The 68,342-nt window shown below is 52.9% G+C and overlaps 9 protein-coding genes across 9 annotated transcripts; 4 read left to right on the forward strand and 5 right to left on the reverse strand.

The window, feature by feature from the left end:
* Positions 1–1,443: 1,443 nt before the first annotated feature.
* NCLIV_065510 (conserved hypothetical protein) lies at positions 1,444–4,619 on the forward strand (the record flags this gene model as incomplete). Its single annotated transcript, XM_003886102.1, has 6 exons — positions 1,444–1,803; positions 2,373–2,687; positions 3,383–3,472; positions 3,726–3,832; positions 4,072–4,162; positions 4,539–4,619. 6 exons carry the CDS (start codon positions 1,444–1,446, stop codon positions 4,617–4,619), a joined length of 1,044 nt encoding a protein of 347 aa, XP_003886151.1.
* An 876-nt stretch (positions 4,620–5,495) lies between these two features.
* On the reverse strand, positions 5,496–11,550 carry NCLIV_065520 (hypothetical protein; the record flags this gene model as incomplete). The annotated part of the gene is made up of 8 exons (XM_003886103.1): positions 5,496–5,687; positions 6,108–6,608; positions 6,815–7,372; positions 7,829–8,320; positions 8,652–9,111; positions 9,512–9,616; positions 10,289–10,376; positions 10,842–11,550. The coding sequence occupies 8 exons, from the start codon at positions 11,548–11,550 to the stop codon at positions 5,496–5,498; spliced, it is 3,105 nt and encodes a 1,034-aa protein (XP_003886152.1).
* Positions 11,551–14,266: 2,716 nt separating this feature from the next.
* NCLIV_065530 (putative DNA repair protein rad10 domain-containing protein) lies at positions 14,267–16,936 on the reverse strand (the record flags this gene model as incomplete). The annotated part of the gene is made up of 4 exons (XM_003886104.1): positions 14,267–14,664; positions 15,286–15,447; positions 15,751–15,959; positions 16,365–16,936. 4 exons carry the CDS (start codon positions 16,934–16,936, stop codon positions 14,267–14,269), a joined length of 1,341 nt encoding a protein of 446 aa, XP_003886153.1.
* A 2,893-nt stretch (positions 16,937–19,829) lies between these two features.
* NCLIV_065540 (conserved hypothetical protein) lies at positions 19,830–22,706 on the reverse strand (the record flags this gene model as incomplete). Its single annotated transcript, XM_003886105.1, has 1 exon — positions 19,830–22,706. One exon carries the CDS (start codon positions 22,704–22,706, stop codon positions 19,830–19,832), a length of 2,877 nt encoding a protein of 958 aa, XP_003886154.1.
* A 2,319-nt stretch (positions 22,707–25,025) lies between these two features.
* On the reverse strand, positions 25,026–28,994 carry NCLIV_065550 (hypothetical protein; the record flags this gene model as incomplete). Its single annotated transcript, XM_003886106.1, has 8 exons — positions 25,026–25,130; positions 25,552–25,609; positions 26,017–26,121; positions 26,590–26,674; positions 27,004–27,125; positions 27,531–27,623; positions 27,827–28,135; positions 28,726–28,994. 8 exons carry the CDS (start codon positions 28,992–28,994, stop codon positions 25,026–25,028), a joined length of 1,146 nt encoding a protein of 381 aa, XP_003886155.1.
* Positions 28,995–33,265: 4,271 nt separating this feature from the next.
* On the forward strand, positions 33,266–39,829 carry NCLIV_065560 (hypothetical protein; the record flags this gene model as incomplete). The annotated part of the gene is made up of 12 exons (XM_003886107.1): positions 33,266–33,348; positions 33,618–33,924; positions 34,217–34,320; positions 34,593–34,752; positions 35,128–35,343; positions 35,663–35,723; positions 36,031–36,130; positions 36,395–36,511; positions 37,100–37,167; positions 38,187–38,342; positions 39,028–39,177; positions 39,672–39,829. The coding sequence occupies 12 exons, from the start codon at positions 33,266–33,268 to the stop codon at positions 39,827–39,829; spliced, it is 1,680 nt and encodes a 559-aa protein (XP_003886156.1).
* A 5,950-nt stretch (positions 39,830–45,779) lies between these two features.
* On the reverse strand, positions 45,780–46,432 carry NCLIV_065570 (putative translation initiation factor SUI1; the record flags this gene model as incomplete). The annotated part of the gene is made up of 2 exons (XM_003886108.1): positions 45,780–46,027; positions 46,339–46,432. The coding sequence occupies 2 exons, from the start codon at positions 46,430–46,432 to the stop codon at positions 45,780–45,782; spliced, it is 342 nt and encodes a 113-aa protein (XP_003886157.1).
* A 3,428-nt stretch (positions 46,433–49,860) lies between these two features.
* NCLIV_065580 (Zinc finger DHHC domain containing 12, related) lies at positions 49,861–51,531 on the forward strand (the record flags this gene model as incomplete). The annotated part of the gene is made up of 2 exons (XM_003886109.1): positions 49,861–50,994; positions 51,397–51,531. The coding sequence occupies 2 exons, from the start codon at positions 49,861–49,863 to the stop codon at positions 51,529–51,531; spliced, it is 1,269 nt and encodes a 422-aa protein (XP_003886158.1).
* A 4,670-nt stretch (positions 51,532–56,201) lies between these two features.
* On the forward strand, positions 56,202–65,693 carry NCLIV_065590 (putative NAD-specific glutamate dehydrogenase; the record flags this gene model as incomplete). Its single annotated transcript, XM_003886110.1, has 17 exons — positions 56,202–56,801; positions 57,391–57,576; positions 58,053–58,157; positions 58,477–58,518; positions 58,819–58,846; positions 59,282–59,334; positions 59,784–59,926; positions 60,042–60,114; positions 60,334–60,457; positions 60,742–60,878; positions 61,191–61,493; positions 62,057–62,283; positions 62,780–63,310; positions 63,599–63,852; positions 64,246–64,553; positions 65,167–65,249; positions 65,522–65,693. The coding sequence occupies 17 exons, from the start codon at positions 56,202–56,204 to the stop codon at positions 65,691–65,693; spliced, it is 3,369 nt and encodes a 1,122-aa protein (XP_003886159.1).
* Between the last annotated feature and the right edge of the window lie 2,649 nt (positions 65,694–68,342).

Genomic DNA, 68,342 nt, shown 5'->3' on the forward strand with positions numbered 1-68,342 from the left:
TGAGTTGGACGCTAGAGGTTAAGCTGTGCATACGGTAGATTCTCCCGAATTCGCTCTTTGGTACTCTTATCCGCGTTTCCAGTCCTGCAACTACACGAGAAAACTGCAACAGAACATGGCCTGTCTGGTTCTACTGCCTTTGGCCTCTCATTAAAGGTGCCGTTCTCTGCGTTGTGGACGCTCTCGCCTTTGGCGAGAATCGAGCAGACGCCGACAGAGCTGATGGACTGAAAAGAGGACATCCGCCGTTCGCCGACTGTTCCTCTTCGGCCCAGGTGCCTTCTTCCCGTGTTCACGAGAGGAAAGACACGTTTGAAACAACGGTATTCAGGTGGTCGTTATCAAATTATCAATTCAGCATTCGTTGCGCGTTGCACGGTCCGTCGGTCACGAGGGGCAGAACCCTGCCAAAGGATTTCCGTACGCTCGCAACAAGTGCTTTTTGAGGCGGATAGATATTCACTTGTGCACGTGTCTACGGGGAACAAGAAAGTCCCACACTAAGTCCCCCCTTTCTAGCACTTGCCGACGTCAGAGACGAGGGAGCTGCCATGCCTCACGATCTAGTAAGAGAGGGAGGAGGGGCAAATCAAGGAACGCCTTCGCTAGACTTTCGCACACGAACTTCCACAGCTTTCCAGAAGTGCTCCCAACCAGTGGCGCTGCACGGCCAGAAGAGCCATTGACAGGTCGCACTAGCTGGTGCTTCCCCTAGGTACAATTGCTTGCATGCCTCCAAACAGCAGAAGACTTCAACTCGGATGTTAACTGTATTTTTCTGGTAGGAGTCTTCAACAGAAAATCTTCGCTCGGTAATGTTCGTTTCTGCGCATGCACAAACCACAAAGTTCACTCGCATGCAAGCACCTGGCGAACGTCTCTCACGTCTCCTGGACTTTTGTCTTGCAAAAACTGTAATCTTAGGGTTGCCTCCCTATGGACATTGACGCCTTTCGACAGTCTTACTTGTCTTCTGTCGAAAAAGAGACGTACACCTGTTGAGGCGCGAGCCTACCCCTCCAGATTTCCACTCTGCACAATGACCGCACGCCGTGCGAATTAGTACTGTTTTCGGCCTTGATTTCGTCTCTAACTTTGTGTCTCCTCCGCGTTCGCTTTTTCAGCTCTGCTCCCCCCAAACTGGACTATTCTGCGCCGCCTGGCACCGGGCAGTACTAAAAGCTGCTGATCGCCGCATCATCTCTTGGTGAGCTGTACATACAGCCGGAACCACAAACACAGCCACCAACAGTGACGTCTTCCATCTGTTTAAAGCGTTTTTTTTATTTCTGAGGTATAAAGAGCACCGCGTTCGCAGAATCCGCCGTACCTTCCCGCCTACTTCGGTATTCCACGTCGGCCGCCTCTTTGTCTTCACCCTCCTCTGCACGCTGTATCGCCGTTCCCGTTTTGCACTCTCCGGTATCTTGCGCTTTTCTCGCAATGGCACCCCGCGAGTCTTCCTCTCCTTCCTCACCCCGCTCTGGCGTGCCTTGTGCCGAAGATGCGAGTGCATTGCCCCCCACTGCCTCCCTTTCCTCTGCGTCTCGCCCGTCTGTCCCCGCCGTCGCGTTCACGGCCACAGCGTATTCGAAGATGGTCATGCACGCAGCCAAGCACACCCAGGACGCGGTCAATGGCGTTCTCCTTGGTCGGTTTCTTCCCTCTCCCCCAAAAAAGGGTGAAACAGAGGAGCCTGGGGCTGACGAGACTCAGCAGCCGCAGACTGTTCTCTGTGTCGATGCGGTTCCTCTCTTCCATTCCTTTATTCTTCCGCCCATGATGGCGTGCGCGTTCGAACTGGTAAGTGCTTTCTCTCTTCTTCGCCTTTGAGGAAAAGCGGGAGACAAAGATATATTCTCTCGTACGTACTGTCGCATCGTTTTCCTGCCGTCGCATCGTTTTCCTGCCGTCGCATCGTTTTCCTGCCGTCGCATCGTTTTCCTGCCGTCGCATCGTTTTCCTGCCGTCGCGTTGTCACTCTTCCCTTCCTCTGTTCCGGATCTTGAGGGGGAAGTTGCCTCTCTTTGTGTCCCACCTCCCTCTCCGATGAGGAAGGCTCGCTCCACCCTTTCTGCTTTCTCCAGCTTTTCGTTTCTCCTGCGTGCTCGCTGTCTCTGGGCCCCTCCACCTCACGTGGAAGGGACGGGCTCACTCCTTCGCTTGGAGCCGCGCGCCAAGGACAGCCTCGTTTTTCCCGTCTCCGCTCGCGTGGACTTGCTCCCCTCTCGGGGTGCTCGCGCGCCTTCGCCCTCGTGGCCCGAAGAACCCTTGCTACCTCTCTCTGGATCTGCTCCTGTTGCATGCGGCCTCTCCAGCTGTCTGTTGCACCCTGTGCCTTTTCTCGGCCTCTCTGTGCTTCTTTTTCGCAGGTCGAGGAGCTGTGCCAGGAAAGTCGACGCCACTCGCCGAGCCTTCGCAGGGTTCGCGAAGGCGGCGAACGGTCGACGGCCGCCGCCGCGGAAAAGAGCGGAGTCAACGGGAAAAAAGAGACGAAACAGCGAGAAGGGACGGGAACAGACGAACTCGGCGAAAAACAGGCAAACCAGGGAGAGCTCCAGATTGTCGGGTACTACCACTGTAACCTCGTGACACCTGCCGCCGACGTCGCTCCGCAACCTTCGACGGTTGCCGCGATGGCTGCCACAACCGTCAACGCCAAGCATCCACAAGCCATTCTGTGCATGGTGAGGCGAAAGAGAAAAGAGGGAAGAAACCACCCGCCAACAGGGACGCAAAACGAGACCAAACAACGCGGTCCTGAAACGAAGGCCCGTGCCACGAAACTGCGACCGCCGCCGCTCCCACGCAAATGTACCATGCATGGAAGAGCCGTGAAGTTGTACGCACGTGAATCCATATATGTATATATATGTATATATCCCCATCTTCAAAAGTGTGTGTGCGTACTCTGCCTGTATCTCTTCATTTCGATAAATATCTATATCTATCTATCTATATATATATATATATATTATCAAATGGCCTTTCGCTGCCCTGTGAATGACTCGAACAGAAAACTGCCGTTCAGAGGTGGCGTGTATCCATATACGTGTCCCTGCATCAGTCATGCATACACATGTACATTGCTATATAGAGACATTTATATCTTTGAACCTCTCTCTCTATGCATATATATATATATATATATATATATATGCCTAGTTGGGAGTTTGTAGGAGTAGGATGGCAGGGCTAGATTCGTGTATGGTTTTGCCTTTTGACTCGCCGCACGTTGAGTCTGTGCGCATCGCTCTCGGCGTCTCTCTTCCCTCCTCGATACTGCAATCTGTCGTTCCCCTCAACTTTGCCTTCTCTTCCTTTTTCCCTCAAAGAGCATTTATCTGAGGCGACGTGTCTTCTCTGCGATTTCTTCTCTCAGCTTCAAATGCGGCGCCTTACGGAAGAAGGGTCGGAGACTCCTGCTGGATCGGGGAAGCAAGCAAGAGCGCCGGACTCGCACGTGGCGTGTGTAAGTTTCCCAAGTCGCGAACGGTGCATGCATATCTGCATGCAGGCGAAGCCCCGGCGTCGCCGGTTCTTCTCTGCGTCCCACGCGTGAACGTTCCATGGTCTTAACTGGCAGTGCGTCTCGGAAATATGAAAAAGGGAACTCAGAGGAGCCTGGCCAGCAAGGCGTTCCCTCTTCTTTTTGCAGGATTCCCGAAGCTGAAGCAGCTGAAGGAATCGTCACAAGTCGTTGCCTTTCTTGTCGGGGCGTTCAGGTGTATAGGATGCAAAGCGACAAGTGGCAGCCGGTCAAAGAAACCGAGCGAGTTGTCATAACAGACGCTGCGAGATACGTCTCAAAGAGCGTCATCCGAGATGCGACGTGAGTCACGAATCGGAGTGGATTTGCCTGATGAGGCGGCTGGAGCGCTGAGTGTCTCTCACGTTCTTCGACGCTCGAAAGTGGCTCGTCTGTGTCATCGTCTTCGCTCTCTAGGTTCCTCTCTCGCGTCTTTGTGTGCTCACGACCGCCGCGTTCGCCTCTCTGCCCCTCCGTTCACTCCGCATTTGTGTCTCGAGAATCTCCGCCTTTCGATGTTCTCTCCCTCGGGGTGTTGCCAGGTACATGAGCTTGAAGGACATGGATGACCATCTCTATGACCCCAGCCTTAGTCCCTCCAACCTGTCACTGCTGACCGGATATGAAGAACTGGTAACGAACGAAGTCTTCTCACTCGAATAGAGACACGTGCAAAACCCCAATTACAGACGTGGGGTGCCCTGTTACACAGGGATGCCTCTCTGTCTCCGTTGCGCATATAAATATCAATGTAGTATAGGAACAGAGATGTGTAATTTGAGATACGCCTCTCTTCAGATGCGTGTCCGAATACAAATATATATATATATACTTTTGTCGATCTATGTGGATATATGCGTATGTAAATCTAAAAGTCTATGTAAGCACATGCGTTTTCGGCTCTTTCCTAGTTTGTGTAGGGGGACTGTGTCTCTTGAGTCTCTTATCTATTTTGAAGGCGTTTCCGTTCATGGCGTCTCTTCTTGGTCGTGATTGTCATTTGTTTCAGTTGGAGAAGGACAGGGAAGAGCTGCAGAGCGCTGGCATCAACATCGGCGAAGATTTGGGCCTTGCAGGAATTCCTGTTTAAACCGGAGAGTTCTTTCTGTATTCTGTCGAAAGTCGACGCGTGACGCCGACGACTTGTCCCTGCATTCTGTCTTCCTCTAGAGGCGCCCGCGCAAGCAAAAGTGCGTTTCTTCGTTTTTTCCTCAAGCAACAAAACGGTTTCTCCGTTCTCGCCAATTCTCCCGAACGCACAGACCAGAGCGAATCCCTCTGTTTGGCGCTCGGTATTTGCCTCGGGGCCGCGTCGAAAAACGTCTCGCTGCATGCGGGGCTCTTCAAAAGCATTGCCCTGTAATCGTTTTCCACATGCGTCTGAAAAAACAACCTCTTTTTGCGTTCTCCCAGTTCTTGAAAGAAATTTGAATCAGGAAAGTGAGCGAGTCATGCTCGGGGTTCCACAGAAATTGACACACAAATATATACACATATACGTAGGTCAATGCATGTCACATGGGCAGTTGCTTAATATGTGTATACAAGACTACAATAATAGGTGTGAAGACTGATGGAAAAAGACGTACTGAAAAGTACTCGCAGCGAGAGACACGCGCATGCAGACGGAAGATCTATATACAGGAAAACATGTCAAGACACACGCACGCAGACACCGCTTGTCATGAATTCTCGTCGTTAGCGCAGACCGCTCCTGTGCAAGAAAAATGAGGGAACAAAAGCTTTCGGTCGCACAAATGCATCAACTTTTCACTTTGGCAACAAAGCGTCGCATCCGCGAAGAGGCCGCCGAGGTGTGCAATCCTCTCGACAACACAGCCTCAGACACAGACTCCAAATCCATATATATATATATATATACATATATCTACCTATGCATATATATACATATATGTATGTGTACATACAGACTGTGCGTATGCATGTAGAAGAGGTTAAAGCGCGGTTAACCCCAGGTATCGCAGAAGTATCTTTTTCTTCGTTTTTTGTCGGCGAGAAACCGCCTGGCGGCATCTGTGGAGAGTCCTCCTTGCTTTTCGAGAATCTCGACGAGAATGTCTTCCACCTGACTGGGCATGGGATGTGCTCGGCCACTGATCAGCACGGCGGCGTCGGACTCAATCAAGAGCGAAGCGACCTGCAGAGAGAACCAGAAACTTTACAGACAGTCAGGGTGAAGGCGGCAGGAGCGGCGAAAGTGGAAACGAGAATGCAAAGCGAGCGTAAGAGCCGTTATATAGCACGAGAGAAGAGTACAAAACGCAAAGCTGGAGAGACAGCGAGGCGGCGCGCACCCGCCGGAAAAAAGCCATGAAGCGAGGTAATGAGCGAGGCGAGGATCACGAAGCGTTCAAACCTGAAGAGTCCAGAAAAACGGAAAGACTCCCGAGACACACAGACACATCGACGAGACAACCCGCACCGAGAATAGAACCCAAACACGAGAGGAGTTACACAAGGCCCGCAAAACCGAGGATCTGAGCCGGTATGTGTGGACATGAAACGCGAACATTACAGCACACGCCTCGGCAGACCTCCAAAGCGAGCGTTTTCTCACTTCTTCACTGGTTTCCTCAAGCAGGTCTTGGACGTAGATTTTCTTTTTGTCTCCAAGGCGGCGAGTTGTCGCCTTCGGCTCATTTGTTGTCGGGTCTCGACTGAGGTGTCTGTACACCCCATCCCGCGAGAAGGCCACGTGGACGTCGATCCAGGGCGTGAACATGTCCCACTCATCTGCAAAGAGGAAGTCTGCTTGCTCGTGTCGAAAGCCGAGAAACACGAGATCCCGTTCGCGTCTCCCGGCCTTTTCGGCAAGTCGTTCGTCGCCGAACGCGGAAGCGCGCTCTAGATTTGCGCGGGTTCCCGCGTCTCGCGCCGGGACCGCTTCGGCCTTTGCTCGCTCCGCGGCGGCCAGCCAGGCGGCGTGGCGCTGCTGAACGAGCGCGCGAGTTGGCGCGACGCCCGTCCCCGGAGAAATGAGGATCAGGCGCGTTTTCAAGTCGAAGAAACACGGTGGCAGCTTCGAAGGCTCTATCGAAAAGGGAATCACGCAGCCGACCTGCGCATGCAAACCGAAAACAACGCCTCCAATGAACGAGCGAAACGGCACACCCTCCGAACCGCGCAAAGAAAGTCTGATTCGTCTCACGTATTTCCTGTCTCTAGTGTTGTCGCCTTCGCTGTGTGCCGTCCGAGTGTTCTTTCTCGTGCGCGCACTGTCCGCCTCCGTGTAGGCTGCCTCGCTTCCCTGTTCCTTTCACGCACCGGCAGCTCAGAGAGGAAAGAGGAGCAGACTCCCACGCAGCGCCGCATGGAGACCGTTTCCGCCTCTGCGACTGCGTAGCACATCTCCACCAGCAATTCCTCGTCCTGGCCTGCAGCCGTCGCCTCGCCGCCCGCTCGTTCCTCAGCTGCCACCAGGGTGTCGATACACCGCGCGCGACTCTCGGCGCCGAGCCAGAGAAAGAGTGCCGGCGCACGCATGCGAAGAAGGAACGGCGAGGCAAGAAGCCACCGGACGCCTTCCACCTTTCCGCTTTCTCCGCTTCCAGAGGCGTCTGAATTCTTTTCTGCCGTCGATCCATTCTCTCCCTGCGGCCTCTTCCCTGCATTCTTCGCGGGCGAGACAGACACGAAATTCGCAATGGAGTATTTCCGACGCTGAATCAGCGGCAGGGCGCTGACAATGTCTGACAACGGCGCCGAGGCCAGGGAAACAGGGGAAGAAGACGCTCTGGTGGCATTGCAGGAGAAGTCCCAACACACTTCGGCGATCGTTCGGCGTTCGTCTCGGCAGTACGCACAGAATTCGTCTTTCGCTTCCTGTAAAGCACCTCGCAAGAACAGACGGACGCAAGCCTGGAGCGAGAACTCTCCGCGAGTGCCGCAGACACCTATCTCTCGCCTGCGGCTGAGCCTTCCGTCTTTCGACAGCGATCGGTATGGATCCAAAGAGTCAAACCCACTGCCCGTGAAGAAAACACGAGGAAGAGAGGTCCAGGCGCGAAACGCCGCGTCAAACAGAAGAAAATGTGGCAGACGCGGAGACGCTCAAACAGCGCGTGTTCTGCGCAGCTCCAAAACCTTCAGCTTGCATGCACAGACTCTGGAACCGGAGAGGACGCGAGAGACACTCGCAGTCCAAGCCAACCACGCAGATAAAGACGGAGACGTTGTTCACTGTGGTAGTCTGCTTCCTGAGCCTTGTCAGTCCGGAATCCCTGGTCGCTTTACCGATCAAAGCGAGAACAGGTTTGCGGTTTCTTCCGTGTTCCTTACGAGCGACCGAGAAGAAAGGAACAAGAGCTTCTCCTTCAACAGGGGCTGTGAGATCCACGACGCCAGAAGTTTGAGAAGAAACCTCGAGGGCCTTCCCGAGACGTCGACAACTTGAGTAAACAGATCCCACGCACGGACCACCACGCCGCCGTCGCCTGCGCGTCGTCCTTCGCCTGCCGCTGAGCTGTCGTGCGTTTCGCCCCTGGCCTTGACATCTCTTTCCGTCTCCGGAGACTCTCCGTCCCCCCCGAGGGCGGCGAGAGCGCGGTTGGGCCGAATCTCCAGGCGTGCATGCGCCGGAAGATTCATCGCGTCGAGGAAGGCGTGCGTGAGGCGCGGCGGCAGCAGCGGAGAGATCGAACAGACGCTGCCGGGGACGAGACGCCAGCTCGCGTGTGCACTTTCCTCGGATGCGTCGCGCTCGCCGGCTTCGACAGCCCCGCCGCACGGATCAGCGAACGCTTCACGCACGAGGCGGCGAGGCACGGCCAACTGCGAAGCACCAGAGGCAGAACCAGAGGAGGAGAAAAAGACGGAGGGAGAGTGGAACGAGAAGGAGAAAGAGTGAAAAACACGAAGGGGAGAGAGTGGAAAAGGATGCAGAGAAAGAGAAAAGGGAGAGAGTGAACAACACGGAGGCGACGACAGAGAGAAGGATGAACGTGCAGGAAAAAACAACACCCGGACGAAAGGGCCAAGAACGAAAGAGAAGGACGAGACGAAGGCGGAGAAGGCTGTCCCAGAAGAGAGAATCTACCGCGCGGAAGGGCAACGCCAATGCGCAAGGGATGTTCCTTTACAACAACGGAGGGGCGCCGCTTACCTGAAGAAGGTGGATTTTCTGGAAGTGTGACGCCGGCGTCAGGCGTCTGTTCGAAACGACGCGGCCAACGATATCTGTGCCCCGCTTCATTTGGTCTTGCGCCGTCTCAGAGATGCGCTTCTCATCAATTTCCTTCATCAACGGAGACGCGAAAAGTGCTGCTTCCCTCTGTCCATCCTGAGCGGTCGTGTGTCTCGGTGGACTTGCCGCTGCTTTCGCTTCCAGGAGCGGAGCCTGTTCGTCTGTGCCCAGTCTCGCGTCCGCTGTCTGCTCTGGCAAGACGCGCACGCTGTAAAGACAAGGCGGAAGGCGCTGGTCTTCTGTGGGCGACGCGGGAGAAGATGGAGACGAAGCAGTCGACGGGCAATAGAGAGACAGAAGGGACGGGAGAAGGCCGGCAATCCACGGGTCAAATTCGCCTTCGTAGCCAAAGTCGTGTTGATCATCTCCTAAACCAATTCTGAGACGCATGCATGCCAGAGAAAAAAACCAAAAGCGGTGCCCGTGCCGCCGAAAAACGTCTTCGCACACGCAAATAGAAGCAGCTGCATACATACATGGACCAACCGGCGTACGTGCATCAAAGCAGAGAAGATTCAGTATGCGTCGAATCAATATTTCGATGAAACAGACATGCTTCTGATTGTGTGCATACGTGCATAATTGTAGCTGCGTGTTGATATGCGTATGTACATCTCGAAACAAGCGCGCATGCAGTTGCACGGGCATGCGCATGCAATGAAAAAATATGGAGGTCTACGCTGGTGAAAACAGGTCGGCGGCAGGTGTGGGGGGGATGCATACACGCTGTCGCGAAGAGACCTCGCGAGAGGAGGCGAAGGCCGACGAAACGCACGAACCTGTAGAATTCCTGTGCACCGAGTTGTTTCAGTCGCATTTGCAGCTTGCGCGCTGCAAAGTTGAATTGTCTGTACAGCCGATCGCCCAGGCCGAAGATCGCGAACCTGAAAGGAACAAACGATCGCTTACACAGAACACCAATGAAGGCACACGACAATCGCGGTCTCGCGCACACATCTGTCGCACTCTTTTAAACAGAGTTTATCATCTTTTGCCGGCAAACAAATCAGTTCTCTTCGACATCTTCTGCGAGAAACAAGGAGAACCACAGCAACACCTGAAAAAGAAGACGAGGGCAAGAACGAGAGTGAGGCAAATTCTGCATATGGCACTCATATATGTACCTACCTGTGTCCATATGAATATATATATATATATATATATATTTAAACGTGCACGCATATATAAGCATATCCATATCTATATAGTTATATAGATATACATACGCTTAAAAGTATATGCATATAGGTATGAAAGTAGACACTAGTACGCTTGTATGTACCGGAATGTGCAGGCATATTTTTGTTTCCATCTGCAAGCATTCAGCCGCCCTCTCTCGGCAGCCCCGTATCCTGAACAGCCTGACTCTCTGCGCTATAACCACGTTGGAACGCCTTACATCTCCGTGCTTCGCTGCATCTGGATATCATTTATGCATGCATCGACACTAAACATGTATACAGAGAGACAAAATATGAGAGATGTGTAGATACATATTGCTACACATGCCTATAAATGTTTATCTTGCGTTGCGAGAAGTATCTTTGTTTTCCCACTTGAGATTCGTGAGGAGGTTTGGTGGAAGAGAGGCGCGAAGCAGCAGCCGCCAGAATTTCTGCGCATTTTCGGGCATTTCGCCGTAGCCTGCAGAAACGAGGAAAAGAAAGCGAGAGGAGGCACAGAACGGCTTCCAGCTGTCTCCTCGCACATACACGCTGCTTACCAAAAGCAGGAAACTTTCATGGAAACCATTCTTCAATCTCCCATATATGTATAGATGAATGCATGCATATATACAAACATATCAATATATATATACATATATATGAATGTATATAAATGCATCTACATGCAAACACTCATATACACACACGTCAATACTGTACACACAGACGTAAACATATATACGCATATATATATATATATATGCACATTTACAAAGATAAACAAGACGAGTCACACCAGGAAAGAATCGCAGACTTCTTTCTGACTTCTTGTGCACACGCAATTCGATCTCTGCACATACATATGTGTGTATATACATGTATATATACATGTGCATGCATATATACGTCTGGATGTTTATGTGTTGAGGTCTTGTCTTTTCACCTGTAGTTGCGACGACAAATACCACGACGGCATCTTCTCGTTCGCCGTGCGCGAGGTTCTCTGTGGGCGCTGTCCGCGTTTTTGGCGAGAGGGGCGAGGCGGCGGCCAGGCGACGAAAGGCGGGAAGAAGAAGAAGATCCTCGGCACTGACAACTGCCGGCGGAGGGAGAGAAGGCGAGGAAGAAGACACTTTTTTTTCGTTTTCCTTTTGCCAAAGAAGAAGCATCTCTCGCCCGAGATCGCGCGCCGCCTCTGCTGCAGTGCCAGTTTGACTCGCAAATGCCACATACAGCGGTACGGAGGAAGAAGGAAAAGAGGAAGAAGAGGAAGGAGGCCATGGAGAAGAAGAAAAAGAAGAGGAAGAAGAGGAAGAAAAGGAAGGAGGCGATGGAGAAGAGGAAGAAGAGGAAGAAGAGGAAAGAGACGATGGAGAAGAAGAGGGGGAGGAGGAAGGAGGCGGAGGCGATGGAGAAGAAGAGGACGAAGAGGAGGAAGAGGAAGGAGGCGATGGAGAAGAAGAGGACGAAGAGGACGAAAAGGAAGGAGGCGATGGAGAAGAAGAGGACGAAGAGGAAGAAAAGGAAGGAGGCGATGGAGAAGAAGAGGACGAAGAGGAGGAAGAGGAAGGAGGCGATGGAGAAGAAGAGGAAGCATAACCAGGAGAGGAAGGAGATGTGGACGAGGTACCTGAATCGCCTGCGGTTTCCATCTTGTTCTCTTCTGTGTGTCCTGGGAACCGTTTTTGGTGGCTTTGGCCGTCTGCTTCAGGCGCGGGGGTCGGCTTCTGTGGTTCTCGCCTCGCCCCTCGGCGAGCTTTTCGTCGAGGCGCCATCCGCAAAGGTGTGTTGCCTCGGCAGCCTGGTGCATGCAGAGAACAAAAAACCAGCGAAAGCGGAAACTCGAGGGCGGCGAGGAGGAGCAGAGAACCAGCGGAGGAAAGGGACAAGCCGAGGAGAAGGCGCAGGGAGGCGCCAGAGAGGAAGACTAGACAACGCAGCCGCCGGACACGGCACGGGCGCACAGTCGAAAGAATTGAGAGAGAGTGGAGACCGCGAAGAGAGGGACGAGAGGAAGGTTGTGAGGCATCCGAAGAAGGAAAGAAAGCACGCGAGAAGGGAGCGGGGCAAGGAGACGGAAGAGTCCAGTCAGAGAGGAGACGACGGCAGCTGAGAAGTCCTTTCTCGCGCGCATGCAGTCAAGCACCTTTGCTGCCAGAATTCCATCTGCTCCGCCACGAGTTCTTCCACAGCTGCGCGGTGGTCTGCCTTGTGGGTTTCCGCGGCCGACTCTGGCTGTGCAGAAGAGGAAGAGGCGGAAGAGAGGGGAGAGTGGAGAGACGAGAGGAAGCGCCGATACGCGTCGAGGCGTCGATTGCAGCGCGCTGTGCAGGCGGCGCACGAAGTGGCGAAAGCTGCAAGCGAAGACAGGACTGCGTTTTTTTTCTCGGAAGACGGAGAAACAGAAGAGAGGAAAGCAAAGAGATCTTCGCGGGTTGCCGGACGTAACGCGTCCAGAGGATGCGCCGGAGACGGGGGTGACTGCGAAGAAGACGCGTGGCAGTTGCGAGGGGATATGCCTGGGGTGTCGGAAGAACGGGGAGGCAGGAGCGAGGGAAAGAGAAGCGAAGAGGAAGAGAGCGGCGAAGTTTCTCTCGAACCCTTTCTACCCTCTCCCATCATGTCTAGAGCAGCGAGACACGGAACAGACAGCACGGAAGGCGAGAGACGCGGGAGCTCTGCATGCAAAACTCACGCTGCATCGCAACGAGCAGAGAGAAGAGATAGATCTGTTAAGAACAACCATGCGACACAGAAAATACAAAAAACAGAAATGCGGTGTATCGGCACTCGTTTCGTTCAGCGCCGCGGCGAGGAAACTGCATGCAACCGACACACGCCCGTGGAAGCTGGCGGCGAAGCCGGAACAGAGGGAGAGAGACGCTCTTTGAAAAAGAAGAAGCAGCGAGGCCGCGCCTGTGTGACACTGTGGAAACGAGAAGAAACCGGAGACGCGACGCCGAGGAAGTCGACTGCGGCAGCGAGACACACTCGACAGCGTGTTTTTTGTCGGCGGGGTGGTTGCATGCGCGGGAAGGAGGGGAAAAGGTGCGAGGAACAGGAAACGGGAAACGAGGGAGAAAGGGTGTGCGTCCGAGAGGATCCTGAAGAGACAGGCGGAAATGAAACACGACACAAAGACTTCATGCGTTCCAGCTTCTAGTTCAGGCCCGCGACCGCGCAGGAGCAAGCGCACCGGTGGGTGCGGTCGGGGGCTTTCTCGCAGATGCAGAAAAGAACCAAGACTGGCAAGGAGAAAAAGCAAGGGAGGCGAAACCGTTATCTGCTCTGCCTCGCTTATTCGCAAAACGCGGGAGTGGCAGCGAAGGCGCCTCTCTGCTCTGTCTCTCCGCTGTATGTACACCCCGAGCACAGGCACAGAAATGGCCACGAAAAAGACGTGCGCTTTTGTGTCTGTGTGTACATCTCGAGAGAAAGCGCTTTTCGGGAACTTCTAAGGAGATGCCTCCATGAGTCTGCGAGGATCTGTGTTCGCTTCCGTCTCGTCTGTGAAATCCTGGCAAGAAAAGGCAAGGGACCAGAGCTGAGACTCGTCGGATGTTTGTAAGTCTGCCCGTACTCTAAATGTAAATCTATACACTTACATACGTGCATATAAATATATATACACACATATACACAGTTGTGTTTAGGGTAGATGTGTATCCATGTGTGTATCTCTTTGTGCATGCGTAGCTGTATCTAAAGTGTGCCTATCACCATGACTATGTCGTGTTCCCTTTTCTCTCAGCAAGCAGATACATGTTTTCGCATGTGGAAGTCTCCGAAAGAAAATCTACATCGAAAAATCTGCCCCTCGTGCAGGGAAGCAGACGCGCGGAGTTGCGCGTCGTTTTTCCCGCCAAAGTTTTTTTTAAATCGAAACGTGAAAACCTAAGTTGAACTCCGTGTACACCACGATTATGAGGACAGGGCGGTTGGTCAGCACTCAGAAGCCGCCGCTGAAGAGGACCAGCCGCAAAACGCGAAACGCCGTTTGTTTTTTTTGCTGTCTAAAAGGCAACGCGCTTTTCAATTTTGAAAAGTTCACATCGTTTCTCGACTCTCAAAAAACCTCGAGGACCGTCAGTTGCGAGTGTCTGAAAATCAGTAACTCCAAAACGCAGACGCGCATCCCTAGCCCAGTCTTCAGGATACACCCAACCAAGCCTGTACCAGAACCAAGCAATTTAGCTTAATCGTCAACACAAGATAACGTTTCTAGATAAGATTTTCTATATATGCCGCCAGACACGGGTGTATAGTGTATATATTCGTGTGTTTTTGCGAGAGGCGACGAAGACGCCTCTTTTGAGACGAAGAGCCTTCGCGAATGACCGCATGCAACGAACAAAACAAGGCGACACACTAAGCAGCGTCCCCCTGCGTGGAAAAGGAAGAAGACAGAGAAGCATCGTGGCTGAGAGACGAAGACGAAGGAAGAGCTACGAGAGAATTGTGACTGGAAGACGAAGGAAGATCTACGAGAGAATTGTGACTGGGAGACGAAGACGACGGAAGAGCTACGAGCGAATTGTGACTGGGAGACGAAGATGAAGGAAGAGCTACAGCAGAAGACGGGAGAAGAGAAGAGAAGAAGGGTTGGCGAACGACTCTGAGGATTTTTCTCGCTTTCTTCTCGCCGACTCCAGAGCACCGTTCCAGTGCCTGGCGTGAGGCCAGAAGAATGTTCTTCACATTCCCAAAGGCGCTCGCGAGAGTGAGGACGTCCGTCTTATTCAAAGGCGAAAGTGCCGTTAAAGCCTCTGTGAGACAGACATCAGAGAACCACAGCGACAGGAGACTTGTGAGACACAGAAATACCAGAGAGTGCGCACAGCCGTCAAGAAAAGGAAAAAGGAAACCGAGAGAGCAATAAATGGCAAAGCCGGCGACAAAACAGCGTGTCTTTGAGTCACGGCTGAACCGCGTGCGGGGACATGCAAAACAAAAATGTTTTCTCTGCAGGCAGAAAGACCACATCGTGCCGACACATGTATATATATACGTATTTGCATATGTACATCAATATATCTACATATGGCTCTACGCCATGAAAGCATAGATGAGCAGACCTGAAGATGAAATCTAGGCGTTTGATCTCAGGGTACCTCTGTCGAAGCAGAGGACATGTGGAAGGAGAAAATCGATGAGGTTCTCGCATTTTTCTCGAGATTTGGTTTCTGTACATCGTTTTCCCTCACAAATCCGGAAGATTAGTGTTTGCCGCATATCCAGAGCCACGTAAAAAACGTACAGAGGCGCCACAAACGTATGGAGATATACAGTCACCGCGTATTTGTCCAGTTGCGTGGGGTGCATGCCGGCGTTTCGATTCCGACTCCAAAGAGGAAAAGAGATTTTTTGTTCCCCGATTCGGCCCCTACCCATGACGCGGTTGCAGTGTTTTGCGTCCAGCTTGGCGAGGAGCGCATCCGCAGGCTTCTTCTCGTAAACCTTCAGAAGCTGCAGAATGCCCGCGCACTCTTGCAGGGAAGACCCGAGCAACAAGGAGAAACAATGGTGGAAAGCCAGCAAGGTCACCTGCGCTGCGAAAACGGAAACGAAAAAGGAGCAACACACGGCTGGAGTTTGCCCCACAGCCACCCTTTACTCGCCTCGCTCTTCGGGAAGAAACAGAGAAGAGAAGAAAAAGAGAGGAGAGAGAGAAGAGAGAGCAGAGGGAGAAAAAGAGAGGGGCGAATGGAGGTGGAGAGCGTCACAGTTCGAGAGGCCTGCACATTTCCAGTTTCTGCGATCTCAAGTGCGAGAGGTTCTCCGTGTGTTGTTGGGTGGATTGAAAGGAACAGCGCGGTGACATCTCGCGTCGTTCGCGTCTTTCTTCGTCTCACCCAGCGCAGCGTCTGGCGCCTCGAGGTCTACGTGGAGAAGAAGAAATTTGTGCGTGTACCGTCCCTCCACGAGACTCTCCATTCGCTTCAGCAGATACGACGGAAAGAGTTGGTGGTAACGCAGAGAGATGAACAGGACGGCGGCCGAAGGTCCCACCAGAAAGTCTGGGGCGATGTAGGCGAAGGTGTGAGGGACGGCGGTGATGAATCTGAGAGCGAACCGCCACAGAAGGAATGCAAATGCGAAGAACTTAGCAGAGTCCGCCGCAAAAAGGCGACCAGAGACACTCGAGAGGACAGATCGTGGAGTTACAAAAAGGGGGAGGAAACGACAACACATGCGAACCGTCGTACAGAGAACGCGGCACACATTACGCATGCACCATACATGTGTCTACCTACACATCTACACGCACAGAGACACATGGATGCACAGACGTACTGCTCGCAGTGGAAAGAGAGTCTTCCAAACGATTGTCACAACCCATTGTCCACAATTATATATATATATATTATATTTCTATATATATTATATATTTCTATATATATATATACGGGGAGAGATGGACACATTTGTGTTGCTCTTTGATTGCCAGGGGTTTCGACAGATTTACCTCAGCAGCGCATTTCCTTTTTGACGAAGAGCAATGATAAGCATCAAGTTGGCGCGTTCGTGCGTGAAAGGCGGTGGGGCATTTTCGACGCGCTTTGCTTCCGACCTCCCCAAAGCTGAGGAGAAAGAAGAGGAAGAAGAAGAAGACGAAGTAGAAGAGAAAGAGGAGGAAGATGAAGAAGAGGAAGATGAAGAAGATAAAGGGGAGGAAGATGTAGAAGATAAAGGGGAGGAAGAGGAAGAAGAGGAAGATGAAGAAGATAAAGGGGAGGAAGAGGAAGAAGAGGAAGGTGAAGATGAAGAAGAGGAAGAGGAGGAAGATGAAGGAGAAAGTGAAGAAGAGGAAGAGGAAGAAGATGTAGAGGAGGACGAGCGAAGAAAGGAGGAAGCAGGAGAGAAAGAAGAAAAGGAGCGCTTGCTTGAATGAGGCTGGCGAATAGGCAGGGCGTGTATGTTCGGTTCCTCGACTCTGCTTGAGACGCCTTTCTCGTGCATGTGTGCGGCGAGTGTCTCGTCGTGTCTCTCGCTCGCCCTCGTTGCAGTTTCCCGACGAGTTTGTTCTCTACTCGACATTTTCGCTTTCCCTGAGTCTCCGCCCTGCGAGTTTCCAGAGGCGGGGGGGTCGGCCGTCATGTTTGCAGCGTTTCTTCTGTCTGGCTGTCCACGACCCGTCACCGCATGCATCCTACAAAAAAAATAGAGTTGAGAGCCTCGAGAGGCCGAGAAGGCGAGAAGCGAACGCGCCGATCTTCTGAAAACGCACAGAATCGGGGCAGACGAAGTCAACTTTCAACGGTATGGCAGGAGCGTCAGCGGGTGAGAAGACTTCTTTTCCGACACACGTTTTTTCCCTCGAAAGCCGACGCTAAAAGATGAGAAAAGAACGCGTTTCAGTGCACACCTCTTTCTTAGACTGCGGGGAAGAAGTGGAAACGGCTCCTCTTTCCAGTGTCTTTACAGCCTGTCTAGACCAGTCGAAAGCTCCTGCGCGTCTCGTGCGTGAAGAACTCAGCAAGATGCGAAGAAAGAAAGAGAAGGCAGTGCGACAGAAATGAATAGATGCATGTCCCGTCGACACACGCGTTTCTGGAGTCAACAAAAATTTTGGGAAGGAAGGCGAAATGAAAAAGAGAGAAGGTGAGAGGCTTGCGTGCGTTTAAAGTGGAGAAAGGGAAAAAGGCGAGAAGAATCAGAGTGTCTTCACGAACCACTGCGAGCATGCACTGCGCCAGAAACCTCAGCGAGCGCGTCGACGATGCTGTCGCCTTTTTCTCAGCGTTTTTGCGGGAAAGCCTCAAAGGAAACAGAAAGTGCAGCCAAGAGAAAGGAAAAGCAAAACGAGAAAGCGTGGCGTTGTCCAAAGAAGTGACCTTCGCATTTCAGACAGAGTGCGACAAGCGTCGAAAAATGTGTTCAGCATGCAAGACTGCATGCACACCGGGAGAGCGAGCGAGAAAAACGCGAGGAGAAACGCCTGCGAGTCGGGATAGACTGCTGTTCCCTCTCGGAGTCGCGTGGTCTTGCTCGGGTTTGCGGATCCTGAGAACAGCGGAAGAAGTTCACTCCCTTTTAAAGAGCTGCCACGCGAAGAAGGACTCCTCGTCGAATTGGCCGCAAAAAAGGCGAGAAAGCGAGATCCGTTTGCGAGTTTTTTGCGTGGTCCTGGTTGTCAGCTAGCGAGAAAAGTCCACATGTGCCGGTGTCATTACACAGGGAAAACCACACTCTACATAGAGCAGCGACACAAGAAGTCTAGCTGAATGAAACCAGGTTTTCATGACCCACGAATGCATCTTCCTTTAGATAGATACATAGACACAGGTATAAACGTAGATATACACAAAAAATCATATATATATATATATATAATATCTCTATACGTGTGCAGTAGGTGTATCGACAGCCAGCAGTCTAATGCCTCTCTATCTCTACCACCTTTCTCCCTCCGAATACCCGTAGCTGAGTCAGTACAGATTCGTTTTTTTTTCTAGGAATTTCACGTTTGCAGGTGCAAACAAAAACGTGCATGTCGAGTTTTCGTGCCGTCGCTGAGAGACCCCGGTGGTCGAAAACTGCGGCTGTCCCGTTCTTTAAGGCAGATACAGCTAGGAAAGGAAACACAGTCGCCGGCGCAGCAACAGACAAGAGGGTGAGGCGTTTACCAAGAGGCAAGAAAATGAGATGTGTTCTCGCTAGGTTGTCGGCGTGCGGAAAGTTTCACGGGACAGAGAATGTGCAGCATACGCAGCGATGCAGAGCCCCGCTTGAAGTGAACGATCCAAGTGGTAATTGCATAACTACAACTCCAGTTCTATCTTTGGTCTTCATGTTCTTAATGCCGGTTTCGTACGGACGACATGCTAGCTCTGTACTAATCTATTTTGGTTCGAAAGTCGTTTCCCCAGAACCAATGGGTTGACGTAGCTGCAGAGACAGTGACGTTCGAAAATCGTTTGCGTGGGAACGCGCTGACTGAACAGTCTGGCAGCCTCTCATTAAAAGCGGTCGGAAGGCAGCTCTGAAGGCAGCCGCCGCCGATTGACGGGTGCTTTGACAAAAAAAGAAAGGCAGAGAAAAGGATCGCTGGAAAGCGCGACCGCGGAAACAAGAAGAGAAGAAAAGGAAAGAGAAAACCTGAGAAGAAATGCCCCTGCCACGTCACCCCCGTCCGACCCTTCACGTTCTTCTCGAAACCGACTCGTCCCGTTCACCTCGTTCTGCTACACGTGTCCTTTTTTTGAGGCTTCTTGCTCAATCCCTGCTCTGTACTCGATGGCAAGAAACATCGCCGCACTGCCGACGCAAAACGTGAACTATTCACCCTTCGAAAACCGAGTCGTCATCTCTGGGAAACACGTCGCTGCAGTTTTATGCGTCGTCTCCCCGCCGGAAAATGTAGTTCCCCGGGATTCCTCCTCCCTCTCGCTGCAGGCCTTCCAGCCTGCACGCCGGCCGTGTGTCTCCTTATTTTTCCTTCGCCTCCCTCTATCTCCACACACGTGTATATATCTACAGCTGTGCGTCTGTACACCTGTGTATAACGCACATGTACCTGCATGCAGACGGGCGAACGCGAAGATCGCTTCCTAGACCGAGGCGACTCCCGCGTGGACACGTAGGCTGGTCAGGGACGAGTGGTGTACGCAGGGAGACGAGAACGCAATGGATGCAGAGGGGGCGGACGGCAAACGAAGACGTGCAGTTGGAGAGCATCGGCTCTCACTTGAACGAAACAAAGACACACTCGATAAACGAGTGAACGCTTACACAGACTCAGACGCCCTCCGACACACACGCACGGTCTCTCTCAATTTTCCGTTGTGTCTCTGCAGAAAACGCGCGGCAGTCGATACCGCGTTGCCCGCCGCTTTACTTCGACGTACTGCGTCTTTCTGGCCTTCTTTGCCTCCATTCCCGCGCATCTTCCCGCCTCGCCTTTTCTGCGCGACTCGGCTATCGCCTGGTTTCACACATCTTCCTCAGGCGGGTCCGCCCGCTCGTGCCTTCGTGGGGGAGCTCCCAACTCGAGAGCCTCCAGGTCGGAGAGTCCCTGACCAACTGGACGGTGTTCGTGCCAAGGATTGCTGTCGGCAAGTTCGCTTTCCCCTTCGTCCACGAAGAAGGAAGACGGCCCTGACACGGCGCCGCTGACAAGGCGCGTGTCCAGAAAGCCCTCGGACGAGAGCCCCGTTGTGGTGGTTCTGCCGCTTCCTCGGTTCTCGACAAAGCGTGCCGCATCCAACGAAGAAGCGAAGGCCCCAGGCGCGGAAGAAGAGGGAGCGTAATCCTGTTCATACCAGTCTTCTTCCCTCTGGGAGGCGTGGTCACCTGAAGAAGCAAACTGCCTCGCGTCGCCCGCTTCGGCGTAATCTGCATCCGGAAGCGTGGTCGGAGTCGGCGAAAGCGGAATGACCATCGGTTTGCTCTTCGCCCCCAGCGGTCCCGTTCCGAGTTCCATCTCGAGCTCCGCAAGACGGGCGCATGCAGAGGCGCAAGTGTCTCGCGCACGTGCTATCTCCGCAGCCTGCCCGGCCGATTTCGGCTCGAGTGCCCGTGTCTGTGTCTTTGAAAGCGAAGAGTTGAAAGGCCAGGGAGCGGCTCCGTCCCCATGAGTCGGAGGGAGAGGCGCGACGGTGCTCCACTCTCGGAGACTGCCGTAGCCGCCGTGGCCGGTCTCCACGCCGCCCGTCGGCGCCAGGTTGGCGTGCGATCCGAGAGAGAGGCTCTTCGCTTCGGTTCCCCCACGTCTCTCGCCCGCCGACCAGGCTTTCGCGTCGACACAACAGCGGTCTGTGGCGTCTCGGTCCAGTTTCCAGTCCTCTCCCGGACGGGGCGGCGACAAGGAAGGCCCGAGGTCGTTGCCCAGCCCCGCGCCGCCTTTCCCTGCGAGGCCGTACAGAGTTCCTCTGACGGCAAACTCGCGCGTGATCCAGTCGCGGATCAACCAGTACGCCCCAAAGATGATGAGGGCGCACAAACTGATGCGCAGAAAGAGGGACAGGTGCGCCGCGTTCCCGCTGTGTTCCGCAGGCGCCCCAGGCACGACCTGGTGAGTTAGGAAGGAGCGGAAGGTGTGCGGGACTGAAGAGGCGAGGGAGGCGAGCGAAGAAGAGGCGGGCATCTGGGACAGCCACGAGAAAGCGGAAGAGGAGAGGGCGGGTTGAGCGCTCGCGCCGTTTGCTGTCTTTGGAGAAGCCTGGTGCTGCGTCGTAGCGGAAGCGAGGCGTTGCTTGACGGACGCGTCGAGGAAACCAGCGGATGCGAGAGACCGCAGTTCTCCGATAAGAAACGTGTCGTCGAGTGTCGTCGCGGTGTCGAGAATCTTGGTCGTCGCTTCGACGGAAAGTGCCGGAGGGTTTGCTTCGCTCTTCTTCCCTAGGGAAAACGCGGCGCGGCTCTGTCCACTCCGGTCCGGTGGCATGGCCTTCTCTCCGGTCTTCGCAGTCCCAGCCGGCAGCGCATGAACAGGCGAAACGGAGGACGCGGGCTGAGTTTCCCCCAAAGACGAAGGGGCGTCTGTTCCGCCGAGATCGAACAGAAAAGGCACAGCCTCGCTCATCGCCGTCGTCTCGGTGGGACAGCCCGCCTTGCCGCTCATCCGCATTTCAAAGTGGCAAGCATCCAGTTGCTGACAGAGGGAAAATGGAGATTCAGCAGAAGACGCACCCGAGCTTCCGTCCGGCGCGCATGCGACCTTCACTTTTACTCGCACCACCTGGGCCGGGCACGAAGGCTCGTAAAAACGGAAAGTCGCTTGGAGTCCGGCTTCGGGTTCCAAGACGTCTAACGGATCCCAGCGCGCGTCCTCGGGGTCTTTCACAATGCCTTCGGGTGTCTCGGCATCCGTGCGCGGCGCCGCAGTGTTTTTCTCAAGGCCGTGCAGCCACTCCCGATCCATCATGTTCCGCAGTTCTGTTCGCCAAGGAGTGAGCGGCAGGGGGTGCGGCAGCAGATTTTCGAGGCAGTGTCCGTCCGCGACTGGGCCCCTGTACTTGAACAGGCGTCCTCGGCGAGGCCGTGCATGCGCGCCACTGCCACGGCCCGTTTCCACGCAGTCTTGGCTCAGCACTCGACACGGATTGAACGCGTAGTACACAGGCGCCCCGCCTGTCACTTCGTAGTGCGCGTCCTCCGGCAGTTTCCGACCTCCGTCTCCGGCCAGAAGGGAAGGCGGCTTGAATCGCGACTTGGGAGAGCCCAGAGAGTCGTTGAAAAACGAGGAAAACAGCGTGGCGAGGACCAGAGACGCGTTTTGGGGCGGCGCGTCCGAGTGCGTGGCCTTACAGATCCACCCGTTGGGCGGGGCCGAGATCACGAGTGCAGAAAGGTTGTACGTGACGCGTTTGTCCAGGAAAAAAAAGGGGACACTGAGTTGAGAAAACGAGGCGCACCTTCGATCCGAAAGTGAGTGCGCCTCCGAAGACCCGTGAGCTTCGGCCGGAAAGGCCGGAGCGGAGAAGGCGACAAGAACTGCAAAGAGCATGGAAAGGAACCCGATCCCGGAGGCCACACGCGCGCGGGGCCTCTTCGTCGCGGCCGAAACCGTGCTTCTTCGTGAGAGAACCATTTTCGCGAGACGCGAAGAAAAAGTGGGTTTTGACGTGGATGGCAATGCTGGCTCTTCAGTTTCAGCTGAGCTGCAGGAAGACGCACAGGGCGAGAGAGTAGACGCCAAAGAGGGTCGGGTATTGCGGAGAAAGTGAGGAGGCGCAGAGGATGCAGAGAGGCGAATGCGCGAGTTCCGAGCAACGGTGCTGTTCCCGCGTAGCGCAGAGGCAGTCAGTCTGTCGTTCTGGTCTTGGAGCGGAACGGCGCAGTTCTTTCGGAGCCGAGACTGCGCCATGGTTTCACTCAAGAAGAAGCTCAGACCCAGCAACTCGGGAAAGGAACAGGAGACGCGAAGGGTATTTGAGGGGCTGTTCCGGAAAACGTCCGTAGAGCGGAGCGTCGGTGGCGACGGGAGAACGGAGACGCGTCATTTGAACTGGTGGTTAGCGCGGGATTCGTGAGGGAACTTGTCCAGGGAGACAGTCAAACACGAAAACGGTTATTTGACAGAGCGAATGCCCCGTCTCTCGCGGGAAGACAACCCTGGACAAACCAAACAGCTTTTTCCACGAACAAGCGAAGAGTTCGGGTATGAGTCTGTTCTGCCTTGTGTCGGGAAAACGAAAAGACCAGCAGAGAGTCACGCACTTTCACTCAGGATGTTCCTCGGACGCGCTCCCCTGAGTTCAAACACGGCCGATGCACTTTCAAGGAAGAAAAGGAATGTCCTTTTCGCGGAGATTCGCGACTCTGTGTTGAGGGATTGACCGGCTCGCCAGTGCCGGTGAGCTTTGTCTTGCTCCCCCCATTTTACGCAGCGAGGCATGCCCACCTCTCTCCCAGGCGAGCTAGCCGCCCGGTGCGCGCAGGGAAAGTCGAAAACCGAATCGCTCCGGCGTTTTTATCGGCTCTTCCTGAAAGCCTTTGAAGCCGCGATTCCCCTTCAAAAAACGTTCGGGGGCGTTGGTCTGGGTCCAGATAGTTTTCGGGGAATGCGCCGCCATGCTATGCCCACGACGCGCATCCCGCGCCTCTTCGTAGGTTGACCGAAATGCTGTGTCTCGCTGGGAATGCAGACAGGGTTCTCTCAGCTTTGAGGGAACCACCAGAGAAGCGCACACTTTCCGGCGATGGTTTTCCCAGAATTCTCTTCTTTTTCCAGCTTCACTCAGAGAAACGCTTCGCAGCAGGGAAGGTAGAGAGAGCTATGATATGGGTAGAAAGTCCAACATGGGGCGCGAGCGTTCAAAAACTGTTCCCACGTCTACGATTCTTCCTGTGTGATGCTGAGGGAAGCACGGGGGGAAATTGCACTGCGCAGGACCGCCTCTCCGAATGCCGCTCGAGAGGGGAAAGGCCGGAAGAACGCCTGGTTTTCCGGAAAAAGGTAACGAACGGCAGCTACAAGGCGACAGCCCCGCGCCTGTTGTGGAGGAGCGTCGGTCCTTAGGTCGTGAAGATCTGTCGACTAGGCATTGAACGTTCTTCTTCTCTTGTGTCTGCATACGATTCGTCAGAAGAGAGAACTGCAGGCCCGTAGCGCCAAGCAATTGCGGTTTCAGAACGGGAAAACTCCGTACCCCGTGACAGGATCGCCTTTTGATTCGCGGGGCGATTGCACCCTCGGTCTTTCGTGGCGTACCGCACTCGACCGGGGAGAGAAAGTGCCATGCGCCTCGTGACGATGCGTTTGCCTTCAGGAGCAGCGTTTCTCGCGCGGAAAACAGGTGAGACTGGATGTGGAATTCCCTGTCTCGTCGAAAGAACGGGGGGAACGCGGGGTGAGATAGCCGCCGGAGCACCCACTACCCACTAGGGCTTTCTTTTGAAATATCTGAATGTGCGCACTGTCATTTGCGGGGGTCTGTAAGTCGCAAATCTGCTTGCATTTAAGGGGTTTGACAACAACTGTAGAAAGCACACAGGTAGTACCGCCGATGCGGGAGGGTGGAGCTGGGAATTCTCCCAGGCACATATAGACAGTTAGGTTTCGAGTCATTGTTTCTGTACTCACCCCAAAGACAAGCTCAAGGCTTACGACCTGCTAGAAAAAGGTGCCGGTGGGTACGGCGCGACAGATAGCCAACGTCGAGGCGTCACGGGAAAAAGGTGGACTGGAACCGCCCGTTTTAACACTGTGCCCCCAAGGGAAAACGTGCGACGCACTCTGCTCGCAACACCGCTCCAGCAGCGAAGACGCTCTTATCGGTCAAGAAAGAGAAAACGTCAAGGAAAGGCAAAGACAGCTCTTGTCCCGAGTCGTCTGAAAAAGGACGCCGCTCTTGGCGGCGGCGGATGCGTGCAAACTGCTTGCAACGCACTCACTGGCAAGACACACAGGGGTCAACGAAAATAGTTGTACCCGCTTGATACAGATAGGGGATTCACCTGAGAGAGTGCGTCACACGGGAGCGAGGGGTTTGGGAAAACGGCATGTCTTCACTTGTCCCATTTGACCAAATGTGCAGACGGAGTCACGCTCCCAGTGCCGCGCGGAGCTCAACTCGCCGACCCCTGAACAGAGGGTTTTCGCCAAATGGGAATTCCGTTTCGAGGTAACATTCGTCGCCTCTGTTTCCCTCGGAAGACCTCGAAAGAATGAAGGGAGGCGGAGTTAAACGGAGGCTGGCGACGGCCCCGGACGGAGGGGAGGCGTCGACGAGTACTTTTCAACGAACTGGAAAATGACGCGGCAGAGAAAGGGGTCATAGTAAGGGCCCTGGGAAAACGCCCGCAAGGAAACGCGTCCGGTGCGAAATCCAGGGGCAGGCAGCGGGTTTTTTCTCACGGGAAACGAGGACACACGTTTGCCACTTGGAGCGTCCGACAGCACGGACGAGAAACAGAAACTCAGAACCCAGATAGAAACCAGAGAGAAGAACAGGCAGGCGCACTCAAGAAAGAAAGGCGACCCAAACGCCGCGCGCAAAGGACAGGCGGTACACACGAACAGAGGGCGCGGAACAACGAAAAAGAAGACTCAAGGGGAACACTGGAGAGAAGTCGCGCCACGGGAGAAGAGAGAAAAAGAGGCCCAAAGGCGCGAGCAACGCCCGAGCCTGGAGACCACCGCGAGGAAGCAAAAGGGGAAGCGTCGAGAAAAAGACGAAAGCGGAAAGGTGAACAAATGTTTGTCTCACCTCCAGTTCAAAGTGACCAACTTCGTCGATGGTAAGTTGCTCCTTCGGCTCGGCAGCTCTGCCCAGACGCGCACAGCCCCCGATGATAAATCACACATGCAGTCGACGAAACAAATTCCACGTAGTGAAATACGTTCCTAGAAGAGATGGGGAAGACGCGGAGGTACCAGAAGCCGAGCGAAACAGGCGGACTCCAACCACACGGAAAGGAACCACGCATCCAAACAGTTCTACCGGTCCCCCGGCATACCTTCATCTACATATATATATATATATATATATGCATATGGCATTTCAAGCATATGCACATGTACATATAAATATATATATAAAATATGTCGATCCATGTGCTTCGAGAAGATCAGGAGAACGCGAGTGTATAAGCCGGAGTGGGCCGACACCGGGACTCGGAGACACACGGATGAACACATTTTGGTGTCTTTCTTCGAAGAGGCCGACGCGTACTTTTTGAAATAGTGCTCAAAAGTGGAGGTGGACGTAAACCCGTCCGCGCCCGCGTGGACAAACAGTTTCGGCTTCGGGTTCTCGAGAATGCTCTGGAAGTGGCGGCTGCACGCAAACCGCGAAAAAAACGTCGTTTCCCAAACAAGTTCGCACACGAAACTTCGAAAAAAAGGACGCCGAGAAGCGAGAGAGCGAGTAGAGATCCACACAGACACCAGAACTGCAAGTTGACGGTGTCTTCATAAATGCACATCTACATATATAGATCTACAGATGCAGATACCTCTTTATGTATACAGGTGCATGTGTATGGAATAACGTTATGTGTCCATTTCTCTGTATATGGACTCGAAAGACAGGAAGATGGGCAACTGGCGTCGATCTCGATAGGATGACGGCGGGCGTCTAGACAAAAGTGACACAGCGAGGACCGGGAAGAGGCGACGGAGAGGAAGAGAAAGGCGAGAGGAAAACAAGTGAGACAAGAGAGTCCTGAGCGTGCGACACCGAGACGTGAACACGAGTCTAAGGAGGAAAAGACCCTCCGTTTCTCATCCATCGACGAGATTCTACCTGAAGAGAAGAGACGCAAAGAAGCCAAAGGTATAGCCTATCCCGACCCAGCCTTTCACCTCGGGGACGAGAGGCACAGCGCTGCCTGAACGAGAGAGACAGAGGGAAAGTAGTCGCAAAAGGAGGGAATGCGAGGGACGAAGCATGAACACAAGCGCGAAGAAGGAAGAGATGAAGCAGAAAGAAAAAGGACAGGAAGACAAACAGACTGAGACGCCACACCACCTCGGAACTACCGGTCCGGCAGAAAAGAAGAGGGAAAGGTCGTAGAAGGTTGAGAGGTTCTTAAACGAGGAAAGAGAACAAACCTTTCTGTAACGGTCTTCCCTCAGGGAGGCATCGCCGTGGACGAGAAACAAAAACGCGCCAGGCACGTCGAGAACACGATCCGCCTTTCTCGCCTTGCTGTCTCACCGCTGATAGGGGCGCCTGCGGAAGTGCCGATGAGGAAAATGTTTGTCGCTCCGAGAGACTTCTTCGCCCATTCGCACACCGCCACAGTGTCGTTCACTTCCGAACTCCCCGTAAAGGTTGCCCTAGGAAAAAACACAACTTACAGGAATACACAATAGATAGAGCGCATCGAAGCATCTACGGACATACATACATATACCTTTTCTTATACATATATGCACATATATATAACTATACATATATGTACGTACAGATGTATGGATATGAGTGTATCTACCTCCGTATGTGCATCGATGCCGACATATCAAAACTGGATATCTGTGCATCGCTGTGTCTGTCTCTTCTCCTGTCTGTATCTCAATTCGTCTGTGTCTGTCGTCTTGCTCTGTGTGAGGCATCGCCGCTTTCTGGCGTCGTCCCTTCCTGTTTCGAAGCAGACTTCGAGTTGGAGAGAGGGAATGCTTTCTTTGTGTTCGTCGCGTGTCTTGCTTTCGTGTCTCGAAATTTCCGTTTTCTCCTCGCCGGACCTCCCGCCAGAGGCGCCAGCGCCTCTCAAGTTGAATGTGATGCTCGGAATTCCGCGGGCTGCGAGGATCCGAGCCTTGCCCTCAACCAGCCCCCTGGCAGAGAAACAAAGTTAGCCGAAAGCGTGAAAAGCATCAAGTCGCCAGGAAGGAAACGAAGAGCGAGAAAGGGCGCGCGAGACGAGAGCAGGGAAGACGAGGACAGAGAAAAGGAGAGAAAGAGACCGGACACAAGCAGGAAGGGAAAAGACGGAAGGCAAAGAAGACAACGAATTTAGCTCTGGTTTTTCCTGGCCTACCTCTGGCCTCCCATGAGAGTGTACTGGTGGACCAGGAGGGCGAGGGGGAAGTTCCCAACGTGCAGATTGTAGAAATTCGCAGCGTCCGCCGCTCCCTCGTCCTCACTGGATCGCCCGCTCATTCCTGTCTCCGGCGATCTCGCCTCTTCCCCACTCCGAGACGCGGACGCATATGGAGCAGCGGACTGCGACTGAGCGTGCGCCGACGGGGAAGCGTCTGAGGGGTGAGAGAGCTCAGCGAACGCGAGAGACTCGGCCACCCAGAGAACGCCGTCGAGCTTTACTGGACTCCCAGCCAGGCTGTACGTGCTGAAGGGTAGCGTCAACAACCTGAGGAACGCATAGGAGATTAAGCGACGGGGCCGTGCGGCGGCGTTGACAGGGAAACGGAGCGGAGCGACAAGCGCGAGACAGACGCGGCCCCGAGAAAAAATGGCAGCTGCGACCTACGCATACTCGCCAAGCGTGTGGACAAAAAGCCCCCGCACCACAGAGACACAACAACATTCCATTGCATGCGTATCTGCAGAACACACAAGGTCCAAAAAGGTCGAAGCCCACGACGGAAACAGGTACCGCACTGAAAGATTCATGTATAAAATTAGGTGAATATATATATATATATATATATGAAGGTGGAGGCTTATGTATGGATCCCTGTTCACACACAGAGAGAGAGACTAAAGAGTTCCGCACAAATCCGTACGTAGGTATAGAAACGTAGAGCGCACGTAGATTTAGGCAAACCCAACACTTATTTGAATATAAGTGCAGTTTTGGAGCGAGGGGCTTTTTGTTGGATAGAGGCAAGAAAGCGTCGAGAGGGAAACGGAAGCATAGAACGGGTTAGTGGCACAAACGCGCGCATGTGTGTATCTCGCTTTCTGGAATTGACGTACGGCACATGTTGCCGTCCAGATTGGACCTCTTCGGAATCCAGGGAGTGCAGCGAGGTTGGAGATGTTCCTGAAGAGGTGCGACGGTCTGTGCGTTTCGCAGACGCTCGCCTCTCCCTCCGAGGTTCCTCCGCAGCCGCGGGTTGTCTTGTCACTTCACGCGCCTCCCCTTTCGCCTCATGCTGCGAAGGCGAGGTGCTCAGAGTCTCGCCGTTTCCAGTCTTCTTTCCGGACACTCCGGAGGCTTGGTGCGGGGGCGACGGGGGGCCCATCGCGAAAAGAACTCTCAAAAGTTGCGGAGAAGAATTGTCGCCTGTGGCGAGGGCAGCCACCCCGTAAAAATATCGCGGTAAAGAAGAGCGGCAGAGGAACTGCATGCACTGGGAACACGAAGAGAGCGGGGATCGAAGGGAGGGAAGGCAAGTGAACCGCTCCGCTCAGAAAGCACAGATATCCGTACACGCGTGCACAGAGAGAGAGAGAGGTTTACATGTATGTATGACAGTATGGAAGGAGAGAGAGGTTGAGATGGAGAGAAAAATACGCGTATATGCACGTAAATATGTACATATGATCTATATGTCTGTTTGTCTGTATTTGTATAAGAGAATATGTGTTTGTGTTTCTCTGGATGTTCGGGGATATGGAATTGCTTCGCTAGACGTCGGAAAAAAACCCAGCGAGTGGTGCAAGCTAATTTGTCGCTGAGTGGCGAGTCGAGCCTGCGACGGAGCGCAGCGTATATAACTATAAGAAGCTTTGGCTAAATATTGTGAAAGTATAAAAACGTTGAAAAAGAGTGTTGGAAATGTGGGCACGCTGGAGACTCATTTGCGCCTTTTCTGTGTCTCGTGTGCGAAGGACATCTGCCTCGACAGCGAAAAGAACCGCGCGAGAGAACCAGGAAAATCGAAACAGCGAAAGGAAGGAAACGCTGGAATGACTCGAGTTGGAAAGAACCAAAAGAGCCTCGCGACCGGTGAGGACCCTGTGTCTCTACACCCGGCGAGCAGCGAGCGTGGCGGCGTGCATACAGCCGGGAAAAGCGAGAAAAGATTGGGGTGTTTCCTTCGCTTTTTGTTGTGCCGGAAACGCGACAAACAGAAAGACGAAACGAAAGGGCGGCAAAACTGGGAAAAGGAGAAGAGAAACAGACAGCGTAGATAAAAAGGGCGGTGTGACGCGTCGAGAGGAGACACGCGAGGCGCCGCTGGAACGCGCCGTTAACAAGCAGAGAGCGAAGAAGGAAGGAGAAAAGGGCGGAAAGGAAGGTTGAAACGCAAGAAGAAACATGGGGAAAATGGAAGAGACAAAAGCGAAAGAGGGAGAGCAAACGCTTCGTCCCTCGAGTGGCGCTAGCGAAGGCTCGCCCCTCGCCCCGTGTCTCTCGTTGACGCCTCCGCAACAACCTTTCTGTTTTGGCTGCAAGTCGATGAAGCACGTCCCTTCTTTCTCCCTTTTTATCGTTTTCTCTTTCTCGATCCATGTCGCACTTTCTCTTTCGCTGGCCATGTTTTCCTCTCATTTCGGACTCTCGCCGTCGCTATAATGCGCAAGTTTTCCTCATCTCCATATCTCACCTCTATCTTTCCCTCATCTCTATCCTTGTATCTCCCTCTGTCCTCTCTTTTCTTCCCTCAATCTCCTTTCTCCTCTCCATCTCTCTCCATCCTCTCTCCTCCTCTCTTTTCTTTCTCTCTCTCGCCTCACTGTCCTTCCTTCCCTCTGTCTCCTCACTGTCCTTCCTTCCCTCTGTCTCCTCACTGTCCTTCCTTCCCTCTGTCTCCTCACTGTCCTTCCTTCCCTCTGTCTCCTCACTGTCCTTCCTTCCCTCTGTCTCCTCACTGTCCTTCCTTCCCTCTGTCTCCTCACTGTCCTTCCTTCCCTCTGTCTCCTCACTGTCCTTCCTTCCCTCTGTCTCCTCACTGTCATTCCTTCCCTCTGTCTCCTCACTGTCATTCCTTCCCTCTGTCTCCTCACTGTCATTCCTTCCCTCTGTCTCCTCACTGTCCTTCCTTCCCTCTGTCTCCTCTCTCTTCCTCTCTCCTCCTCTCTCCTACGGCCACTTCCCTTTTTTCTCTCTGTTCGTTTCCCTCTGGCGTTGTACCCCAGGAAGCGCCTGCAGTTGCGTTTTGCTTTTCGTTTACGTAAAACAAGGAGTCTCTCTTTTCTCGATCGTTCCTTTTGAAAACCTGAAAAACGAACTGTTTTTCTCAGGGTGCTCCTCTCCCGCTGACGATGCACACGGGGCAGATGCGTTTCTTCCTCTGTTTTGTCGCGTTCTCACGTTTCTCTCCTCATTTTTCGACAGATGCCTGCTGCAGTGGTGATGGTCCTCAGTTCCAGGAGAGAGAAATGTCGAGAAGAAAGAGAAGATCAAAAAGCGAAAACAGAGGAAACAAAGAACAGCAGAAACGAAAAGGAAAGAAGAGACAGGGAAGACGAATGGAAAAGAAGGAGAAAAGACGAGAAGAGAAGAAAAAGGGAGAGCAAAGGCGTTTGCGGGTGCAAGAACGGATTGAGGGCCGGTTTCAAAGTTAGGTGAAACTCCTAAAAACGGCGACAGATATGCGTTCGATGTGGCGCCTCTCTCCCAATTTACGTTCACTCAAATCTCCTTTTTAGTTCTTCCGCGGTCGATCTGTCTCTCTGTCACCCGGCGATACTTCGAGGAAGTGCGCCACGCCCCTCCTCGCCGTAAAACGCTAACCCTGTCGCCATCTCCATGACAGTCTTCACCGCTTTTCAGTCCTCAAAAAAACCGGAATAGATGTAGATACACTACACTGTCTCCCGAGTGCACATAGAACCATCGACTTCCAGATTTACATCTTTTCAGCGAAGTGTGTTTGGGGCCTCGCTACCCATGTTTGTGTCTCTCGTGTTCATATAGATCTATACCTAAAACTGCATCTGCATCTATATGCGTCTCTAGACATACATATTTCCCTTTACCTCGATCTGTGTCTATATACCTGTTTACAGCTTGCAGAGACACGTATATGCATAGATAAATTTGGTACGGTCCCACAAGCAATTTTTTTTACAGAGAAGCGAGGAAAGACGAAAGCCGTAGAAGGCGACCGAGTTTGAGTGCCTCCTGTCCCTTCTTTTTTGACCATCTCGTCATGACACCAACGCGGTTTTCAAGGCTCCGCGACGTTCTCTCGCTTTCCACTTTTGCCCGCCCTCATTGAAAAAAGAGTTTCAGAGCCATCGCGAGAACGCGAAAAGGCAGAAGTGGGAGGAAGGAAACACAAGAGACACTCTGTCTGTTGTTAAATGCAGAGAAAAACGGTTTTTGTTCAACCTTTCTGCAAAGCTGTCGTCGTCTCAAATTATTTTTGCATGCACGGAGCACAGAACGCGCCTCTCTCTCTCTGCCTCTCTCTCCCTCTCTCTGTCTTCGACTTTTTCAGCGAGTTTTTTCTCGAGACAAGAGAAAGCAAGCAGTTAACCTTTATGAACCTAGTTGAGGAAAGGACGTTTTCCTCGCAAAGTTTTGTCTTCGGCGGTTCTTCCTTTCCTGAAGTGTCGCACGCTTGTTCATTCGCGGCATGAACAGGCCGGGACACGAAAAGTGAAGAACGCCTCTTCTCCGCCTCGCTTCTCGCTTTTCCTTCTTTTTCTTTGCTTGCGCTGGACTCGATTTCCTGAGAAGTGGAACGGGTTTTGCCGACTTCGAAACACGTTTCTCTCTCAGGTTAAGCGCGCCCCGACAAGATGCTATTTTCGCGGGCTGTTGACTTTCTCTCTGGGAGAAAAAAACTTGCAGTCTGGCGTGCATGAAACAGACTTTTTCCTGTCAGGAGCCAGGAAAAGAAAGGAAAAGAAAGGGTGGGGAAAGCAAGATGTTGGTGGCCGGAGCAGAGCGGCAAGAAGAGAGCGGGAAACTCTAGCTGTTTCTTCTGTCTCGGACGAGCAGCGGCGCTTCCACTTCTCTCGTTTTTCGTCCTTCTCCCCGTCTTCTCTCTGGTTCATCTTCTTCTTTTTCGCCTCGTGGCATCGATCTCCCTCTCTTCCCCTCCTCTTTCCTCTACCAGAAAACGGGATTTGCGAAACGAATCTGCACATCCTGCATTCTCTTCCTTTCTTCCTCTCCTTTTCTCTCTCTTCTTCTCTCATCTTCTCTTCTCTGCTCGTTTTATCCTTTCCCTGGCCTGGAGCCTGAGCTCTGCCTGCACTCTTCTCTTTGCCTTTCCTCAAGGTTCTTCTCTCCAGTCTCTTCCAGACGCATTTCCGCTGTGAGGTCGGCGTTGTTTATTCTCGTCTCTTCTTTTGTTCACGATATCCCTTGTTACCTTTCTCTCTTTAGACCGTTCCTCTTTCCTTGTTCTTTCTAGTGCTGAGACGAACTCAACAGGCGCCACCTCTGTTCTCTTCCTCCTTTCGCACGCGGAAAAGGAACGAAACGACAAGAGCCTTCGGGAGTTTTCACTGTATTTCTGTAAAAACAGACGGCTCCCTGCCTTGTGTGTGTGTGTGTGCCTCTCGGGCTCTGCACGCGCAAAAGAAAAAGGAAAGGACACAACTTCCTGACGCCATGGCGCTCTCAAACGCCGATTTCCGTTCTCTTCTCAACCAGGCAGACGCCTCCATCCTTTCCGCAGCCTCTGCACCTCGCAAGTGCGTCTCTTAAATTCCAAGCTCCTTTTTTCCTTTTTTCTTTTCCTCTTTCCTCTTTCCTCTCTTCATTCTTCTCCCACTCTTTCCCCCTTTTCTTCCTGTCCCCTCCCTTTCCTTCCCCTCCGATTTCCTGCCGAGCGTCGCGTCTCACCAACGCGCGTGTCTGTACACTGTGCGCCCTCCGCGTCTTGCTCACCGTTCGTCTCTCTTTTCCCGCCTGATTCGTCTTTGCCGTTATTTCCTTCTCGTTTCTTTCGATTTTTTGCCAGGAAAAAGGGGCCAGCAGCGCCCCCGGCCGAGGCGGATGCGCAGAAGCAAGAGAAGAATCAAAAGCGCCGGGAGCGGTATCTCGAAATTCTGCGGAGGAAGCAAAAACACAAAGAAGGAAAGGCTGCAAGCTACCCTGGCCAAGATGACGCGGCAGGCGGCGACGAACGCCGGGAGGGCGAAAGCGCCTTCCAAAGATACAAGGACCGTGCGAAAGAACGGCGCAAAGGAAAAGACGAAATCTACCAACAAGTTGCAGAAGAGCTGCAGGAAATGAAGGAACGAAGCATCGAGGAGTCAAAATATCTCGTAAGAACAAAAATACATCCATAGCGGCATCCATCTCTTTGGGCACAAATATATATATATATATATATATATATAAATCTGGTTTCTTAGCTTCACTGGTGCAGGCAGATATGCATATATATATATATATATATATATATATGTGCAGGTGAATATCTGTATTCATATCTATGGGCCTCTCGGTCTCTCTCTCTCTCTCTCTATATATATATATATATATATCTATTTTGTTTAAGAACAGGGTCTGATATGTCTTTTCTGTGCTCTTTTGTGTCGTCTTTGTCGTTGCCAGGGAGGAGATGTGGAGCACACTCACTTGGTCAAGGGTCTAGATTTCGCGTTGCTGTCGAAAGTCCGGAGTGAACTGGAGAAGGAAGCCGCGAAGAAGGAACAGAGGTGAGAATGTCTCTTTGACTCAAGACACCACACGAAAGGCGGGCTTTTCGTGTCCCTCCTGCTACCTTTTTCGCTCCGTTCTCTTCGTCTCTATTCGTGATTCGTGTTTTCTGTGTGTCTCCTCTCTTCTCCTCTCTTGTCGTATCTTATCTTCTTGTTTTCGTTTTCTTGTTTCCGGTGTGTGTCTACGTTGTCTGCTCATTTTTTGTCTTCTCTGCGTCCGCGGTTTCATATCACTCATTTTCGCACTTTGTTTTCGAGGTTCTTTTCAGCCGGCAAGAGGAGGCCTTGGAGAAGAAGGCAGGACAGAGAAAGATGAAAATCATCACTCCTCTCGGTCGCCGCCTCTTCCAAGTTCAGTTCGAATCTCTTCATCCTCAACAGGCGAGATTCGCGGATCACCTAAAACGCCTCGAGTTAGCCATCGTCTCGGTAAGCGGAAAACATGGAAATCTGTAAGGGTATTCAACGACCGCCTAACGGATGCAAACCACGGAACCCCGCAGCCATGCACCTATTTCCAGCGTACAAGGACACATTGACGCATCCGCCCATATCTACAAACATATACCTAGATACATACATCGGGATAGAGTTAGATAGTCATGCATGTGCGTGCGTTACATGTCTTCTATACGCATATGTAGAACAGCAGTGGTGTGGACGTTTCTTGGGGCGTATGCGCGTAAACTACAGACACTCTGTATGCACTGTGCAGTTACATGTCTGTATAAAAATACAGATGCAGTTGTAGAGATGTGTGTGCATGGATGCCATGTTTTTTGTTGCATGCGTTTTTGTTTTCAGGGACAGAGGCTGCGAATTGCGAGCGCGATGTTCCAAACGGGACGCCTGGCGTACAACTTTGACGTGAAGGGAGAGCGAGAGGCGAAACTCTCCGAGGACGCGCCGCCGACGTTCGTCTTTCGAGGCGTCGACGATCCCTCAGTGCAGCAAGCGGCGAAGAAAGACGCGAACAGAGACGGCAGCATGGCCGCGGTCCTCCTCCCGAAAATCACCAGAGTGAGAACCAGCGACAAAAAGTCTCAGAAAAAGACGAGAGAAGCACATGAGAAGAGGAAGAGAGAGAAGGAAGTGAGAAGAGAGCATCGTGAAGGTGCATTACACCTGTAATTCCGGTTCCTCTCTGTCTGTGCCGTGGAGAGCATGCGTTTTCGTTTTCGTCGCGTGCGGCAGATGCGACGGCACAGAAAACGGACAGACACCTTTCGACTGCGAGACGGACGAGCAGAGTGAAGAAAAGAAATAGGCACGAGACCGGAGCCGCAGCGCGTCTCTTCATGTCTTCGTCCTCGTTTTCCGCTCTCTTCTCTGTGCTCAGGAGCTGCGGGAGGCTCTGGAATGGCATCGCGAAAATCGGAAGAAGAAAAAGCATGAGAGAGGTGAGGCTCGCGCCTGGAAGTGTCGCGACGCTTCTCTCTCTCTCTTCTCACCGCGTTCTCCCACCAACGGGCCTTTTCGCCTGTCGTCTCTCTCCTGGATTTCGTCCAGTCCCCTTGGAGACCTAAATGCTGTGTGGGCTCTGTTCCGGCTGCGTCGTTCTCTCCGGTTTGTGGTTCCGGTTTTTCCTTTTATGTCCGCTTCCTACAGCCACTGCGTTTTTCAGAGTCTACCTGGAGGCACACGCGTTGCTTCTTCCGGCTTTCGTGCGTTTTCATTTCTTCCTTTTCTGTCCTTTCCTTGGTGCAGTTGCGCGGCGACCAGGCAGTTTGAAGGCCGTGCGTGAAGTCGAAGGCAGGCAGGCTGCTGGAGAGAACGCGCCGAAAGCCCCCGTCGCCGATGACGACGAGTGAGATTCTCTTTCAGACTCTGTCTTGTTTTTTCTCTCGCCTTCTGTCGCTTCACTTGCGTCCTCTCTTGGTGGTGCTCTGCTCATGTCTCCCACTCTACGGTTCTCTTTCTCGCTTGATCTCGTCCACTCCTCTCTTCTTTCTCTTCTTATATTTCTCCCTTCGTTCTCTTCTTGTCTTTCTCTCTTCTTTCTCTCTGTCCCTGCTGGGGTGTCTTTTCTCCCTCTTTTCACAGGCTGTGTTTTTTTTCTTGTTTCTTTCAGCATTTTCGGTGGCGTTGGCGGCTTCGATGCGCAACAGGCTCTCGAGAAGGCTGTGGCAGAGAAGCGAACTGAGGAGGCACGCTTAGCCGGTGCCCAGCCTCTGGACGCTGCGCCAAGGTGCGTCTCAAAAAAGCCCAAGGAGGGTGGACCTAAATCAATGAGAGGGAACCCCAAACTTCAGACAAGGAGTCAAAAAACACAACACCTACACTTGATGCATGCATCTACAGATTCACGCATTCATAATTATGCATATACATAGGTATATATGTGTATATATATATATATATATGTCTGAGTCATACCTGTCCGTGAAAGTATTTGGGTGTGTGTAAGAAATATTTATAGATATTTATAGGCATGTGTGTGTACATGCCTATATCTATCTTGTCAGTATCTATGCGGATGCATGTACGCCTTGGTATATGTATATATACGTATATACATATATATATATATATATATATTTGTCCAGGTTCGTGTGTCTCGAGACGCAGTTGTGTATCGCGGTGCCTGCCTGGAAGCGTATGTGGCCTGAGGGGAGGAATGGAAACGAGATGCATGCGCGTAACAGCCGAAATGTTGCGAGCGCATGCATTGCCGGGTTTTGGTCGAGGGCGGGGGCACCTGGAGTTTTTGCAGGAGCCGTCTCCTTTGCTCGTTTCTTTCACGCATGCACTCGTCTCTCTCCCTCTTTTTTGTCAGGCTCGACATTATCCGAGAAGAAGAAGGAATGGAAGTCGAAGACGATGAAGCGGATGTGGTGCAACTCGGTAGGGACTCCTTCAGACCTGCGCAAGTTGATCTGAGCAAATCTTTGGGTAGACACTCGAAAAGCCTCTGCCTGTACATCCAAAACCGATTTCTCTGTATTTACGGATTTACATGCAAACACACACGCATATGTATATGCATGTGACTTGCGGAACATCTGATGGGGTGAGGGTGTGCGGTGAGAGATACGCGTTGGCGAGATGGATACGTAGAGATTTCGGGAGTGACGGCAAATTGGAGAGCATCGTCAGGCGGGACAGAGGATACCAGTGTTTCGTTATTTGTCTGTTGCGTCCACTTGGAACTAAAACTCGAGCATGTGTGAAACGCAGTACAACTTCTTGAAGAGACGATCCAAAACAGAATCCTGTAGAGTCCCAGTGCGCGCGCCACAACATCTTGTAGGCTTTGTCTTCGCGTTTGACCTCGCCACCTTCCTCAGATGACCGCGATGTTTCACCGGGTTTCCTGTTCTCGCGTTTGTGCCGCTTTAGGTGCAGGCAAACGCTCGGACTTGCAGAGACAGCAGGAGCAGGAATGGGAGGCACATTCCGTCTTGTTCGCGACATTGAAGAAACCTCAACGCAGAAGCAAGTCTCTTTTTCCCTTTTGCGCTTTGCCTCGCGCGTTCTCGCTTCTCCAGATCGCGTTCTCGACTTGTCCGCCGCACGGGTGCATTTTTGTGCATTCAATATATATATATATATATATATCGTGTACCTATGTACATATATCGTGTACCTATGTACATATATATATGTATATATTGGGATACGGATATGTTCACATGTATCTGTGAAAATATATCATGTATGTATGTATAATTATTGGGGTATGTATAGGTTTACATGTATCTACGTGTATGCACATGTATCTGAATATGTGTAGATGTGTGATAAGTTTATTGCTGTAGTCTTGAAAGACATGTATCTGCACGTGTGATCTCAGCATGCAGTATATGGGCTGCGTGTTGAGAGTCCCAAAAAGAAGTGTTTTGCTTTTTTCCCGTCTGTTTTAGTGGTGCTGACGACGACGGAAGAGCAAGACAAGGGCTTCCACAGTGTCTTCCGTCGGGACGAGAAAACGATGCTGCAACAGCGTCTCCAGGTTCTGCACGACGACAGAGAGAAGGATCCTGCATTCGTCTCCGACACGTACGCAGAGTGTTACCCAGGTGAGAGCGAGTTCTCGAACCTACACTTCGCACGATCAGGCACTTTAGACGGAAGTGGGGACTCCTGCTCTTCGCAGCGATACAAAAGGATACGAAGAAACGTAGATGCACAGGCGCATGGATGTATGTACTGCGCCGCATTTTTGCAGAGCGTGCATGCTCGTCATTCATGCTTGCATGTGTAGTCGTACGTACATAATCATTTTTATGGTATCCGTATACATACAAGCAAGTTTTCAAGTCTATATACGAGCATATACATATATACACATGCATCTAGCTACGGGTGTATGAATGTCTGTATGATTCTGACTGTATACCTTGGTGTAGTCCGGGAATATGTGCGTGTGTATTTGTATTCGATGTGTTTTTTTCATGCCGATCGGTGGACCCTTCGAAGATGTTTTTCTTCACATTGACGCTACAGGCAGGGATATGGACGAATCTGTCAGGCTGCATAAGGCTTATTAACACACAAGAAAGCTGGTGCAGAAGAGACCCATAAGCGAACAGATGTGTTTGTGAGTGAAGCGTAGTCGCGGGCCTTTTGTCCTCGCGGTTGGTGTTTTGTGTCGCTTGTGTGTTTGCTGCTGTCTTGTCGCAAGGTTGTGGATGTACTCTTTTATCGTTCCAGTTCTTTTTCTACACTTTGGAAACATGATAAAGGCATGTGTTTCTCTTTCAGGCTTTGGAAGCGAAGTTGCGTACTTGGGCTACGACTCTGACGAAGAGGGAGAAGGCAAGGACAAGGCTCGAATCGACACAGGAGAGTATCGTGTTATTCCCAAGGGAAAGAACCAGTTCAAATCAAAGGAAGAATACGAAAAATACATTGGTACGACTCCTGTCTCGATTACTCTTTGTTTCAGGCGTTGTTCTTCTCGCTCTTCTCTTCTCTCTCTTGTGTCAACTGTTTTTGGTTTCCTGAGCATGCCGCGCGTCTTTTCCGTCTTCGCCGTTGTCTCTGTTTTCACTTCTTCCCTTGTTCCTCTCCCCCCCTGTTATTCTCCGTTGTCTTTTCTCCGTTTTCGTTTCGTGTCCGATGTCTTTGTGTGGTTTTTAAAACCATTTTCTGTCGTCCGTTTCTCGGTGCTAGTTTTCCATCCGAGCCGGAGTTTTGTGTCTGAGGCTGCGTATTTACTTTCCACGGTGCGTCGCGCGCGCCTCTTAATGTCACTGTCCTTCTGCGATTCGTCCTCCGGATTTTGTTTCCTTATCGCTGGTCTGTTCTGCCCCTGCGGCGCGTTCCCGAGCGCAACGCATTTTGTCTGTCGGCTTTTCCCCTTCTCCACTTTTGTTTTTCTCGCGGGTCGGTCCCTTTCTTTTCAGGCGAGATTGAATTTGTGCCGAAGGCGGCTCTCCAGTACGGTCGCCGTATGGCAGGAGAATTTGCGCCGGCCACGAAGAAGAAGAGAAAGATGAATATCGATCAGGAATGGAAACAAATCGAAGGCATGCTTAAAGAGAAAAAGGCGAAATCTGGCTGAAGCGGTGATCGCATTTCTTTTGCACACCGAAATGTGTTTGTTCGCGCTTGTCTTCCCGTTTTGTGCTTTGCTTTTCTTCCGTTTGAAATAGGCTCAAAAAAGGACGAAAAGGAAGGAACAAACAAAGCGAAAGACACAATGTTGATGGCGAAGAAGGCAGCTCTGCAACCTAAGACTCGCCCTATATGTCTTTTCTCTCTACTTTCTTTCCTTTTGTTTTCTACAAATCCTCTCAACGCTCATCCTTCCCCTCTCCGAATTTCTTTTTTGTCAAAAGAAAGAGAATAAAACTCCAACTCTTGCTCTGCTTTGAACTGAAACAGTTTTCCCCGTTGTCGCGCCGCGTCACCGAATTCTCGGCGACTCTCAGCTGTCGAGGCACCGAACACGGCTCGGGCGTAACGGAGGATATACGTGATTGTCGCTCACACCCATACAAACATGTATACTTTTTTGGAAGAGAGGGTAGGGTAGAGACAGAACCTATGTGGCTGTGTCTGCTGGAATGCTGAAAAAACAAGAGGCGAGCGTTCGTTGGAAAAGAGGAACTTAAATTTTCGTTGAGCTCAAACGCTGCGGTTGCCGCCACCTGTAGAAGCACTGTGTCCGCCTAGAGGCGAGAAACACTCTCGATCACTTAACGGCAACTTGCTACGCAGCACAAAGCCCGTTGGGTAGCGAACTTTTTCCAAGTCATGTAACGCTTGTGCGACAGAGCGCTGGTGACTGACGAGGGGGTATCTGAACAGAGAGATGCGTCCTCGGCAAAAACCGTGAGAGGCTTTCGTGCCGTGCGCGGTACTGAATGAATCTCTCTGTCTCGACGGAAGTGTTTTTATGTGGAAGGTAGGTAAGCTCAGCGTTCCATGCTGACGCGAGGGCACCTTCTGCGGCATCGGTATATGGCTGACAGACTGACGATGGAGTGTATGTGATTAACATGACAGCAGAGAAGACCAAGCTGCATTACGTTCAAACTGCGAGAACCGCTTTGTAGCTTCCTCCCCGAAATCTGTTGCTGGCGTGCGTATCTCACTGAACCGTCTTTCCAGAGAGCTGTGTAGTATGCTTGGCCGCCTGTTCTTCTCTCTCTATCCACATATCCAGTGCCTACCGGCTGCTCGGTCTCTCTATTGCAGCGCCTGTGTAGCCGGGCGTATACGTATATATAAATATATAGTAACCACCTACATACTTACGAATGGATTTGTGTGTAAGGTTCGTTATGCGCGGAGAGCTCGAAAAGTTTGTCGACGGCCTCGCAGTCCCCGATCCACTGTCGATGGAACGTTTTGGCAGTGCGTGTTTCTTGAGGTCAAATCGCATGGTGCAAAAGAAAACGGCAGTTCGAGTCTCACAGCGTGTAAAGGATGCATCTTCATCATTTCCGACAAGGTCGTGTACTCGAGCTGCTGACCAGTTTCCTATTTCGAGAGAGTTTGTCGCTGCCAACCGTGTATCAACTTCTTCCCACTCACGGGCCCGAGGCTCCAGACCCCATCGGATTTTTGGTGCATGCTTCGGTTTCTGTTCACGTTCGCAGATCGGTGCTTGGAGAGAACTGCACTGCTTTCTCGAGCGCGCCTTTCTCCTCCTTGACCAGGTTCAGTGGCCAGTCCGCAGGAACGGCCGTCACGCGCGTAGAGCGGGAGGCTTTGATCGAGTTCAAAGTTTCTCGGGCAGTGACGTCGTGTCCGGTGGAACCGTATCTCTTAGTGGAGAAGCGCCGAAGCCTGAAAGAGGCAGAGAAGGAAGAAAAAAAAAGCAGAGGTAGGGAAGCAGAGAAACTAAAAGAGATGGAGACAGGTCCATGCTAATGGAAGAAAAATCGGGGAAAACCGCACAGGCACACGCAAGCGTCTCGCACACCCCCAAGACTCCAAACGATGCGAGCAGAACCTGTTGATTTGCCTGTTCCCTGAGCCTATCGGTGGCATTCTGTTTGGCATCCGTTCTTGTACGAGGCGTGAAACCTAAAAGTGGAAGCAAAGGTGGTTTTCGGGTGCATGCAGCAACTGGCGAGTCCCAGTGTTTGACCTGCTTTCTCTGAAGTCAAAATTGAGATTGTTTGTACGTGAACCCTCGGCAAAACCTCTTTAGCACCAACCCGGATTTTTAATCGGCTAAACCGCCCGCACGAAGGCTCTCTTTCTTGTTTTGCCCACGTACTTCGTAGCAAAGCGAAGAAGCCTTGTGGCTTTCCATACGCGGGTTTCATCATATATCTCGCGGTGAACCGCACCGAGAGTAGTCGAGAGAAAACAGCAGTTTAAGGCTGTATTTCGTGCAATTTCGGCCTCCCTCGCCGCCATTTTGCAGCGCGTCCTGCCTGGGCAGCGGCACCACGTTTCCTTGTTGTGGACGACAGCGGTCTTTTCAAACGTCGACGGACTCTCAGTCTGAGCTGCGAAGCATTTTAGGAAAAATTTGGTATCAAGTGCGCCTGCCGAGAACTCCGTGGCTCTGAACAATGGTGACTGAAGTGCAGAGCACTAAAGAGGCGTCGCGTCCTTTAGGAAGTGGTAAAAGTTTGATTCCCACCCCCAGTTGCTGGCAGTGGAAAGCACCAAGAAACTGTACAAGTTCATGACCTGGAGAGGGTGAAAACCAAATAGAACCGTAACTGCTGAGATCCTGTGTTAAAAGGGAACTAGGGAAAAGTAGAAAGTTGCGAACCCGGAAGTCTGCCACTGTGAGAGGGGGGAAAAAGGAACACGAATAATTTAGCAAAGGGCGAGTGGCAATTTGCGCCGCAAGGGAAAGGCACGCACGCCCCGCTGTGGCGCACGAGCTCAGGACTTCACTGAAAGAAACGTTTGTGTGTATCTAAGACCGCTAGGCACAGATTCGAAAAACCGTGATCGGCAGCAGTGGTCCCCCCAACGGGTTAGGGTGAACTTGACAGTAAAGAGTACACGTGGGAAAAAAAAGCGGCAGTGTATTCCTCTACGGAAATGGCCACTCCAGCTTTCTCCGTGTTACCTCTCTTTAGATGGTAAGCTCCAGAAAAAGCAACTTCTTGGAGAGTACAGAAAATGCCCATCTCTTTGAGTAGATGCGCCATGATTCCTTGTTCTTGACAACCGATTCCTCAGGATGCAACGTTAATGTGAGCATCTTCTGTCCGTTATATCCGTCGTCTGTCTGTGTCACCGCATTTTGCCCAACTATCTGAATAGAGGAAAACCGCTCCAGTTTTCCGAAACGCATGCCCATTCGTGTCTGCTGAAGGCAGCCGCTTCCATGTGTCAAGGAAGAGGCTTTGTCCGCATCGCGTCTGTGTGGCGGCGAGATATCCGTGGCTCATTCGCTCCTTCTCCTTTGCCCATATCCTCACCTCTCCTTGACAGGTTCCGCGCCCGCTGGGGACCGCTTTCTCAACAGAAGCGTCGATTCAGTCGACGATCTTTCCCAGTCGGATGAAAGTCTGTCGCCCTCTTCTACGCCACAGGGCAACCTGTTTCTTCCTGGCTCGGCTCCACTTGGAGCTGCAGTGCTCCCTCAGCGAGCGTATAAGTTGAAAAGAGGAAACGAATGTGAAGGCCCAGCTTCAGAAGTTGCCAGGTTTTCCGCGTATGTCCGAAAGTATGCTCCGGTGTTCAGGCAACTGCCCGCCTTGTTGAAGCCTGGACCGCAGCGCTTTTTGCCGGCAATCGGCGAGGTAGACGCTCTCCTCAAGATTGACCGTCCAGATGGCGAAGACGACAAAGCAGGTCTGGTGCAGAGTAGAAGGAGTAGAACAGGAATATAGGGAAGCAGGTTGACAGGGAATGGGGAGCTCGGCTCAGCTCGAGGATCTTAAATTTTCGTCGCCTGTAATAGAAGGGCAATCGCTTTGAGGGGAGAAAGGTGGCGGATTGTCCAGTGTAGGTTTCGCTTAAAGGTTTAGCGGTTTAGCGGTGCATGACCACGGGAATGCCAAGAAGACCCGCAACCAGGAAGCGAGAGGCTCGGCACTTGTATAATATCGCTGACAGGCAGGAACTCTAATAGCGCAGAATCATAATTTTCCACAACGAGTATACAGTCACACGAATGTACCGTCCGATCAGGTACCGAGGAACTGGATGAGCCTGCTCTTCAGCAAAGCGATCCGGCGGCGCTGCGATTGGAATTCGGGGCCTTGCGTCCTCCAAGGAAATCCTGTTATCTTCGGGATACAGAAGTGGGATGTATTGAAGACGAAGGAGAAAGCAGACGCATTCAAATTGATAGATGGATTCAGACCGTCCAGCGGCTACGCGATCAATATCAAAACACCCACAACCCATGGTCATCCGATGAACAAGCTCCTGACTTAGAGTAAGTTTCGTATATATATATATATATATGCGTGCCGGTCTATGCATGATGTGCTTGAGCTTCCGCATCCTTCCTTCCCTGTCATGTCGATCGTATCTCTTGAGCAGGCGATTGAGCAGAGAATGGCCAGAAGAGTTGGCATCGCTTTTTCCCCCCAGTCCATCGCGACTCGCACTCGAGGAAACACACCTGTCTCTCGCGCAACTCTTGAAACTGGGCTGCGCACTTTTCGACATTCCGAGTAGTCCGAATGAGCTGAATAAAGCGCTACATACACTCTGGATGCTCTATTTCGAGCTGACAAACAACGGGAACATTGCATCTATCTAAATCGACCGATGACCTCAAGAATCCGACGAGTCGCTACTACCAGAAGAAAGGCGTGTCTGGAAGTCGAACAGCTACGGTACACCAGACCGCTACAGTCTTCACTCGTCGTTGACACTTTGCTCGTGTTCCTGATTCGACTGATCGCTTCCGTTTAAGGTTCCGTACTTATCGACAGCTCACATCCAGTCGAGTTTTGAGAGAAGCGCATGAACAAGAGAGAGAAAAGACGGTTTACAGAGGCACGGTGTGGCGGAAAACTCTACAAAAGCTCGGAATCATCGCCGAGAGAATCAGTTCAACTGAGGAAGCGTGTCTCCTGTCCAACTGAACGCTATGGATAAATTGTGTAGCGCCTGCTGTCACTCGCTAGGGTTGAGAAAATATTGGTCGTGCAACCCTAACTAGGAGACGAACGCAGACGCCGACTCTCTCTCTCAGCGGGTTTTTTCTCGAAAGGCACAAATGCATCCCTTTTCCTTCCAGAGAAGAAGGTTCGGTTGCTTTCATCAACAACACTCAACGCACATCGCCGCCGCGATCTCCCGGTTTGCTAAGAATGGCATGACCACGCAACCACACAAATAGGGTTGTTGCAGGTACACTCTCTCCACAATCCCTGTACGAAACCAAGCGTTATGCATGAGGACATTCGACCGTCGTCGACTCTTGTGAAACGTGCGTCCATGCAGTTCCCCTGAAGTATCGGGCACAGGAGCTGTACAGATCTTCTGGCAAAGCGCTTGCTCTGCAGTCTAACAGTTACTTGGTGCACAACACCGTATTTGCACGAAAGCCTGTATGCATGTACCCAAAAATGTGCAAATAAACATGTACATCTACGTACTTATTTGCACATTTATTTATTTTTGCACGTGCACACGGGCTCCCGCTGCTTTACATCGCAAATATTCATGCACAGAAAAGCTACGCGATCAGCTGAATTGTCGATACATCCAACATCACAATGAGGGATTTTTTCGTTCCGTCCAAAAACGCGCGTACGTGCTGCATAGCCTCCCTCTGACAAACGTATACACCATGTGGTGTCGACGCTGTATTCTCGTCCTTACATGCTCAGAGGCTGCATTCTGGCCACCGGAACCGTTCGCCTACATCTATCTACGTATCTACCTATAAACAGCACAAACTGTATACATATATTCTGGTATCCTCATAAGTCTTCCTCATACGCCACGCAACGCTGTATCATGGAAGAGTTGCTAAATTCCGCATTCGTTTTGTGGGAGAGTTGACATCGGGAAACAGCGACAGTAACACACATCATGCACAAGAAAACGAACACAAAAGAGATGCCTGTTCAGGCCCCATGAATCCTGATCTGCTCCCCCGAACAGATGTCTTCGCGCTCGAGGAATTCCTTCACAGCATGGCGCTGATCTCCCTGAAGCTGGATCACGCTGCCGTGCTCCGCGTCTTCAATGACCGTCCCGTTGCAATTGAGTTCCTTTTTCAATGCACGAACCATCTTTTTCAGATCGAGTGCCTTATCCAGGCCCTGAACCGTAGTAACGCTCTTCCGACCATTTCTCTGCTGATTCCGGATATCTGCGCATAAAAAATGCCACGCCTACACAACCCCTTTACACCACCGGGCTGCAAATGCAGACACAACAAATATATGAACGTAAATGCGTATTCATACATGGACAAAAAGAGACGGGCATATGGACACCGTTTGCGGTACACGGCATCCGCAAGCATACGCATGTACAGTGAAAACCATCAAAACCCACCCACGCTGCGCGCGATGATCAGACTACATATTTTCAGGAAGATGTTTCTCACCCACGTCTGGTGAATTAGCAAAAAACCGCACTCCCAGCAAATAGTGCGAGACAGTGTGGTTTACTACTTACGAATTAAGTGTGTAGTGGAGCCGCCAACACTAAACTGAGAAGTGTCATTGGCAAATGGGTCGGAAATACCGAAATTATGGACTTCGACGGACATCAGAAAGCCTGTACAAAACAAGGAAACATGCACAAGACGTCTGAGGTGGGAAGTAACGCTGTGACCTGGGACCGCTGCATAAAATACATATGAGTATATATATACACGACATGCCAGATGACACAGTTCCCGGTGCGGTTGTCTTCGTAAAAGGCCCCAGCCACAGCAAAAATATTACCACTATTGGCAAGCAAACAGTAAATGCGCTGCTAGTATGATCTTGCATACGTTGTCTATCCGGCTCTCGGCCTGGCGGTACAATGCGAAACGGCAAAAACGTTTAAGAATGTACGAACCGCACTCGCAACGAAAGTAACAAACGAAATCCATGAAGCCGCTATGTTGGTTCTCCCACTTCGCGGTGCAAGTTTCCTCTGGATGTAATAAAAAAATGCAAACGTAAGGGGCTGTTTCTGAAGAAAACAGGTAAGGTATATATGGCCGGGTTCTCTTCGGCTGCTGAAAAAATACAGAAGAGTCCCACTATCTTCGGCGGCAGAGAGGTACGAGCGTGCAGACAAGAAGAATCACAAGTATGGGTCAGTCCATTTCCTCTGTGAAAAAACAGTGGTCTGCATATATAATGATGATGCCACAGCAGCGACGGGGAAAGTCTGTTCACAACCCACGCGCCTACGAAGCCAAAAACCCGGTGAGACGGCGGTCAGAGGCTTCGTGAGGCTGGACGCCATCATCATATTTCGTCAGCCTACGTCGGATCAGAGATTGGTACATACGCAAATGTGAGTTACCGTATCTGCCGATTTTCAGAAAAGAGAGGAGAAAAACCACCGAGCACAACGCTCAGTCCGCCTCGTACCTTTGGGAGACACGGGTGGAATTCTCCGAGTTGTTTTCAGGATGTCGGAAAAAATTGCAGTTTTCCCGGGACACGCGATACGTGTTTCGTTGCAGTAAAAACGCTCGGGCTAAGCACGCGACGCGACCGAAAAGTCAGCAGACTGTAACAGAACACGAAATCTAAAGAACGACATACACTGACAAACAGCTGTGCCTCTCTGCAGTGCAACGGGAGGGCCAGCCGTGCTCGGTCAAAAGTTGAAGCGGCAGGCTAGCAACTTACGGGTCACCCGCGCGGGATTTGCCCGAGAGACCGTCGCAGACCATGCTTGACGGTGACCTGGTAAGCGGATTGAGACGTGGCCAGCAAGGGCATAGCTACACAGATGCGCATCACAGGTCACGTCTAGTTCCGGTCCAAGACTGAAAAGGCGTTTTGCTTCGACCGAATGGCTAAAAAGAGATACGTTCCAGCGAACAAATTGGCGACAGCAAACTGTTTTTTTTTTTGTTTCACGCGTCAGAACCGAAAAAAACATATTGGCACACACGGGGAATTCGCGACATCGGAGGTGACAAACCCTCGCATTTAATCCACCAGCAGGGTCGGCACACGGTAGGCAGACAGCAGGGCTTATTTGTTTCGCATATAAGCCGACATGGAAAATACGGACTGTCTCGACACTCGACGACTCCGTTTATAAGCCGGCGTCTCAACTAGCTGTATACGCTGGAATAAACAAGACCGGGGTGAGTCAAGAAAACATCTACCATACGCTGGTGGGAGGGACATTTACCCAGCAAACGAGACTCTAGCGAGAGTGTCTTCTTTGTGTCTGGTTCCGCTTTGGCCGTTTATTCTTCTGTTTTTGAGGCAGGTAAGCGCCACAAAATCGGGAAGAGGGTGAGTGAGCACATCCCCTGTCTGCTTTTGCGCAGCCGATGACCAGAGCTTGGCTGGTGTGTCTTTCAAAGCCCGTTGCAAAATTCGCTTTTTTACTTGCCCGTCAAGAAAAACGTCCAAAGACGAGCAGAGTTTTTTCGCCCAAAGATGCACTGGGAAATCAGAGTGCTCCGGCAGTCTGCTAGCTTACGGAACGGATTCTTTTATCGTCTCGATTCACTTGTCGTCGGGGCAACAAGGCCGGGTTTCCGTGCTCAACCCTGAGGACTAGGCAAGGGAGCTCTGACTGTAGGCCTCTTTTTTGCCCACCTTCTTTCCTTTATCCTCTGTTTTCTGAATCTCCTTCCTTGATGGAAATCCACGTCCACACAACCTAGGGAGCGTATGCGCATTTGAAGGCACATCCGTGTCCCTTGTGAATTGGCCGACTCTCCCGATCTGCTTGCGCAGGGAAGGGGTTCCGGTTTTCCGCGTCTGTCTCGTTTTCCGTGCAGATTGTCCGTGTCATCTTGTCTAGATTTAAGTTTCCCGGTTTTTCGATTCCATCTGAGAAGAAAAACGCGGCAATTTCATCCCTTTTGACTTGTCTTCACGCCCCGCGCAACGCCAGTCTCGGTCGTTTTCCCGTCCTTTACAGAGATACTGTCTTGAAAAACATCTCCGTTGTCTTCTCTGCTCTTCGACTGGTTCGCGACAAGACTCCGTGCCGCGCCGGCATTTCCCATCGTCTTTCTCTTCCCAAGTGGCCTGCGTACACGCTCCCTCTCCCCCCAGGCTGACTGTTTCTTGCCGCCAGAGCTCGTCCTCAAGCACTCTTCCTCGCCCTCGGTCTCGCGGCCCTCAAACGCGGTATTGTTTTTTCCGTATTCTCGGCGATTTGCCAATTGGTCTTCTCTCTCTCCTCGACGGAAAGCCAGCGGTCGGTTTTCCTGCGCTTTTCCGGGCCTTTTCCCCCTCCACAACTGTACCTTTCTGCTTGCCGGTGCCTCGTCACAGCACCGACCCCCACGCGGGTCTCTCTGGCCAAGATGCCTCGTTCGTCAAATGCCCTCGGCAGAAATCTGTGTTTCTTGTCGACCTTGTCTATCTGCCGGTCCCGTGTGTCTCCGCAGGCACCTCACGCCGGGACTGGGTTCGTGTGCTTGCCTCGCAGAGAGACTCCTCGCGTTTTCCCTCTCTAACGTCCGGTGCTAGTTCTGGAGTACCGGAAAGAGCAATCGCACTGTCAAGCTTTTCTTGACAGCGGCAAACACCGAAATCGCGTTCCTCTCAGGAGAGCTGCCTGTTTCCGTGCTCGCTGCATCCTGTCTCCTTCGCTCTCGTCTAAAATCGGCTTCTGCGGTTCCTGTCTCCGCGTCTGTCTGGGGGAGCGTCTCTCACCGTCTGCCGAATGCTTTCGCGTTTTTTTTCCCGCGCGTTTCTCATTTTCCCGTCTCCTGGATCTCCCGCGGGGTGTCCTTCTGGCCTGCTACATCGCTTTTTGTCACCTCTCTGCCGACATTGATTTCCACGTTTTTCTCTCTGGGTCTTTTCTCGTTCACTTTCGTCTCTCTCCCCCGGTGGGTCCATCTCCTTGCTCCCAACAGACACATCCCGCCTTGCGTCGACCTCTCGCCGTCGGTGCCCCGCTGCTGACGCTTCACCGGCGTGCACATTCGCCGCGCCTCGAACGCAGTCTCGGCCCAGACCTTTTAAATGTAGGCATCCTCTCCTCGTCGACAAAATGCCGCCTTCTGCTCCCTCTCCCTCTTCTGCCCCCCCTCCTCCTGTCTCTCCTTCTCCTTCTCCTCCTGTCTCTCCTCCCCCTCGGGCATCTCCGTCTCCTCCGTCTCCGTCTCCAGCGGCTCGTCTGTACGAGCTGGCGGCGGAGCGTCATCCGCCGCGTTGCACGGCGATTGACAGGAGCGATTCGCGTCCTCCGGACCAGGAAATTCGGCGGCACGGGATGTCTCGGCCTCTGCAGGCGTTTCAGATTCTCTCTTGGGTCTGTTTCGGCGCCGACATCCTCATATTTTACTTGGTGTTGATCCCGAGCGTGTCTCTCGCCGTCCAGCTCGCCGGCGGCATCGTGTTTGGGCTCTGCGCCCTCGTCGTCTTTGCCTGCGGGTGGATTGCATCGACAACCGACCCCATCGATCCGATTGCCTTCGAGAGCGGACCGTACTCGCCGGCTCCCGCGCCGGAAGTGCACCCTGACATGCGCGAGTGCGACGTGTGCGGGTACGTGAACGAACGGAGCAAGCACTGCCGCGTGTGCAACAAGTGCGTCGACGGCTTCGACCACCACTGCATGTGGATCAACAACTGCGTGGGAGACAAGAACTACAGGCCGTTCTTCGTGCTCCTTGTCGCGACGGCGCTGATGACCGCCTTCGTGCTCGTCCTCGCCACCTGGTGCGTGGTGGAGGAGGCAGTCTGGACCCGCCCGGGGGAACGGTGGCGCGACGCGTACGGCTGGTACCACCGTGGTGCGTTCTTCGGCCTCCTCGCGATCCCGATCGTCCTCAACCTGCCGCTGATCGCCCTCGTGGGTCAGTTGTTGGCCCTGCACATCTACCTCGTTCTCCACCACCTCACGACCTTTGAGTACATCACGCTCCGCGTCCACGAAGAACAAGAAGAACAGGATCCACAGTCGCCGGGCGGCGAGAAGCAGAAGAAACACCGCATGTGGGCGGAGTGGATCGTCATTGACCGCAAACGCCTCAGGCGCGCGAAGAAGCGCGGCCTCATGCGAGACCTCAGCGAAGTCAGCCAGTGCACGCCGATCGCCCCAGTCGAGCGCGTCGCCTCCCGAGAGCTCCGCGACGTCGCGCGAGAAAGCCGCAGTCGTGCCTTGTCTTCGGAAACCCCCAAGGTACGCCAATTGACGCGAGAGAGAGAGAGAGCCGTCTGGCGCCCCGGAACTGGGTTCCTCATCGAGCCGCTCAAGAAGGTGAAGAGAGCGAACGCCTTCCCGCTCTCTGTCTTGGCGCTGTCGCGTCCCAGACACGCACCTGCCGTTTTACCTCGTGCACAGGCGGGGCAACCCCTCTGCGCACGCTGGACAGTCGTCGTCCCGACTTTCCCGGACTCCCGTACGACCAGGGGATCTCTGCCTCGGCCACGTGAGGCGCAGTCTGTGAGGCGGTGGATTCCTGTTTGGCGCCTCGCCGCCTCTCTTGGCAACCTGCACGAAACTGTCCGTCTGTCTTCCACACGCGGCGTCTGCGTGGGTTGAAGAGATGTTGTCTCTCGTTCTCCTCTCTCTTGCGCTCAGGTCTCCGCCAGTGTCTCGGAGGGCCAGGCGCTCCAGCCCGTTGCGCCCTCGCCTGCGCTCCACGACTCGGGCGGTCCGGCGAGCTCTCCAGCGGCGGTGCCGGCTGCGGGACGTATGGAAGGGGTTCATGTTTGAAGACGCGGTAACAGCGACGGAGAGGTGGAGGGTCGAGGCGTTTTCGGTACCGCATGCGAGGCAGGCGGAAACGCTAGTGCAGGCTCGCCGCACTGCGCTCAGAGGGGTGAAGAGAAAGGCAGAAGCTAACAGTGGAAAGCGACTTGGCGGAAAGAGACGGGCGAGACGCGTTCTCCCCGGGAAGAGGCAAGGGAAAACAAAGGGGTGGTGAAACATACGTTCACGCATGCGTTTGAGTGTGTGTGCACATGTGTGTCTACGCACGCGCACACATGAAGATATATCCATACACGGTCGTTGTGAGAGTGTTTGAGTTTGTCAAAAAGGAAAAGAGAGAGGCAAAGACCGGCAGGAACTCGGTGCCTTGTGGAGGAGGGCGATTTGCTCCTGTCGTGTCCTTTTTCTGCATGGAGACAAGTCGCGTCTTCTGGATGCGACTCGTCCCCACCGATCGTGTTACGTGCAGTAAAGGTCGCCGGATAGAACGGAGGAGCGCAGGTGCATGCAAGAGGACAAAGAGGGAGTGAACGGGACACAAAGGTGGAGAGAAGAAACCACGGGATAAGAGAGAAGGACGAGTGACAAAGCGTGAGGAAAGGACACACGCAGACGAACGGGGGACTGAATAAAACAACACAGGAGTTTGCGGGGACACATGCAGGCTGGCCCGTGCAGTATTAACGGGGACGGAGACGTAGAGGAGACGAAACCCTCGCACAAGACACACTGAGGGGTGAGAGCAGACCCGTTTCATATTTTTCGCTGCGTGACCGGGCCGTGTCTTCATCCGTCTTCTGAACGGTTGTCACTTGAACATGGATTTTTAAGTCTGCCGGTGGCGGGCTTGTCGACTCGCTGACGAACGCTGAAGAGACAGCTAGGGAGATGTGAGAGGGGACAGTCCACGTTTTTTGGCCGTCTCCATGTCGCCTTGTGTGTTTTTTCTTGGCCGAACTGTTACGTTCCCCTTTTTTTCATGTTCGTCTATGCAACGGCCCTCCCAGCTTCCTTCCATTCCTCGCAGCATCGCCTCCTTGCTTTATCCTTGTCTCCGGTCTCTAGGCTCTCTCTGTGTCTCTGCAATGTCCAACCGCAACTCGTTTGTTCAAGAGGCTCTTCCTTGCCATGCTTTTTCTCCGGCGATGGCTGCGCTGCCTCTTCTCGGCTTCTGTCCTGTTCGTCTCTCGCTCGTCTGCCCCGTTTCCCCATGTCCGGCGAAATGGTGTTTCTCCCCTCACCGGCAGGCACACTCGCGCGCACGCAGACGAGGCTCTGCTCGGCTCGTCGGCGTGCATGAAACGCGGAAGGATGGCTTCCCCAGCGCCGCTCCTTTTGGTGAACTCGGGCGCAGGGCGGGCGCCGCAAAGGAGTTAACAAGCACAACCCAGAACGTAGCTTTGTCCACTTGCTCGGCCGAGGAGCAAAACACAGAGTCTGTGCGCGACGCGAGGAAGAAAGCGGGCGCGTGCACGATGCAGACGCTCGTGCGTAACTGGCGGTGGAGTTAGCGGCTTATGATTCTTCCTGTGCTCACGTGTGCAGCCGAAAAAAGGCCGAACACCAGAGCTTTGGTTTGGGGATGCGGCGCTGAAAGCGTGACACACATGCCACCACACATGAGATCTTGCCACACGGGCGTGAGTCGGTTCGCACACGACCGGTCGAGTCGCTCCAGAAAGAAGTCTTGTCACGCCGAGCAGCTGCTGCCGTTCGTCCACGGACTAGCAGCGGTTGCGAATTGTGGACGATCCGAGGTAGGAGGCTCTAGACTCCGAACGCGTCAGTAGGATTCGCGTAGAGGCCCATGACATGGTCATGATGAGCACGTAACAAGAAGACATCACGATTTTAGATTGGTTGGAGTTACTTGTATCTAGTTGTCTGGCTGCGTTTATGATCCCAGGCTGGTTTAATAAGTCAAAGTTTAGCCGGGAAGGAAGCGTCTAACATATATAACCGAGTATCAACGTAGATGCACAATAGGAGAGATCGCGTTAGTTCTTGGGAAAACGACTTCCGAACCCCCACTATAGATTGGTACAAAGAAGTTACCATATCCTCCGTACAAAAAGCCGGCATTAAGAATGGCACTTGGATCGGGGAGGCAAAGACAGTCAAGATCGAAACCAGCGTCCACCTCGTGGCTGCACAGAGAGACAGTGGAAATCGCAGCGGCCTCGGCTCGTTCGCTTTTTCGGGGAATGCACCGATATACTTGAAAGTCTCCCCGGAGTAGCAGTCTCCGTGAAGATGCTTTGGGCCACAAGCGAGAGGCGAAATAAAGACGGCGTTTTCATGTGAGACGTCACAGTGGAGGAACAATCACACGCACGCGCTTTCACGGACGTGCAAGTATAGCTGTGCATATGTAGTGCCGATCTACAGAGTTTTCAGCCTTAGCCGCGTGGGCGGTTGCAGGAAGTATTGAAAGACCGCGGTGAACGGCGTTCTTCCTGAGCGACTTTTGGTGGATCCTCTTGCCCGTCACAACGAACGAGTTCGCACCTTTTCGTCGTTTCGTGGGCCAACCCACATTTTCTCGGGCATATTCGAACCACAGCCGTCGCCGTTTTTGGGCAAGTGCACGCGGAAACTTCTGACTGGGTGGACGAACGAAGAGGTCCGGCGATGTTTTGTGGGGAAGAGAGGTAGCCGCGAACGAGGCCAGGGAGGTTACACTTTCTCATGGACGTTCACACTGCGAGCTCCTCTTCCGGACACGAGGCAGTGACGCTGTTTTCAGGGCGCCTAAACTTTACGTCCCCACGACTATCAACAAGGTACTGCGACCGACTCTTAGACTCGCCGTCCCTCGCCTGAATCTGTTTAAAGATTGACGGGTCCGTCGCTTCTGTCCCGCACGTGCTTTCTGTGGATTCAGATCTTCAACGTCTTCGTAGACAGCCCTTCCACATAAGAGATGCCGAGCGCGAAGCCGGAATCGCGAGCCGGGCGAAACAGCCCATCGCACAGAGTGGAACCTCTCGAGCAGTGACCGTAGGCATTCGCTACTTCTCTTACACGGAGAAACCCGTTCTCGACTGCGTCTACCTTCCAGTCGCTTTGTTTCGGCAGTGGAAGCACTAAGGAGACGGGGTAGTGAGGATGTTACTTGCACACGCAAAGTTTCGAGCACCTGCGAACGCGGCAGAAATCGGCAACGACGGTCCAGGCGTGTGATGGACCATGTTCTGATTCGATGGTCGCAGTTTCGACTCGTTCTTTGCCTGTAGCCTCCTTCACATCGCGTGTGTGTGGGAACTTTTCTGCGTACTTGCGCAACGTCCTCCCAGTTCTCTGCGTTTTTGTTCCCACGCTTTTGATCAGTTCTTCGCCCGTCCCCCGGGCACTGTTGGGTGTTTGGGCGTGGACAACACGAGCAAAAACCCTTGCGGGGACGAAGAACCGACTGGCTGAGCCTGCTGCACTTGAAGAGCAGTTCGAGAACTGTTAGTGTGTCTTCAAGGGTACCATCGTTTCTGCTGCTGTGACACATGCGGAAAGCTTTCAACGGTTCCAGAGAGACGCCATTTTGTACCGGCAGCTTCACGGAGGCGGTATCGTCCCAGGAAAAAGACGAGAGGCTTCACAGAGGAAGAGCGGTGACTGATAGCGACATTATTAAGTTTCTGGTTCTCAGGGATGCGCTCCGATGAACCGCCTACGTGTTCCGGTTTCCTCTGGGCAACTCGGCGTCTCCTTTGTGTCAACTTCCTAGCTTTGCCTTCTCAGCACGAGGAACTGATCCAGAGGCGAGCAAAAACAGAAAAAACCATCCTGGCAGTGAAACACGCGCGTCTCTCTCTCGCGAAGGAGAGCTGGTTTTGTGCATGTTTGCTTTAAAAGAGAGGGCGTGTGCAGGTAGGCTTCCCGGGACTCCACACTGTCGGTCTCTCTTTCGGGTGTAACTCTCTCGAGTCAGCAGAGCCGTGTCGTCTGGAGGGAAAACACTCTTTTTGCAGTGTGTCCGTAAACGCCCTTGTTTCGCAGTGCGATTGGACCGTTTGGGGAGAAGACGAGAAGCGCCGTGAGCGTTCGGACGTGTGTCGCCGCCTTTCCGGTCGAACCCCCCCCCGCTGCGTTGGGACTGGGCCGATTAGCGTTCCGGACCGGACTTCCCCGTCGCGCCGGCTATCCCCCAGATTTGCTTTTGATCGGCAAAAATAACGAGAGGCGCCTGTGGATCTTCTTTTGGCCGTGTGTCTCGCAAAGCAGAGTTCGATTTGCGCTGGGGCGGGGCCGTGCTGTGTTAAGCGCCGCGCTTTTGTCTCAGAATGCTGTTTTGTCTCTCGAAACCGTCTTCCTCTTCGCCACTGGCGCGTGTGAATCGGACTGCGCGTTCCAGCCTCTCTCGCACTGAGCACTCGGGTGCACAGAAACTCAAAAACCGCCGAATTCTCGCAAACAGTTGCCCTATTGCGACGCTTCGCGATCCACAGCCTCGCGCCTCCACACTGTCCTCGATGGTGCATGCCATCTCTGTCCCCGCTCAGCTCCGCCACTCTTTTTTTCTCCGAGCATTTTTCCCGCTTTCTCCAAAGAGCGTTCCTGCTGGATTCGTGCATTCCGGTTCCTCGCAGCGCCTTTCTTCCCGTCTCGCCTTCTTTCCGGCCGTGTCTCGTGCGTCGCGCTTCTCTCCCGCGTTCACTTGCGTTCGTCCCGCGTCCAGAATGGCGACTGAGAGCTCTCGCGTGAACGGCGAAGGCGCTCTTGCGCCGCCGTCGATCTACCATCCTTCGTCGACTCCGGCGATGATCCTCCCGAAAAGGCACGCGTCGTTCAGCTGCTACGACGGAACTTCCGCCTCGGGCACCGGGGCGTCGACGACTTCGGGCGGCTCGGCGGTCGGAGACATGGGCAATGCTTTATCTTCCCGCAGTCTCCTCGGCGGACGGCCTGTCGGGAAACTCGGCGACTCGACGCTCTTTGGCACGATGGACCCGACCTCGACTTCGGAATTCCGGCCGATGTCCCAAAAGTACGCCGCGCAGTACGAAGAAGTGAAACAGATCCTCGCGCAGAGAGGCGACCTGTCGAAACGCGTCATCAGCGCAAACGCCGACGCGTACTACAATCACCTCGGCCTTAACGAGTACTACTTCCAGACCGCCACTGCGCAAACCGTCGCCAGCAACTTGGCCTGCGTCATTGCAGCCAAAATCCTCAACGAATTCTCCCACTCGGACTACTTCCCGCAGATCCAGCAGGAACGCGACGGCGAAGTCTTCCTCCTCGCCAGAGCTTCACTCCGAAACCGGAAAGCTTCGCAGGTCCGAAAGAGCGCGCGTGCCTGCAAAGCCTCAGCCCCAGCACGAGGGAATCAACCCCCCCCCCCCCCCCCCCGGTCGCTCACGAGAAAAAGACACCGACGCCCCCGCGTCCAGACAGAGATGCACGTGGAAAACGATCGAGACCAACTTAACGCACACAGCGCCACACACAAATCGAACCACACTCATATATATATATATATATGTATACCGAACCACACGCATGTATATGTATATATGTATATGCATTTCTCTGTATATGTATATGTAAGCGTCGATAATGATGAACCCATTAAAGTCGAGGTGAACCTCATATGCGTGACCGTGTTTGTTTCTGTGTCGGTGATCTGGTCGTGTGTGCCGTTACGTGATCTGGTCGTGTGTTCCGTTACGCGTGGGCAGACGCGGTCATGTAGATGTTTTGGGGCGTGTGTTGCCCTGGGCGAGTGTATTTTCTTGTACACTTCCATGTTCGCCTGCACTTCCACATATCCCTGGGCGGTGGGGCTGTGTGCAGGTTTGCATGCGTATTCTCGACTCGAGTGCCGAATTTACATCCGCCTCTGTGTGCGGCCTTGCGTATGCTCAGAACTACCAGGTTGAGCGCGAGATCGAGAGGAAATTTTTGGGTCTGTCGGGAAAGACAACCCCGTACCGCATGCAGTGCTACAGGTCGTCGGGATCCTTCTTCGATGACCCGGCAGACGAAAACGAGCGGCTCCGAACCTACTTCCTGCAGCAACCGGAGTACTGCGCGGAGACAGCGAAAGAAGGGGTATGCTTCTGCACTGTTTTTTGTCGCTTGACCGCCCACTTTTTTCATCTCCATGCATGCACCTGTTTGCGGCGCATCCACAGGGGCTGAGAACCCCGACCGAAGAGCAGCTTGATGGCAAAAAACGAAACGATGTGGGAATCCGTCCGCTGAAAGCGGTCCGTTTCCCCGGCAGTCCATATACGTATATATATATATATATGTATATGTATATATATGTGTATTATATGTAGGTATACATGTAGATATTTATGTAAAAGCGTACGTACCTTTGTGTCTATAAATGCGGGATCAGCGGGTTTTTTGATGTGTGTGTGCGTGTGTGTGGATCTTGCGACATGTGTGTTTCTCTCAAGTTCCATCTCTATACAGATACATGTAGAGGCTGTCAAGAACGCTCAACAGAGTTCTGGCTGTGTGGCGAGAAATGCATTTTGCGGTCTTGCCACTCTTCGCTTCCTTTTGTGTTCCCTCAGGCAAATCCGTGCGAGACGGACCTTTCGAAGCTGCTGGATGTTTACTTCTATGCGAACAAGAGAAACACAGCCACAGCTGAGATCTACCGAAGACTTAATGAGGAGGTAACCCATCTACACGACCCTCGTGCATTAGAATCTGGATGTGTGTATATAGATACATATATATATATATATAGATATATATGTATATATAGATATGTGCAGACATGCATACCGAATCTGCCGATCTCTTCTCACTGGTCAGAATCCCTCCGTGCGACTTAATTTGTTGATCTGCGAGTGTCAATCCGCCCGCCCGTTATCTGCAGTGTCCGTACACCCTGAAGCTGAGCGGGGCCTCACGTTTTAAACGCGAGAACGAATCACCGACAACTGCGCATCTCCTCACGTCGCCGTTGCATGTCTCCTGTTGGCTCTTCAGGTGGTGCGAGATTCCAGTGGACAGAACCTCTTCATCAATGTGGTGAGTCTCTTTTCTCAAACTGCAAAAAAGGGATAGCTGATGCATACATGCATATACATAAATATATATATATATATATATTCCTGATGGGCGTGTATGTATCCCATGTGCCAGTCTTTATTGCATTGGATGGCAGAGGCACGGAGAGACGAGCGCAGGCATGTCTCTCTGCATGCATAGGGCCCGGCCCATCTATGCATGCAGATGTGTATGTCGACGTGAAAATGTGTGCGCCTGTGGGGCTAAATGTGTGACGAAAACCACTAGGAGACTTGGGTCGACTGAAAATGTTTTTTTCAGGTGCCTCGAGGAACTGGCTACCGTATGGGTAAGCAAGCAGACGTGTAGGTTCTCTGCCTCGCGTGGCGATGTGCATGTCTACTGCCTGTGTGCAGAAACATATGGCACTACGGAGTCCCTAGGCGCATGAGAACATCGCAGAGGCGCACATAAACACCATCGCGTGTTTCCCCGTATATATATATATATAGTGGTGGCATGTGCCTGCATGTATTTGTATGCATCGATATGCAGCCAAATCGCGGATTCACACGTGAGTATGTGTTCACGAGTATCAGTACGCATATGTGTAAGTGTGTAGATGTCTGTGTATTTGGGGGCAGAGGGTATTTGCACGACGTTTCGTATCTGAATGCGTTTATCGGTACCTCCAGAGAGAACGGAATGTGTTTCTCTTCACATGAGGATCTCTGCACGTGAGACATTTCCCCCCCCCCTCCCTCCCCCCCGATTGTGTTTCCAGATCTCGCCTTCCGACGTGGACTCCACACGAAGGAATTCTTTTCGCGACTAGGCGTAAGTTTTTTCAAAGATAAGCAAACGCTGTCCTTGCAACTGGATTCTGTGTGGATTGCGTCTCCCTCGCTGGACACACGCAGTTGGCGTTTCGTGTGCGAGAGTTCGGTCCTCTCTTTCTGTGTGAGAGGGCGGTTTGTTCTCTTAAACGCGAAATCGATTTCAGCGGAGGGGCGTCGTTCGTTTCCCTTTCTGAATCTCCAGCACGATATAAAACGACGCACCCGTCTGTCTCTCGCGCTCTTTTCTTTCATGGACGCTCGAACCCGTGGGGTCCGTCCATCTCTCTCATACCGCAACACAGCGGTCGCAGTTCCCCTTTCAGGCGTTTGCATGTGCTGGGTTCCGGTGTATTCCAACCCTCCACACACATGCGCAGGCCGAAGAGAAAACTCGGCGGGTTTGCGCGTGGGTGACGGCCTGCGTTGGAGACTGTCTGCTGCTTGCAGGATAGCGTCACCATGTGGGGTTTCTACTCCCAGAGGAAATACGTGGAGCCTCTGGCCAACGGAGTGTCGATCATCACGACATTCATCGAGGAGCTGCCGGAGGACCAGCTGACGGACTTCCCTGAAATGAGCATAAGCCGCAGGTGCGAATCGAATCCGAACCAAGCACTCCAGACGGCAAAGAGGGGAAACACGAATCACGCAGCGGAAACCGACTCGACGAGACACAGGCACTGGTTTTTTCCGTGTTTTTCGCAGAGTCGAGCGTCTGGTTAAGGCGATCCGCATGCAGTACATCATGCAGCCCTCCAAGTTCACCGAACTCGCGCAGGTGAGAAAAAGTAGCTTCAACCCGCGAGTTCAAAGTTTACGTTGACGTGTGCCTGCCTTCAAATCACCGTGCTCGACGCGACGACCTTCGGCCCTCTCTTTCGTTTCCGGTCCCCCGTCTTCTCTTTTGTCCCTGCCACTCTTTCTGTCTTTCCGTCTTTCGAGGTTTTACGGACCACGCGCGGTGTGCGCTCTGCCGCTCCCCCTGTGTTTTTTGCAGGAACGCCGCCTGAGCGTCCACGAGGCAGCCTACGCGTGGGCGGTGAGCAAATTCATCGTCCACTTCTCGGGCACTGTCGGACCGGCCTTTGGTGCGATCGAGAAGATGGTCAAAAACTTTGGCAGTAAGTCGGGCGTTTCTCAAGGACTTGCGAAAACGCGCTTGAGACAAAAGCGCGTGTGCCTCCACGTGAGTCTTCCGCGACGACAGACTCTGCGCGTGCATGCGTGTGTCTAGGCGTTACCGAGACTCCGGAAGTTCTCTGGGCGCGCGTGACGCGTTTTCCGAGCAAAATGTCCAGCCCTGTTGTGCGCTGCGACACTCCGGTCTTGGTGCATGCGCACATGTCAGCGGCGGGGCGATAGGTCTATGGGACACACATTCTCTGTACATGCACTTTTCTCTCAGCGGCGACGCACCTTTCTCACCAGGAGCTGTACGAGTTGCGCACGCGTCTGAAGCTGCCGCCGTTCTCCGAGGATACGGTTCTGAAGGTAGTCGACTCTCATCCGGACATGATCAAGCGCCTCTACGAGGAGTTCCAGGTTCGTTCTTTTCGGAGAAAAGATCATATACAGTGCGCTATGCAAAGCTTCAGATTTGCGAAGAAGCTTGTGGGGCAGGTCCGCGCGTTTTCCTGTCTCCACCGGCCATTGGTTACTCAAATAACCAACTGATTCTCCACACACATACCGCTGTTTAAAAATATAGATGTCTGCGTATTTGTACATCCACGTACGGCTATCTGGTCGCCTAATGCCATGCTCTGCAAAAAATGGAGGAGATATACATATATATATATATATATTTCTTTGTGTAAAATATGTGGCTGAAATGTGTGTCATTGTTCTGCTCAGGAGATGCATCATCCGCGAGCGTATGCGGAGCGTGGCCATGTGCTGAAGGAGTGGGAAGAAGAGACGCCGTTGAAACGCGACATTCTCTGCCTGGACAGCCCGGACGCCCCTCCGATTCTCCTCAAGTTCCGGCTCTTCAACAAGCACATTGTGCGCACAAACTTTTGGAAAGACGTCAAGCAAGCTTTGTCGTTCCGCATGGACACCTCCTTCTTGCCTGAAGCAGACTACCCTGAACGCCCCTACGCCATTCTCTTCACCGTCGGCATGAACTTCACGGGCTTCCACGCACGGTTTGCAGATGTGAGAAAAAACCAAACTCACCCCTATTTTTATTATCCATATATATATACACGTATATATGCATATTTATGGATATTTATGCATATTTGTGAACTTTTTATGGAAGCATGTCTGTTGGAAGGAGAGTCATGTGTTCTTATACGTTATGCTGTGGATCGTTGCCCTGCCGGATTTATTGGAATCCGAAGGAAGAAAAAGAGCGAGGAAACGCAATCTCGTTTTTTCGGCCTGTGTGATTCCTCTGCCTGTGGCGACAGAGACTGGTCTCTCTATACGCACTCGATGTTTCTTCATAGAATAGCGACGTGTATGTTTCTATGTGTATCTCTCTCTCGTCATATATAAACATATATATATATATATATATGTATATGTATATACACGTCGGAGTTGGGACGTATTTGCTGTGTATCGACGGAAGAACATCTGCGAGGCCTTGTGAGATTGTCTAGACCGTGTTGTGAGAGCAGCATTCGCATTTTTTCGGGTCTGTGTGGTTTTTGGTGTCGTGCGTTTGCGGAAAAACTTGAATGCGGTTGCGTTTTTGTTTTTCGCCCGTCCAGGTGGCCCGTGGGGGCGTTCGCGTGGTCCAGTCCTTCACCACGCAGAGCTACCAGCGGAACCGCGACACGGCTTTCGACGAAGTGTACAAGCTGGCAAGCACTCAGAACTTGAAGAACAAGGACATTCCCGAAGGAGGCAGCAAAGGCGTCATTCTGCTGAGCAAAACGGATTCGCGCGACGAAGCAGACGCGCTCACCAAGTCGGCCTTCAAAGCGTACATCGACAGGTGCGAAGCAACACGGCGAAGGACACCCTGGCGTTTCGGGTGTCTGAACGCGGTACCCCTCCCGTTTCTCCCCCGCGACGGTTTCCCTTTCTCTTTTCGCCTGTTCTTGGTTTCGCGTCCGGGGATTCCCTGCTGCGAATCCTTGTCCCCGTGTGTCTTTCGCGCAGATCTCTGTTTTCTGTCCTTGACGGCTTCGCTTCTCGCGGGGTTTCGTTTGCGCGGCAGTCGTTCCTGAACCCTAAACACTCGGTGTGGCGCGAGTCGGTCAGGCAGGAGTCGAGCGGAAGAAGTCGCCTCTGTGTTGCGGGCCCGAGATGTCCGGCGTCTCTTTTCTTCCTGGGGCGCTTCACCGGGCGGAGCGTCTGAGTCCCTTCGCGCGCGCCGCGTCGCTCCAGCGTTCGTGCGACTTCTTGTCGGAGGTCCGCGTTGTCCCTCGCGTTTCCAGGGTAAATCAGTCAAAACCGCGTCGCGTGCATGTGCGTGTGTGTCTGCGCAGCATGCTGGATGTTCTCCTCGCGGATCCGCGGGTTGTGGACCGTCTGGGGAAGGAGGAAGTGTATTTCCTCGGACCCGACGAGCACACCGGGACGGGTGGGCTGATGGACTGGGCTGCGATGCGCGCGAAGGAAAGGAACGCGTGGTTTTGGAAGGCGTTCACCACGGGCAAGCTGCCGGCGATGGGCGGCATTCCGCACGACACGTACGGCATGACGACGGCGAGTATCGAGACGTACATCCAGGGCATTCTGGAGAAGAAGAATCTGAAGGAAGAGGAGGTGACCAGGCAGCTCATTGGCGGTCCCGACGGCGACCTCGGCAGCAACGCCCTGCTCAAGAGCAACACGAAGACGACCTCGATTGTGGACGGAAGCGGCGTGCTTCACGACCCTGAAGGCCTCGACATCAACGAACTGAGACGTCTAGCCAAGCGCCGGTTCGAAGGTTTGAAAACGAGCGCCATGCTCTACGACGAAAAACTCCTCAGCCCCATGGGGTTCAAGGTGTCCCAGGACGCCCGCGATGTCGTGTAAGCGCGAAAGAACTCTGACTGTGTCGCGCGCGTGGGGGTGTTTGTGGGCAGCACATCCGTTTTCGAGAGCGCAGTTCGGTGGCTCTCTCTGGACAGAAAAAGCGGGGAGGGGGGGGAGGGGCGGCGTGTGGAGAGCGCAGGCGCCGACGAGCGGCGCGGGATGTTTGGGGCGTGCAGCAGGGCCGTCTCCGGTGTGTCCGACTTTTTCTCGGGTGGATTTGGCGGGAAAATGGGGACGCTTTTGCGCGTGCGTGTGTGTGTGTGTGTGTGTGTGTGTGCGCGCAGACTCCCTGACGGCACGGCGGTCGCCTCGGGCTTTGAGTTCCGCGGGAGGTTTCACCTGGATCCGCGGGGGTCAGCAGACCTCTTCAACCCCTGCGGAGGCAGGCCTGCGTCGGTCACGCCTTTCAACGTCGACAAAATGTGCGACGAGAAAGGCAAACCCCGCTTCAAATTCATCGTTGAGGGTGCGAATGTGTTCATCACGGACGAGGCGCGGCGCATGCTCGAGGAGCGCGGCGTCATTCTCTTCAAGGACGGTGAGTTAAAAGAGACGAGAAAAAGGGGGCGAGGTGCGAGACAGGATCCCGCGGAGAGAGGGTTGGAACACAGAGGGAACAGAGCCACGAAGAAGTTCGAGAAACAATTCTGGGGGGTCAGAGAGCGGAACAGAGGAAGAAAACGGCCAGAAGAGGGGGTGGCGTTTCCCCCCCCCCGCGTGCTGTTTGTCCTCTGTTCCCGTGCTTCCCGAGCGGGGCGGGCGTGAGCGCTCTCTGTCTCGGCAGAGGAGACGGCCGCTCGGACTCCGGCACCCGGGGCTAGGCCTGCCTGAGAGCTGCATGCTTGAAGAAGCAATTTTGTCCACTTTGTTTGAGGTAGTTCGTGGATCGCAGGATGCGCGTTTTGAATCGTGTTTTCTGTCGCGGCTTCAGCGTCCACGAACAAGGGCGGCGTGACGTCGAGTTCCCACGAGGTCTTGGCTGCCTTGGCGATGACGGACGAGGAATTTGCGAAGCACATGCAAGTGACTGACGCGAACAACCCGCCCGCGTTTTATCAACTCTACGTGAAGCAGGTGATGGACCGTATTCGCGAGAACGCCCGCCTGGAGTTCAACGCGCTCTGGGAAGAGAGTCTGCGCACCGGAAAGCCGAGATGCGACCTCACCGACGTGCTTTCTGCAAAGATCCTCAGGCTGAACCAGGACATCCACAAGAGCGATTCACTCTGGCAAGACGATGTAAGTGTTCTCGACCGCGGACATGCTGTCCAGAGACACTTACAATGCTGCAGGTGGAGCCGTGTTTTTTCGGGAAAACAAAAACGACGCAGTGGAGACGCGGGGAGGTACTCGCGAAACGCCCGGACACGGAGGTCCGGGTTTCGTGTAGAGACGGGAAAGCTGTCGAGAAAGACATAGAGGAGACTCGAGAAAGACGTCGAGGAGACGGCTCCGAGTGGTGGCATGTGAACGAAAGGAGATCGTAGCGAATGCACATGCAGAGGAGCGAGCGCGTGGATTAGCATCTCGTCGAGACACAGACTGTTGCCTTTTCTGGGCCGACACGCAACACTTGTGCACGAAAAAAAAACATTTTTTGCCGTGTGCCGGTGTGTATGCACACAAAGCTGGATGCACATCCACGCTGCGTGGTCCGTGCTTGGTGTAGTCTAGCTCCAAATACCCGTTTGTATGTATGTATGTAGGTATGTATGTATGTATATGTATATATATATATATGCATGTGTGAGTATATGCATGCATGTGTATGAACGTGTATGCATGTGTTTTTATACATGCTCACAAGCTGTCGTGAGAACGGAACCGAGTTCGGGTTTCTGTTTGTTCCCAGGACTTGGTGAGTCGCGTGCTGCTGAAGGCGCTACCGGACGTTCTTGTTCCTGGCCTGATGAGCATCGAGACGCTGCGTCAGCGGTAAGCGGAACGCACACAGGAACGAACGATGGCGATCCGGATCTGTTGCGAACGCGTCTGTCAGCCTTGCCGCGTCGCGTGTCTTTTCGCGCGTCTCGAGGAGAGATGGGAACGAAAAAAGTATGGGCTGAACCCGGCGGAGCCTAGCGCCAGGGGAGAGTGTGTGGTGTGCGGGTTTTGATTGGGTGTGCGTTGCGGATTTTCGTGTGTCTGGATACCGAGACGCTCCGCAGCATTTCCGAGTTGCGTGTTGGAAATGTTTTTCTCTGCAGGGTTCCGGAGTCGTATCTGCAAGCGATTTTCCAGTGCTTCCTGGCGTCGCGCTTCTACTACTCCCAGCAGTTCACCGATGATCTCTCCACCTTTGCTTTCTTCGACTATGTTCGCCATCTGAAGAACCAGCCTCTGCCTGAGAGCGTGACAGCGAAGAGACAAGACAACTGAGCAGATCGCGAGAAGACCGCTTCCTCAGCACAAAAGAGAAGACTCGAGCCGGTCCCTGCAGGGAGGGCGGAGAGGCCGCGAATTTCCTACACCGAACACAGTGGCGTTCGATGCAGAGGAACGGCTTCACCAGCGCCGTGGTTGTGCGCTCGGGAGTTAGCAGGATCAAAAACCCACTGTGGCGCCTCTGTGTCTGTGTCGCTCTCTTCTTGCTTTTTCCAAGAGTGGAGAAAGAGTTTTCAAACGATTGTTTTTTCCCGAAGGGTGTCTTGCGCCTGCCAGCCAACCCGAATGTGTCACCGGCGATTTCCCGCCCGCAGCCGTCGTTTGAGAGGGTCAATCCTCTGAGATGTGCAAAGGGGGGGGGGGAAGAGCGAGCGCGAGGACAGACGAGTGTGGGGGTTCAGAGTGTACTCGACTGCAGTTTGTTTCTGTGTTCATCCGCCGGAAAAGCACGAAACCGTACGGCCGAGGCGCGTTGGGGAGGACTCTCGTGTGTGGCGTCGGTGACACGACGGGGCGAACCGCCCGGAATTCCAGAGCCTCGTGGCGCTTTCGAAAGACTGTTCCATTGGGAGAAAGGGCTTTCTCCCGGCCATGGACTTGGAATAATCCGACCGAAAAAGTGTCCTCGCAAGCGTCGTGTTCGGACCCCTACAGGGCGGCGCGCAAGAACATCTTTTCCTCGTGGGCAAAAGTGTGGAGTGTGTACAGACGCCTTCATACGGATCCCGCTGTAAATATGTTTCTAGCCATGTGTATAATTCTACGGTTCGCGTTGTGTCGCGGCTCCGCGTTCCTGCCTGAAGCGAGAGTTCCGGTCCGAGGGAGAGGGGATGCAGAGTTCGGTGACACAACGTGATGCCGCGTTGTGTGGAAACGGCCGCAGTTGCAGGCGCGTTTCTTCCTTTCGTTGTTTCGGTGCGTTGCAAAAAAAGTGTTCTACCCAGACTTTCACGTCGGGCGTCCATCGTCGCTCTCTCTGGTGAAACGCTGCGTTAAAAGGCTGCGCGTGAGAAACACATCTGTCTGTCTCGCCACAAAAGTGTATATGCGGTATGATGCGTGAGTGGCTGAAGTTGTCGGCGTGCATTGCCTGCTATTTTTCCGAGACTGCGCGCAAAGACCTCTAAGTGGAAAAAAGTAGCACCTGTCGACGTGTCTGAAACAGTGGATGTTGTTGGGGAGGCGCGGAGAGCACAGCCCCATTTCCATGGTTTTCACGCGGGCGCCTGGCTTCTCGTATCAGGACACGCCAGAACTCATTCGCTGTGTGTGTGTGTTGGAGCGACACGAGGAGAAAACGTCGCGCACGAAATGCGAATGAGTGAAGAGCATTTCCACGAATACGCGCCTGCGCTGCTGCCAGGAATGCCTTTGTTAGCTCTGGAGAAAAAAGCGAAACGACCGCGTTCCCTGTTTCGTTCTCGAAACTAGAGTCAAGTAAGTCTGCATATAGACAGGTGACAAAAGAGGCGACTCGACGCAGGCATCGACACATGTCCAGATATTTGGTCCACAAGCATGTAAACGACACACAAACCCGCTCATGTAATGCATGACAAGGAAAATTGCCTACAGCGCCTACGTTCGCGAAAGAACGTCTCTCACTTTCCACGGAAGAATGCGCCTCCCACTCTCCCCTGCATCGCTACATAGGACTGCTCGCCCTATACATCAGCAGTCCACGTTGCACTTTGACGTTTCTGGTGCCTACAGATGTAGGCAAAAATATGCTTATTGCTGTGGCGCGGATACACGCCTATAGTTTCACCCGGTATCCACTTCAAAACTTTGTGCACAAATCAATCGTGTATCCGAGGGAACCCCCCCGCTTTTTGTGCATGGAGCGCAGTCTTTACACCACTGACGCTCACTTCACGCACACAAGCTGGCGCGGTGCACGGAAGGGGTCGCACGCTTTTTCGAAAACCAGTGGTTCCTCAATTTGGGAACATTTAAAGAAACGGAGCAGCCGCAGTTCTCCGCCGTCTGTACGCCCCACGCACGCAAAATTAACCATTTTACGAGTATTTCTTTGCACACGGTATAGCGTACACTGGGGTGCGCGGTGAAGCGGAACCCACGAGAAACACGATTCTGTCTCGTCTTGGAAGCGTGGTTTCGACGAAAGCGCCCTTACCACTCCTTTCGAGCGCCCTCAACAGACAAATCTTTAGAAAGGAAAGCACACATTTTACACGCACGAAAAGGCATTGTGTGTCCTCAAAAGCGTACCAACTGTGTATTCAGTGTCACTTAAAAACGGCGCGAGAGCCGTTCACACCAAGGCGCAATCGCGTGCACGAGCACAACCATACCAGAAGGCACCAAGTTTTCATTTGCGGGAATCGACAGGGTCTGGGGGGCAAACAGGCCTTGAAGTCTCGATACCGCCCCGCTTGCAACATTTGGCCACTTTCGCGCGAACCTTTCGCACAGCCCGCCCTCGTTTTCCGTTCGTTGTGGCGTCGAAGACTCTGCCCGGCCTCGACAACGCGCAACGCCGCACGGATTGTGGCTGAACGAGGAATGAAAAAGTTGTTTCCAGATTCGCCTCTGCTGGCGCGGCACATGCGGCCAACGTGTGCGTCTCTATAGAGTCGCCTTCCAGGCCGCATCCCGGAATCCTGTTCTCTCTCCGTAAGG

The sequence above is a fragment of the Neospora caninum genome, chromosome XII, assembly GCF_000208865.1.
Source record: "Neospora caninum Liverpool complete genome, chromosome XII".
NCBI lineage: Eukaryota > Apicomplexa > Conoidasida > Eucoccidiorida > Sarcocystidae > Neospora > Neospora caninum.